This window comes from Oryctolagus cuniculus, chromosome 20 (assembly GCF_964237555.1).
Source record: "Oryctolagus cuniculus chromosome 20, mOryCun1.1, whole genome shotgun sequence".
In the NCBI taxonomy this organism is placed as follows: Eukaryota; Metazoa; Chordata; class Mammalia; order Lagomorpha; family Leporidae; genus Oryctolagus; species Oryctolagus cuniculus.
In genome coordinates, this window is record NC_091451.1 from 33,607,672 (window position 1) to 33,668,619 (window position 60,948).

Here is a 60,948-nt window from a genome sequence, read left to right on the forward strand (position 1 = left end):
AAACTTAATCACCAGTTGGCTGAGCAACAGCAACAGACAGAAGTGGAGGTAGTGGTTTTATATGTTGGGCTATTATTCCCAATTCTTCACTCCCAACTATTGACAATTGTACATTAATGTCACGTGACTTTTATAGTACCTCCACGTAATATAAGAACTATAAAGAGGGCTGAGTATACTTCTCTGCCTCTTTGATGTTGAACTTTGCTATATGACTTGCTTCATCCAGTGGACTATTAGCAGATGTGATACAAGCAGAGGTTTCAAATGGCCTTGCATTGTTCGGCTTGATCTCCTGTGATCTACCGTTAGGAGAGCATGTACCAAGAATCCACATGAGTCAACTTGAGCTCAAATGGAGTACACCTTGGCCCCGTCATATTCATCTCTAGATCAGCTAATTGTCACTTGGCATTAGCTGAGATGTATGCTACTCAACAAAAACTGATGAATACTAGGTTCTCGTAAATGTAGGGGGGACAGAGCTATGGGCAGGCTGGGTGGTTTCATAAGCACATGGCAATCACACTATTGTCTTGCAAAAGGATTAGCAGCAACCTTCCTGGTGCTTCATCTCTCTGTTTTCAGCAGGTTCATTCATGTAAGAATCCTGCACTTCACCCCAAAATTCCACAGCCAGAGGGATCTACTGATGTCAGCCAGAAGATATGTTGGGATCATGTTTCTCTTTTCCTTAAATGTCCAAACTGTTGATTCCAAGTGTTGTACAGTGCCGAGATCCTACCCCTCTCTTGTGGCCCCAATATGTCAAGTAATGTATTTGTGTAAATGCCTGTAATGCCACCCTTCTCCCCTAGGGCTTCTCTTCATAATCAGACTGGCTGGCCCTTTGACCATTCAATGTTTCATTCTCTCCACATCATGGATCTATCTGGCTACATATGCTCTATATTTCACTATTCTATTTCAGATATGATTTCACAAACTTCAATAAGACACCAGAAATCCTCTAACAGATGCTTGAAATGATGTCCAGAGGTGGACATGCCACATGCTTCCTCTGAAACACCTGTTAAAGGAATTGAGAATATGCATAAATCATCAGCCCCTCCATTTTCCTACTGAATGCAAAATACATACAGCAGAAGAAATGACTCTAATGGTTTCAGAAAGAGCCCAGGCTAATGTGCTGCCTGCTAAAAGATACTATGCACAAAATACTGTGCTTAAATGAGGAAGCATATAAAGAATAAGAACAAATTTCCTGCCCTCAAAGAGTTCATGGATTACAAAAACAAAATGTTTTGAAGTAAATGCTACTGCTAAGAACAAGAATAACTGACAATGAAAACTAGGCCATGAAGTGCCTAAGCATTTAACAAAGAGTATGTCCTGGATTCCTTGCACCTGTGCCCATATTACATTCAGAACTGAGGCTTGCCAAGAACTCACCTAAGGCCAAAAAGGCTCATAAAGGGTTAATGTAGGACTAATCCTGGATTCCTGACTCTGACCTTGAATAATATGGGATTAGCCACTATCTTTAGTTATTCTCCAGAGTCATAACACGATAAAACTTAGTCTCAATGAAGGTAATTACCAGTGAAATAATACCAATGGCAGAAAGTGGCTCTCTGGGGAATGACAGAATCAAATCACAAAGAAGATGAACAATGAACAGACTATTAAAGAAAGCATTAGATTTTACAAATTTAAGTAAAAGGTATTTGTTCTAAAGCAATAGCATTTGCAAAATCATAGATGTGTGTTAAGAACACAGACCATTCTAGGAAGCTAAAGAGAAAAGTACAAAGCAGGTGGTAACACAGAGAGGAACAACACGGAAAAAGGAGAAAGAGGTACATCAGTACCTGACTAAAAAAGACCCTGAAGCCATCTTGCAAATTAAGTAAGTTCTTAGTGCCCTTATAGGAATCATTTTTTTTTCTTTTATGTTGTCCCCTGGTCTATCCTAGTTTGCATTTTTTGAAAATGAATCTCATTTCGTTGTTTATTACCCATATATTGAAACTGTCTATATCTCTTGGAATAAATTCTATCCATCATTCTTATTGGATTTATTCCAGCACCACCCCAGTTTGTATAATTTGCAAATTTCATTAACATTCTCTTTACTTTCTCTTCAAACCCATTAATAATATTGTTGCATATGATCAGGCTTAACACCAATCTCTTTGGCACCCTTACTAATCAACTACCCCTTGCTGAATGTCACACTATTCATCACCATGCCTTGTTTACAGACCCCCTGAAAATTATCAATCCCTATGACAGTGTTCATATCCAAGCCAGTGTCAATTAATTTTATAAGTAAAATTTTGTGACGTGGTATCAAATGCATTACTAAAATCAAGATGTATTGCAGTGACTTTGTTCCCCTCCACTGTGAATTTTAAACAGCTTTCAGATCCGTCCTGGATGATTTATTTGTGGCAACACCAAGCTGCTTATTCACTCGTGATTCCATTACTTCTTAGATGTTCTGGGCTATTTTTCTCCATACACTTAAACTTCCTAGAGGTAATCTCAGGGATCATTCCTCTTTTGAAAAGATAGGTGAACACATTTGTTACTAGCCTTAACTTCTGTGATCTCTGCAAATATATCAAGTCATTTAAAAAGCAATTCCTTTTTTTTTTTCCTCATCTGGCAGCTTTTATAAAGGAGCTAGGTTCCTCTACAAGCTTTCAACTAGCAGCCCAGTAAGCTTCTATTAGATGTCACCTACTGGTGCAATGAGCACGTGTTGCTGTTTATGGACAAAACATCATGGTTTGGGGGGCTTTTTCCATCTGCACCTCTGTCCTGGAATTTTCTCATTCATTTAGCCCTGGCTGCAGAGAATCTACACCATGAAATATCCCAGGTCAGTATAGCTCACTGCCAGATTCTATACCCTTAAGGGACATAATGGATTCAAAAGTAAATGATCAAGGCCATAAATCTACTGCTTGAAAGTTATATTGTATCTAAAAGTTGTATTATGTTTTGTTGCACTTATTTTTCATTTATCCCCAATAATGACACCCCAACACTGCTGTCATTAACAAGGGTATTTGACAGATAAGATCTAAGTATAAACAGCAACATTTTCTGCCCAAATGTCCCTTTTGTCTCAAAATAAGAATAATGAAAAAAATGAAAGTGGAAAAGGCTTATGAAAGAAGAGGGAGAGGCCAGGACCGCGGCTCACTAGGCTAATCCTCCGCCTGCGGTGCTGGCACCCCGGGTTCTAGCCCCGGTTGGGGCAACGGGTACCGGGTGCTAGTCCTAGTTGCTCCTCTTCCAGTCCAGCTCTCTGCTGTGGCCCCAGAGGGCAGCGGAGGATGGCCCAAGTGCTTGGGTCCCTGCACCTGCATGGGAGACCAGGAGGAAGCACCCGGCTCCTGGCTTTGGATTGGCGCAGCACCAGCTGTAGCGGCCATTAGGGGAGTGAATCAACGGAATTTCTCTCTGTCTCTCTCTCTCTCACTGTCTATAACTCTGTCTAACTGCCTGTCCAAAAAAAAAAAAAAAAAAAGGAGAGAAAGGAGGGGCCATTGACTGGACACTCCTGTGAAAAGCAGCAGTTTACCATGAATGACAACAAAATACTGGGCTTTGTTCTTTGTTAGCATTTCAATAATCCCAAACAAACCTTCTTAAACTATCCAGATTACTTCTCTCAGGTACTTTTAAAAGCATTTTGCTGATGACTTATCCTGGTATACACACCTGGTGGGTTCAGGGTGCCACACACATTTGGTAACAGCTACCCTAAGTGCTTTCCTGAATAAAGTTTATATATTAGTCAGGGCTCCTCAGAGAGAGAAAAGAAATACATTTTTTTCAAAAGTTCATGGAAAGTGGAATTGAAAGGTATTTATTTTGTACCAATTTTTTGGAGATCTATGCACAGTTTTTCAATAATATGCTTTTCCATGAATTTCCATGCATGGATTTCATAGATATTTTTATACCCAAATACAATTACCGTTTATTGAGCAATTTTTTTTTTTTTTTTTTTTTGACAGGCAGAGTTAGACAGTGAGAGAAACAGACAGAAAGAAAGGTCTTCCTTCCGTTGGTTCGCCCCCCAATGGCCACTACAGCCAGCACTGCGCCGATCCGAAGCCAGGAGCCAAGTGCTTCCTCCTGGTCTCCCATGCGGGTGCAGGGCCCAAGGACCTGGGCCATCCTCCACTGTACTCCCAGGCCACAGCAGAGAGCTGGACTGGAAGAGGAGCAACGGAGACAGAATCCGGCGCCCAGACCAGGACTAGAACCCGGTGTGCCGGTGCCACAGGCAGAGGATTAGCCTAGTGAGCCAGTGTCGACCACAATTACCTTTTAATTCCCAATTTTCATGAACTTTTTGAAGATTCTTTGTGTCAGGAGAGGGGATTTATTATGCAAAACTGGCTCATAGAATTATAGAATCTGAAAAGTCTGACAATTTGTAACCTGGAGGTCTAGAAGAGCCAATTATGTAGTTCCAGATTGAGTCCGAAGGCCTGAGAATGAGGGGAACTGGGAGTGTAAAAACTAGTTCAGCGGCTGGAGGAGACCCAATGTTGCAGCCCAGCCAGGCAGACAGGATGAGGACAAAACTTGTGTTTTGTTCTATCCAGGACCCCATAGATCAGATGATGACCACCCACATCAGAGAAGGGCATCTACATTACTGAGATCACCAATTCAAATGCTAATCTCATCCTGAATTCCCCCTAACAGGCACATTCAGAAATAATAGTTAATCTTCACAACCCATCAAGTTGACACATAAAACTAACCATCACACTGGCTTTCCTCTAATACAGGAGTTTGGGCTGCAGGGCTTCATTCATCTACGGGAGACTCTGAGATAAATCAAAGTTGTTCTTTTAAAAATTACATATTCCTGTTTAGCAGTATATGCATGTGTATCCTCTGTTTCTGGCTACCCATGATACACTGCAATTATGTTAAGAGTGGCTGAACTTCTGCCAGGGCAGATCCACACAAAGTCTCAACAGAGCATCCCTCATTCTGACACCTAAGGTGCAAGGCTTTCACTTGAAATCAAATCTTCCAGCCCAGCTCTTGCCAGGCCACAAGTCTCCAGTCTCAATGTGGTTGTCCCATGGTGACACTCTCTGGGACCCTCCCACCCACATTGCACCCCACACATTAACTGCCTTAAAGTTAAACCCCATCATAAGATTAAAGCACTCCACCCTCCCATTCCTCCATTCATTTATTTATCAGCTCTAAACCAAACATCTTTATCCAAAAGTCACTGAACTAGATATTTTGATGCCGCCAAGGTGAAGAGGGTTTGGTGTCTACCATCCATGGAATAACAGAGAGAGTGGAAACATGCATAAAACAATATACATATTAAAACACACATACACACACACACACACACACACACAGAACGTCCAGTGTGGCATGAGTATTGCAGACAAGAGATCATGGAAATTCAGAAGATTAATCTTGGCTGGGGAAATCCAGAAAGTCTCCAGGACAGAGGCAGAATTTAAAGTAATAATCAGCAAGTTATGACGAGGAGAAAGGCTTTGCCGACAGAGGTATATTGGTCTACGTTAACTCTGGATCCCCACGGAGAGCAGTAAGGAGGATCCCACGGCTTGAACCTGAATGAGTGTTAAGTGAGTGACATTACAGCGAAACAAGTTAGGCCAGGCTGAGATGTGAGTCTAATTCAACAGACCTAAATGCCTTCAAGGAGGTGTAATTTAATCACACACCCTCTGTCTTTACAATTAACCTGTTGAACAATGTTTCCAAAGCCTGTGTAAAACTAGGCTCTTTATGCCCTCTAGAAATTCACTCATGAATGTGTAATTTTATGGTATCGTACTGTGCGAGAAATGCCACAGGGAGTATACAGGACCACAAAGACAGGACCTATAAATTCTGCCTTCAAACTTATTCAGCACTGACCACTGAGAGCTAAATCAGCACACATAAATTTAAGCCAGTTGAACCCATATCTCTTATTGACATTCTCTTTTCCCGTGCCTTCTGGCAGAACACTCTCCTCTGTGTCTCCTCTGGTGTCCTTAAAAACTCATCTCTTCTTACTAAATTCTTGTCCTTCTGCCCACCTGAACACTTTAGTTTACTCTAGAACCCAACTGTTGTGCCTTCTCTTTTTATGCGCCATGGCCCCTTTGAAGAAGTGCTTCTATTTCCATGTCTCTAACCACCACTTATGTGGCAACAGTTACTATCCAGCTGCAACCATCCCTCTGAACCGTGACCAGCATTTCCCAGTGCTCCCTGACTACATTCTCCGTAAACATTTTCAAAGCAGTATGTTCAAAGTGAAGGTCGTTTGCTCCCCTTTCCAAAATCTACCTCTGGCAAACCTGTTCTCTGAATGATTTTCTTTCTTAATTAACTGTATCACTACACACTGGAGTTCTCACCAGTAAAATGAGAAAACTTCTGAATTCTGCTTCTCCTTTAACCCCAAATGCTACTGAAGATACTTTCCAAGCATCTTAGAATTCATACTCTCTCTACATCCCAGGGCAAGTGTGTTGACTTCTGTTTCCTGAGTTATTCCAACAGCTCTACAGCTGGTCAACTTGTCTACGGATTACTTTCCTTTCATGGCAACACTTGATGAAACTAGATTCCAAGATTCTTTTAATCAGTTTTAAGGAGACAATAAAACATAACTGTCCACCAGCACCAAGGCTCAATAGGCTAATCCTCCGCCTGCGGCGCTGGCACACCGGGTTCTAGTCCCGGTCGGGGCGCTGGATTCTGTCCCGGTTGCCCCTCTTCCAGGCCAGCTCTCTGCTGTGGCCCGGGGAAGGCAGTGGAGGATGGCCCAAGTGCTTGGGCCCTGCACCTGCATGGGAGACCAGGAGAAGCACCTGGCTCCTGGCTTCGTTCGGATCAGCGTGATGCACCAGCCGCGGCAGCCACTGGAGGGTGAACCAACGGCAAAAGGAAGACCTTTCTCTCTGTCTCTCTCTCTCACTGTCCACTCTGCCTGTCAAAAAATAAAAATAAAAAGATTTTTAAAAAAACATAACTGTCATTAATCAAAAATAGAATGCATAAATAAATCAGACATGGTCCCTACCTTTAAGCATCTTTGTTCTGTAGTCTAGTGTGAATCAAACTACAAACAAGGAAGTCACTGGGATACATTATGACAAGGAGTATGAAAAAAACATACATAGGTTCTGAAACATCTAGGATAGGCCTCAGATTCAAACTAGAGTCATGGGAAGATTTCCAGAACAAAAAATGGCAGGCAATTCACACTAAAAAGAATGTGTATGCACCAGCTAGGCAAGGAAGATATTAAAACGCCATTCCAGACAGTAGTCATATAGACAAGTCCAGTGGTGTGACAATGAAATAATGTCCTACAACTTTGACATGGAACAAGAAACAAAGACTGGAACTACAGAGGAGACACAGGCCAAGTGGGCAAGTGTCTTGTTTAGTAAGCAAAGTTTTGCCTCCTTGTCACCACCACACTAGCTCTGAATCAGGAGAAAATGTCTTTTATGTTAAATCATACCAACCAGCTTACAATGTAATAAATGTGAGATACAAATTCACTTTAAGTACCTGGTTCAGGTACTTAACATCAAAACTGGTCATGGAACAGTGAAAAGTTTTAGGTTTCCCAGAAAAAAACACAAACTTGTTTTGGAGATTTTTACACATCCCCAAATACCTAAGACTCCTACAGAGAAATAAACCCCCACCGAAGGTAAGCTCACAATCAAAAGTTTAAAAATCACAAGAAGACATATGTCATCCCAATTAAAACTACTGGTTGCAGTAAATAGAACTGGCATTCCAAGAACTTCAATACCTAAATTTGGTAGGCTTAAAATCAATAATATGCAGGGCCTTCACTTGTGGTGTAGCGGGTAAAGCAGCCGCCTGCAGTGCCAGCACCCCATATGGGTGCCAGTTTGAGACCCGGCTACTCCACTTCTGATCCAGCTCTCTGCTATGGCCTGGGAAAGCAGTAGAAGATGGCCCAAGTCCTTGGGTCCCTGCACACACACGGGAAGCCCCAGAGGCAGCTCCTGGCCCTTGACTTCGGATCGGCGCAGCTCCAGCCATTGTGTCCAACTGGGGAGTGAACCAGCAGATGGAAGACATCTCTCTCTGCCTCTCCTTCTTTTTCTGTGTAACTCTGACTTCAAATAAATAAATAAATCTTTTAAAGAAATCAATAAGATGCAAAAAAGGACAAATAAAGACACAAAGAATAGGACGCTAAATTGTTTAATTAATTAATTTGAAAGGCAGAGTGAGAGAGAGATGAGGGAGAGACAGAGGGAAATACTTTCATCTGCTGGTTCACTTCCCAAATGGCTGCAATAGCCAAGAACTCCTTCAGGTCTACCCCGTGGCTAACAGGGACGCAAGTACTTAGGCCATCTGCCGCTGCCTTCCCAGGTGCACTGGCAGGAAGTGGAGTCAGAAGCTACTGGCCGAGAAGGGAAGCAGCCAGGACTGGAACCAGGCACTCCTATATGGGATCCCCATGAGCCAAGTGGAGGTTTAAACCCCAGAGCCACAATTGCCCCTTGATTTTTTTAAAACAGATTTTCAATAGACCTCAGTAAGCCGGCACAAGTGAAAAACGCCAGCATTGACTAGAAGACGCGACAAAAGACAAAAATTAAGAGACAGAAGGCATTGCTATGGACACCATCCTAACCAGGCATATAAAGAGATGGACAACACGAACAAGAGGTTCAAATATGCAGTGAACTAAATGAAACCACCTAATGTACGTCTAATAATATTTACAGAAGAAAACAGTGAAAGATAACATTCAGTACCCCGGGACTGAAGACAAATGCATCAGACTGAAACATCAAGGTGAGTTGTAGCCCTGATCAACACAAATCCTTGGAGGAAACCATTACACTCACGCATACGACCATCTAACTTTAAAAGGGAATCCATCTAGGCGAGTCCACAAAGCAGGACCCGGACACGGCGCCCACCCACAGTGCCTCGCGCGCAGCTCCCTGCGGCCCCCGCGCCATCGGCGACAGCGAGCGCCCTGGCCCGCCTGAGCTCCGCCATCATGCCGCGCTCCTTTCTCGTCAGGAGGCCTCCGGGCTGCCGCCCAAAGCCCGACTACAGCCAGCTGCCAGACTCTCATTCTGCAGCGGTCGCCTCCCTGGGGCCCTGCGACCCGGCCCACCTGCGGGCGGCCTTGCCAGCCCCCGCGCTCCTCAACCCCTCGGCCTCCCTGCCCACACTCATCTGGGACTCCCTCATGGCCTCCCAGGCCACGCTGCTGGGCCCTGCCTCCCCTCAGCCCCCGGAGCGCCCCGCGGCTGGGCTGACCACCCTGTCGGAGGAGCGCAGCCTGCCGTCACGGGCTCCTTCCTCTTCCCCCTCCACCGCAGCCTCTCTGGAAACTGAGGCCTGTGCCGCCACCCCGGCCTCGGGCCTTCTGCCCGTGCAGCCAGGCCGGCAGTGGGCGGCCAAGGACCCCCAGCCCCGCAAGGCCTTGGGCTGCAAGGACTACAACAGGGAGTACGGCAGCCTGGGCGCCCTCCAGGGGCACTCCCGGAGCCACGCCCTGCCGACCGTCTGTGGCACCTGTGGCAAGGCCTTCTCCAGGCCCTGGCTGCTGCAGGGCCACGTCCGCACGCACACCGGCGAGAAGCCCTTCTCCTGCTCGCACTGCAGCCGCGCCTTCGCCGACCGCTCCAATCTGCGGGCGCACCTGCAGACCCACCTGGCCGTCAAGAAGTACCCATGCGAGAGGTGCTCCCGCACTTTCTCCCGCATGTCCCTGCTCCACAAACACCAGCACTCGTCCAGTTGTTCCGGGGACGGACGCTGACCCTGAAGTCCCTCCCAACTCCGGAAGGAAGGACCCCCGCATTCTCCCTACTGCCACGGACTCGCGCTCCCCCCACAGACCCACTTCCTGCTGCCGCAGCCCCACAGGACTTCCACAAAGACCATTTTCTGGCCCTCGCTTCGTGGACGCTGGAAGAGGCCTTCCCGTGGCCATTTCTGTGACTGGCTGATGAGAGCAGCGTGCAATGGAGACGCCTTCCGGCCACCGCTGCTCTAGAGCACTTCTGACTTGGTCTTTGTGGGGTTGTATGTCCCGAGCTGCTTGGATAGGGGCGCTTTGAGCTGCAGGACAAAAGCTGACAGATTGGGAAACCCCTTCCGCTGAGGGGATGCCACTCTGCTAACCCCATTCCACCTGCCCAAGATACCCTCAGACCACCCTCCTCAGAGGTAGGACTGACTGCAGTAATCTGCCCCCATCCTCATCCACAGAGCCCAAGGACATAACTGCCCCAAGATGCCCCTGGGCCTGCGCAGCTGTTTCAGCTGCTTGTTTGTCATGGCAGCACCTGTTTCGTGGGCAATTTAACAGTGTCTCAAAAAGGACCGTGAATAATGGCCCTCACTTCTCCCTGGGCAAGTGGGGCACTTTGGCCTGACTCATGTGTCTGCCTGAACTATTTTAGGGGCCTGACAGGTGGGCCTGGATGGAAAATGTTTACATTTCTATGGGTACACTGGTATTTAATTACAAGTAATATTTGCACTAAGGAAATATTTTGTATAGTTACACATACAGTTTATTGATATGTCATAAATCAGTTAAGAGGTCTCAACAAATTCCATACAAACCAAGTTTTTGGTATATTCTTTGACAATAATATTTTAAAATAAATTACAGAGAGATAGTAAATCAACTTGAGCTTTCTACCAAAAGGTTTGGGGGACAAGGGACATTGGAGGTTTGAAGTGAGAAAATAATATGGCCATGTTATATGTGTTATACAGCTCAGTCTAGAAGTAACATGGAGGATCATCCTGAGCAAGAAATCTGACTAGAATTAGAAAGGAATCTAGATGAGAGTAATTAATTAGGGCCAAGATAAGCGCAGGAGGAATGGAGAGAGAGGGATTTTGAGAAGCATTAAAGATCTAGAAATTGATGGTTTACTGATTAGATATGGATGAATTAGTGGCAGGGATCTAAAATTCAGAGTTCTGATTTGGGTGAATGAATGTGGCAGTATTTCATGGAGGTAGCAACCAGAGGAACCAGTGACAATGACAGCCTCACCTGAGCTCAGGATTCTCATATAGCATAGAAGTGGTAGCTAAAGCTACTGGAACAAATGAAGTCAACAAAGAAAGCATACAGAGTGAGAGAGACAAGGACCCTAGGAGCACTCTGAGAAACACCAACATGTAAGATGTCATCACCCTTGAAAAAGATTAAGTAGGAATAGCCACATATTGATCAGTCAGACCAAAGTTTCTTAAAAGGAAGAACAAGTGTAAGAAAGAAGGCAGAGGCAAATACAACCTATTCTCAAAATAAATCAGACAAACCAAGGAGAAAAGCTATCCACTGGATTTTCAGTTGTGTGGCTGAACTTGGGAGGAAGAGTTTCAGCAAAATGTCAGGGATGGACATGGGGACAGTGTGGATGAAGAGTGAGTGTGAGGTGATTAATGTAAATGGCAATTGAGGCTATTCTTTCATGAGAATTGGCTGAGCAGTGAAGTAGAGAAAAAACTTGGTGGTAGCCTGAGGGTTACCTGGCTCCAAAGAACACCAAGGTTTTCACATAGGTGGAACTGAATATAATTATCAGGAGTGAGGGAGGAAGGATCATTTCACTGAGATTTATATACTAGTAGAGTTTTATCTCTGCAGATAAATTAGTGTCTTTTAAGATAATAGAAAACATTTCATTCTGAAATGAAACCTCTGAACAAGAGGTTTTTAATAGTTAACTGAATGAAACTAATATACGTATAATGTCAGTTATAGAAGGAGAAAATGAAGACAAGAGAAAGGCAACAGTGAATTTTGTAAGTGTATTGTGGAAAAAAACATGCTTTAAAAGACATGTAAGAGTCATTTCATTCCAATGTAGTCAAGTATTTTCCATGTGTGTGGCTGAAAGCACCTTCTAACATTTGTTGTGTCCTTCACTGTGGCTCCACCAAAGCCTCCTTAAAGCATTTATGAATTGGGCTGCAGAGTTCAAGCCAGGTAAAGGATAGCATCACTCCTCTGACTCTCAAAACTCCCATGGAGAAATAATTTCTCAACATATTAACAAAATAATTTATTGACAGCCCACCTAATGTAGAGGCAACTGAGTTTTAGAGAAATAACACAAAATGTCCTGATCAACACTCTCAGATACAGAATTTCTCTCTATGTAAATGTATGGACCTCCCTCATTTACCTAAGTCCTTTCCATCAAATATTAAATAAATTCAGTAAACAATCACTAGTTAAGGGTCAGGGAATAGTTTTTGTTCCATTCTGTTTGTCTTTGCTTATTTGTTTGTTATAAGGAGAGTAGCAGAACAAAGAATTCATTACATTCAATAGTGACTGACTAATATTTATTCATGAATATAATAGGAGTTTGAGATAGATTTTTTTAATAGAAGAGGTAGAAAAATATAGTATTAACAATGCCATTTAGGGTCTTGATTTATTTCACTGATTTGGGTTTTTTTGCACTTTGCTGGAGAAAAAAAATTATAAATAGTTGAAAGCATTTATCACCTGAGATACACCATTTGGAAAAGAAAAGAGAACATATTTTTAAGCCATAAATTTCCACCATGTTCACCCCTCGCATAAATAAGCATCCCTAGACTTTGCAAGAAATATTAAAGTTCATTTAAATTGCAAATCTGACCTTATTAAAATGGCTTTCTCAAAGAGTCATAAACAAATAGAGTACACTGGTAATACTGCCACACAACAGAACACATTCTCAACCAGTTCAGTAATTAAAGTGGAAAGATAGAATTTTCACAGTTCTGAATGACAGAGATGGACGGAGAAAACATGTTATGACAATAATTTTAGGTGGGGAGAGTGCATCCATCTGGAGGCTCCCCTCAATAAATGTCTCAGCACAATTACTCTTTGAAAGTCAATGTAAGTTCTTATGAACAGCTTGGAAACATTATTATATTGCTGCTAATTCGATGTATTTGACTACTTTCCTAAAGCTACCACATTCCCTCTTAATGTTGGAAGCATAACCATTAAGATTTACTATGTTTGGGGTAAGAATAAAAATGAAACAATTAAGAATGAGCTTATATCTGCAAATGGTTAGAAAGAGCTAATAAATTTCAGGATTAAAAGCCAAACAGAGAGGATGGGCTGTTTACCGAGTTTATGGAAAATCCATATTTGAAGGTAGATTGTCACCAAACAAATAGCTCCCTTTTACTTAGAAAAATAATCCAAAGTGCAGTAGGCCATGTAAATTAGGTGGAATTGAGATGGAACTTGACTTGTTTCTCACTGATTTAAGCAACTGGATTTATGGCTAAGTAAGTGCTACCATGAGATCCAAGGCAGAATGGTAAGTTTTAAAACGCAACAAAGTGAAGGTGCAGGTTGGACCAGAAGCATTTAAAGTTCTCCATTGACTTAAAATGAAATCATCACCAAATACAAACTGCTTTAAACTTTCATTATTTTATATTTAGGTGTGAATTTTGGTTTATTTATTAATTCCTTCAACAAATGTTTATAAAACACTTCTCCATTCTAGATTAGAGGTAGGCACTATGGATATAATACAAACAGAATATGTACGATCCATGCCTTCACAAAGTTGAGTAATAATTTATTATATACTGGTTTTCAGAAGACAAGCTGTTTCACCTAATTTCAGAAATATTTCTAGCAAAAATTTTCTAAATAATTTCTATGATTAACTAAAGTTGTTTCCTTTTGTTATGCCTTTAAGAAGTGATGAGAGAGTACGTCACAGGCATTTTAATTGCTTTATATTCTCTGAAATGTTATTGATTCCAAGTCCCTTTCCCAGGGAGTAGTCCGTCCCTCAGACAAGCTGCCATCCAACCCAAAGACATACATCTCTTGGATTTGCCCACCAGCTCTTAGTAAATAGACCTGTCCCCTGATGCTTGCCATTCACCAACTTCCTGCATCATCTGAGAAGAAAGTGCTAGTATATGAGCCTGGAATTACAGTATCAAATTCAAATTTTACAGCATATATGTCCCTTAACTTCTCTGAGCTTCATTTTCCTTATCTGATGTGAATGGATAACTCCTACCTCAGGTGGATTTTTTTAATGATTACTTTTAAAATTTTATTTGAAAGGGCAAAAAGAAACAGAAATGCCCAAAACAGCTAGGGCAGGCTCATGCCAAAACTGGAACCTGGGAACTGAATTCTGGTCTTCAGTGTGGATGGCTGGGACCCCACTATTGATCCATCACTACTGTATCCAAGGTGAACATTAGCAGGAAGCTGAATCCTAAGCAGATCCAGGTCTCAAACCCAGGTTGGTACTACAATATGGGATGAGGGTATCCATCTTACACTGCTTGGCCAAATACCCACTCTCTGCAGTAGTTTTCAGGAGACTAAATGAGATAATACAGGAGAAAGCTTGCATAAACTCCAGTCTGTAGACATTGTTACTACATGTACCACTTAAAACAGTTAGTTACCATGACTACTATTACCACCTCTAAAAACCAAAAGTATTACAATAGTGGCCATATTGAACTTCGAAAAAGCAATCAAAATGAACCTAGGAAAACTTAACATGAGTTCATTTGCATGAGCAGCCAAATACCTTGAGAGTCAATACAACTGGATACAGTGCAGGTTAACTTGGAATTCCTGGGAGATCTGCAGTCTGATGTACCCCATCAGATCAGGAGGACAGGGTTCTTTGCAGACCATGCAATTGGACGTGCTTATCTTCTGAAAGTAGCCCCAGGTTAGACCAAGGTGACCACTAGGTCACCCTGCAGAACAAATAACCATGTGTGCCTGTCTGACATAGACACATCTAAAGATAAATCAACTCTGAAAATCCACAGGATTTTCCCAATATCTTCCTCCCTTCTTATGGAGTTGAGATTTCATTGTTTCATTTCACTCAGTTTGATAATCAAACATTAATTGCATACCTTCCTGAACCATGATAGAGCATTAAAATTCTATTATATGTGCCACAGGAACCCATTGGAAAGTTAATGTGTAGGCACATGTACCCAGCACAGTATGCACTCAATTATTCTTAGTTCCCATATAATTAAAGATTTGAATACAACAAGGCTACTAAAACAGAAATAGAAACTAGAAAAAGAAGCAAATCACCAGGCAAATAGAGTTACTGAACTTAAGCATTTCATTTTGTTCTATATATAAGCAATTCAGACCAAGGAATGTGTTTTAGTTCTTGTCATTTTTTTTCTCCCTGTAACACCAGGAAAGAAAGAAAGTTTCACATGACTAATGACTAAAATGCCCCCAGATTCCTCATTCAGAAAGGACCATTTTCTATGTTTGAAATGTAATGAGAAAAATATCCATCAATGCTAAGCGCCTGAGTGTAGCTGTTCCCAACTAATATATCACAAACCTTGGTCAATCAGTTGATCCCAAAGTCTGACCTGGGAGATTGCAACTCTCTTTCCTTTTCCTACTCAATCCTCCCCTTACTGCACAGTCCTAAAACCCTTTGGTAATTTCCACCATGGAGAAGGAAATGGGTATGAGTTTTGCCATTATACCTATATTTAGATCTGTATCTATAGATCTCTATCTACATGCAGAGCTATATCTATGTACATATGTATGACTCATGGTGTTATTAGTACACCAAGGTACTGTCAAATTAAAGCCACCATCCTGGTTTAGCAATGACTTATCATCACCTACTACTTTATCCTTCCAATCCAGTAATGTCAAGACTCAAAAAAACTGAAGATAATTCACTCTTAGAGAAGACTGAGGAATCTATTTGAATATATTTCCAAGTGATCTAGGGATTAGCATTTACAGTTAAGGCAAACTACCTCTTATTTGGATTGTCACAAAACTGTGGGAAGAATAATCTAAATTGGGAGAGAAAGGGATTTGGGAAGAAGTCAGTTCCTCCTCAGGCATCAGTGACCCTGATAAACAGCCTGTTGTATCCATTCAATGTATGCGTATCCTTCTTCCTACTAATTCCAGCTCAGGAAATAAAATCAAGGGACTGGAACTGAGCAAAAACAAGAGGCAAACTTGATTTAAGCTTCGATTTTCCATGTAACACAGCTTGAAAGTAGCAAGCAATATGACTCCTTGAGGGGATAATAAAGAATGTGATGCACTTTTCTGAAGGCATAGAAAAAGGCTCCCCCATTACAGCACATGGCTCTATTTTCTAGAAATCGTGAAGAAAACACCCTTCCCATTCATGCCATTTTTCTGCAACTTATGCAACTTCCTAGAAATGCCTATTAAGGAATACCTTCAGGATGAGGCTGTGATCTGGTCTGAGTGTGAGTTGGGTGTGCATTGTCAGATGCCAGGCAAGGGTGAATTTACAAAACATGAAATACTCTTCTCTCTAAGGAAGTTAAATCGAGTTGGAGCTGCATCTGTACACATAAGTTCAGAGACCAAAAGAGATGCTGCCAAATCCAACACAGGCGCATCATACAAGGACTATATATCATAAACATAAGGTGGTCAGAAAAAAAGAAAGGCAACAGGAAAGACATCACGGGCCAAGCCAGTTCCGAGCAGTCTCAGAAGAACAGATGGTGTTCTGCTGGTAGTACTCCTGGCACTCTTTGGGGCTTCCAAACCTGGCATTCTAGAGTTGGGTGACACAGAGCTAGGTTCAGACTTCCAGATCCTATTGTCTTTCCCAGAGCCTTTTCAGATCTGTCTCTGTCCCCACAAAATTTCTACCTACACAAAAATCCTCAGCATGAGTGGAGAATGTATACAACGATTAAAAGAATATCTGGGGCAGTGAAGAGGGAGGGTAATAATTTGAAAGGATGTTTTTAAGACCTCCAAAATATCTTTTTGACTCAAAAATTCCACTTGGAAAAATTAATGTTGGGGAAAAATAAGGCTGTGCATAAAGATTTAGCACTCTATTCGTATATCTATATATAGATATATTATTATAATTGATAGATACATAGTTTATATAATGTATTTGTGTGTATGTGTATGTATACATATATAAAAGTTTTATATATTTATAAAAGTTTTATATATATTTATATACATAAAAGTTTGAAGCAACCTAAAAAACCAAGAATGAGAATCAGGTGAAGAAAGTTATACTACCTTGACATAGTTGAGGTACTATTTAGCTATTAAAACTGATACAAAGATGGGCATCTGACACAGTGGTTTCGTCACTGCATGGGATTCCTGCCTCCCCTTTCAGAGGACCTGGTTCAAATCCCACTTACTCTGCTTCCAATGCAATCTTCACTAATATGCACTTAGGGAGGCAGCAGATGATGCCTCAAGAACATGTACCTGGGTCCCTGCCACTTACATAGGAGACATGGATTGAGTTTCTAGGCCCCTGGCTTCAGCCTGGCCCAACTATATCTGTTTTGGGCATTTAGGCATTTGGGGAGTGAATCAGTTGATGAAAAATTCTCTCTCTCTCTCTCTCTCTCTTTCTCAAATAAGTAAACTTCTAAAATGAAACATAAATGTCCATTGGCATGAAAAGATACTCATAGTATATTAGTCATGCTACAAAATATTATGTTTAATATTCTAATTTTGAAATAAAAAAGTGTAAAAATGCAAACAAGCACACCACACTATTTTGTGTCCTTGTGTGTGTATTTGTAATTACAGGTATGATAAAACAACAAAGTTGTTATCTCTGGATGATGGGACTGAGGTGTATTTTATTGTATTTACAATTTTATGCATTTTATAGTTTTCTATGATTCAGGTATTTTATTAGATACTTTAAAAACTGTTTTTAAAAAATAAAACTAATAGACAAAACAAACCTAAGAGCCACATAGTGTTGGGACCACGCTATGGCTGGTGGGACTACGGGTTGATGTATGACTATAATTCAACCCCAGGCAAAAGTCAGCAGTGAAAAAGAAAGCATTCTGATTATCAGTAAGTCAGCTTGATCATTTTATCCATAGCACACCAGAAATGGCCTGGGAAAGAAAGGTCATGCCGCCTGAGCTCAGCAGACTCAGTTGTCTTCAAGTCATTGCACATGAATCAGATAAAGATGAGAATGGGGTAGATACGCAGCAGAGCCAGCCATGCATGAAGGCAGCAAAGGAAGGCTTGTGTTTGTCTGACTTTAAGAAAGCTCGAATTGTATGACTTACTCTCTATGGGAACAAACAGGGCCTGGCAATTCACAGAGGATAATGACAAAGCCCTCTGAAACCCAGTCAGAGCCTTCTCAGGAGATGCAGCACTGTTACTACACAACTTAATAACAGCCTTTAAGTGATGACAGAAAGCACATTGAAACCACATTATCCACTGAATAGGGAAAAATAAATAAAGCAGACTTTATTAACTGGTAGAGAGAATGATTACAGGGTAAATAAAATCAACTCAGGGAAATGGAGATGAGGGTGTATTAAGGAAGAAAGAAAGATATTACAGCCCAAGAGGAACTACAGAATGAGGTGAAGAAAGGGCAGCAAGCTGACAATGAAGTAGAGAGGATACACTGGCTCTAAACACACTGTGAAAACTCATTCATGGTTTTCTTAATACAGTGGCAGGAAAGAAGAGAAATAAAATGGAATGCAGTTCTGCATACATGCTTGGGAAATGCAGAAATTAGAGTCCTGGCATCGTCCAGGGGCAGTACAGGAAGGGATTGGGTATCTGAATGAGAAAGAATCTATAAGAGATTTTGAAAAGGGCACAACTTAGACTTCTCCAGGAAACTAAATGGCACTGCTCACTACAGCACTGGGAATGTAACCCACAACCTGTTGGAAAAATAAGCCCCATAGGGCCCAACTACCTACCAGAGCCTTGTGAGAGCTGGTGGTTTACTTTCTTCTTTTTTTAATGCATCTGCTTCTTTACTATGTCTCTGCTGTTCTGGAAGAGATTCTCTGGAGAGAAGCCACGTCTCTAAGAGTCACCTAACGGACACTGGTTCTACCACACCAAGAGCTCATTATTGCCTTGAGCATATGGGTGTGTAAACCCCTACTCCACAAAGCACAAACCAAACATGTTTTCTAAGCCTTAGTTGTTGAAGATAATAATATCCATGTCCCAGCTGCATTCCCTGCAACATTTATCTCTTTTGTGTGAGTGACTCCTTGCTTTCTGTACTTTGGCCAGTGTATAACTTATGAATAATTCTCCGATCCCCTCCACAAGTAGACTTTTGCAACTATGTGACTTTGTGGATGAAACTCTGTTTGCATGACCTGCCTTCACCTCAGTAACTCAAACACTAACCCAGTATCATTTCCTCTCCAGACACTTAAGTGCCTGCCCCTCCCTTCCCTGCATGGGTTTCCTCAGTGGCCTGTTGTAACTGCTACCCTTATAGCACTGAGAGCTCCCTGAAGACATGAATCAAACCTTTTCTTCACATCTGTCCACATGCTGAGAGCTAACACTAAGATGGCTTTCAGTAAATGCTTGCTAACATGAATGAGCATCCAAAATTCTTTTCCTCAGAGCCATCCCTCTCCTTCCTATTGTTCATGTTTTGGGAGGAAGATAAGAGTCAGAGAGAATGGCTGGGATTCACAATTGCCTCAGTGACCTCCTACCCTACCTGGTTGCTGGATACTTTACATCTTGACCTCCTTATTACCTATTCATTGGTTCAGTTTATACTAAGTACTTATCCTGGGCTAGGCCTGTCCTTGGCACAGTTGGTCCTTCCCCAATTACCATGGAAGTTCAGACACTTAACTTCACTTAGTTCTGACCATCACTGTCTTCATGATTCTATGAGTAATCCTGACATGGCAGGTGAGAAGCAGGTAAGCAAAGAGAAGCTGAGAGACTGTCAGCACCCGAGCCACAGGCACCCTAAACTCTACCCACTTCTGTGCAGATCCAAAATGGCTATAGGCTCAGCACACCTATTCTTCATCATGCACCTAGGCCTCACTTCCCATAATGCATGAGACATCATAGATGAAACATGTGTGTGTTCCATATGGAGACTCCATGACCACCATGACACATTTTGAGAATCCCAATAAAGGGACACAGAACCAAGCAGTACTCACATCCCATCCAAACTCCACCCTATTTGTATATTCAGCTAGGACCTGACCAGAACACCACCCAGTCCTATAAAAGAATGAGCCCAACCTTGGTGGGGGCAACAGTTCCTCCTGCCTCATGAGGAGACGTTATCCATACTCACAGATGAGGCTGTACTACCATTTTCAATAAATCCTGATTTCCTGTGCACCTTTATGCCTCTTCTTTAATTCTTTCATTCATAGAGATAAGAACTCAGAACTGGCCCAGGTTGGGGCTGAGTTGCCCACAACAATCCCAGCTGCATGTTTTCTCCCTCCTCTAGGTTTCTAGTCAGAACGTTAACATCTGTGTCCCAATAAAGTGTCCCTGTCAATGAATTTTTGTCCATACAATCTTGTATCTTATCTCATTTAATCAAAAACACTCAAAACCCAATCCCTTAAATGTTCTTCTGGTTCTTGCCAGTATATTCTAGTTAATTCTTGTTGGTATATAATCTCTTTTTCTCTCCCTAACTAGACCCAACACGTCCACAGCCAGATTATGCCCTACCAAAATATGTGGGGCAAGTTTTGGAAAGGAGAGAGTGACTGCCTTGTAGAAGAAGGACTTCCACTGTGTCATCCAGCACAGAGAAGACCATTTTGCAAACTCTCAGGACTTAGGGAGGTCTGCAGAGTCAGCATCCACAATAGCATCAAGACGTCCTCGTCCTACATCTCAGAATCCCAGGTTTTCCCATTAAGGATCAGGATCTTAGCATGGAAGTCCTACCTTGGCTGAGTATTAAAACATCTCTAGAGTGCTGCAGGTCTATTAGACCTTCAGTCTGATACTCATGCCTCCCACGCAGGAGATAAAGGATTATTTGTAAGTTATCAAGAAGGCAATCTGGAGCTCAACTTAATTATTTTTATTATTATTAAGTTTGTTTAGCCTTTCAAAGCAAGTTTCAACTGACTGGTGTATTTATGCATCCTGTCTCTGTACTGGGAATTTTGTTCTTTTTTTTTTTTTATTTTTTTATTTTTTGACAGGCAGAGTGGACAGTGAGAGAGAGACAGAGAGAAAGGTCTTCCTTTGCCGTTGGTTCACCCTCCAATGGCCGCCGCGGCCGGCGCGCTGCGGCCGGCGCACCGCGCTGATCCGATGGCAGGAGCCAGGAGCCAGGTGCTTTTCCTGGTCTCCCATGGGGTGCAGGGCCCAAGCACCTGGGCCATCCTCCACTGCACTCCCTGGCCACAGCAGAGAGCTGGCCTGGAAGAGGGGCAACCGGGACAGAATCCGGCGCCCCGACCGGGACTAGAACCTGGTGTGCCGGCGCCGCTAGGCGGAGGATTAGCCTAGTGAGCCGCGGCGCCGGCCGGAATTTTGTTCTTTAATTGCAAGAGGATTTGTACTTTTTTTTACATTCTTTTTTTTTATTTCTTTTTTTTTTTTTATTTTTTGACAGGCAGAGTTAGAGAGAAACAGAGAGAAAGGCCTTCCTTTTTTCTGTTGGTTCATCCCCCCAAATGGCTGCTACGGCTGGTGCTCTGCGCCGATCCAAAGCCAGGAGCCAGGTGCTTCCTCCTGGTCTCCCATGCGGGTGCAGGGCCCAAGCACTTGGGCCATCCTCCACTGCCTTCCCGGGCCACAGCAGAGAGCTGGACTGGAAGAGAAGCAACCGGGACAGAATCCAGCACCCTGACCTGGACTAGAACCTGGGTTGCCGGCGCCGCAGGTGGAGGATTAGCCAAGTGAACCGCGGCACTGGCGATTTGTACTTTTTTTTAAAAGATTTGTTTTATTTATTTGAAAGAGAGAGGTAGAGACAGAGAGAGAGGTCTTCCATCCACTGGTTCACTCTCCAGATGGCCACAACGGCCAGAGCTGCGCCAATCCGAAGCCAGGAGCCAGGAGCATTTTCTGGGTCTCCCACATGGGTGCAGGAGCCCAAGGATTTGGGCCATCTTCTGCTGCTATCTCAGGCCATAACAGAGAGCTGGATCGGAAGAGGAGCATCCGGGACTAGAACCGACACCCATATGGGATGCCAGTGCTTCAGGCCAGGGAGTTAACCCGCTGCGCCACAGCACCAGCCCCCTCAACTTAATCTTTAACTACTTATTAAGGTCTTTCAAATTGTCCTCTCTCTTCAGGGCATCAATACAACCTAGAAGCTAACACCTCTGTCTTAGCAAGCATTATTCCCATTATATCTTTCCAATACCTGAACCATCATATGTGCAACCAGGTGGTCTTCCCAAATTACTTTAATGAAATATTTGGCAATTTCACCACCAATCTGAACCAGTGATTATCCATTCCCCAAAACCCACTCACAACAGCATCCTGTTTGCCTGCCAGGCAGTACAAGAGACAGTGACAGAAGCCCATCTTACTGTCTATTGCCTTGGACCACTCCAGCAACAAATTAGGTCAGTTCAGATTTTCTCACAGGAAGATACCAAGATGGGATGAGATATGCAAGAGACTTACTGAGGGAAAATACCTTTGAGGAAAAAGGGGAGGAAACAATAGAAGGTGAAGCAAGCCATCCAACTGCAGGTCTGGTCTTGGCCCTGTGAAAAAGACAGGAGAAAACAGGGGGGCCGGGGGAAAGGTTGAGAAGGAAGCCCCAGATCAAAGTGTGGTTCTCAAAAGCTTCAACCAGGCCAACAGGGAGTCTCAAGTCAAAGTAGCTCATTGTTAGTCAATGGCTGAAGTCAGTCACTGGCAGGAGCAGTCTATGAAAAGTGAGTCTCGGTGTGAAGGTGGTGGTAGATTCAGAGTTAAGGTCATGTGTTGACTGCTTTCTCTGCATCAGGGACTCCACACCATATATGCCCATGATCACCACACCTATCTGTGGCAGAGATACAAAAGAACAACAACAACAACAAAAAGTTGCAGAATCTAGCACAAAACAGGGGGCCACCAAAACTGAAAACAGGCAAAGAAGATACTGGTTAGAGTTAGAGAAACTTAAAACAAATTTCTTCCTATCACAAGGATGGAGTGTAAGGGTAACCTGTGAATATGATCATTTATCAATCCTGTGACTGTGTTACATTATACGGCCAAAGGTATTTTTGCAGATACAATAAAGGTTAACAATCAGTTGACTTTGGATTAATCAAAAGGGAAATTAACTAGAAGACAGAATTTTGAATGTTTTCACCATAAAGAAATGTTAAGTGTTTGAGGAAATGTATTTACCCTAATTGGACATTACCTAATATATACATGAATCAAGACATTCACATGGTACCCCATAAATCTGTCCTATATTTGTGTCTGTTTAAAAAAGGCTTTTTTTAATAATTGGAAAAAAATTAAAGAGAGAGAATCTGGGTGGGTCGAATTAAATAAAATCTATTCTAAACTAATCTAATCTAACCTGGGTGAGCTATAGACTTTTCTCTGCTTGGTAGTGAAGGAAAGAATAACTCAAGATATGAAGGAGATTCATCCAGAGTGATTCTGCTGCCAGCCATGAGGATGTGAGCAAGCCTTTGAAAGGCCTATGGCAAAGCACTGCCAGTAACCCTAGTAGCTGGGAGTGCCTCCAGCTGCCAGCCAGAGGTTGCATTCCTTGATCCTATCACAGTCCTTCAGAAAGCCTGGGGGGAAATGGAATTATAAAATGGGACTATTTTGGTGCAATAAAAGGGTTGAATTGCATCATATTTTTTGCATAGTGCACATTTTGAAGGCCCCTCTTAAATTGTAAAGAACTGAATTTTATCAACCACCTGGATGAGCTTGGATTCTTCCCAAAGCCTTGTAGGAGACTGCAACTGAGCCACACTGAACTGCTGCTCTAAGACTCTGATAATAAATGATATTGTTTTAATCCACTCTGTTGTGTTAACTTGTTACAAACAATAGAAAACAAATAAACCCGTTCTGCTCCTCCCTAAAATGTACGAATTAGGTAAGATGGATGGATAGAAAGACAGATAGATAGACTGACAGGTAGAGATGGATGATAGTTGGACAGATGGATGATAGATAGATCATACTTGTCACAATGCTCTCAAAAGTTTATGTTCTCAAACACATTGCTTGAGCTCTCCTAGAACCCAGATTCTTTATGTTCAGAAAGTGAGGACTGGGGTCAGTACTGTGGCACAGCGGGTGATTCTGTGATGTCAGAATCACATACTGAAGTGTTGGTTGGAGCTTCCTGCTAATGTGGCTGGGAAACCGTGGATGATTGCCCAAGTACTTGGGCCTCTGGCATCCATGTGGGAGACAGCTGGAGTTCCCAGACCCTACCTTCAGCCTGGCCTAGACCTGGCTGTTCTAGCCATTTGGGAAGTGAACAAGTGGATGGAAGCACACTCTCTCTCTCTCTCTCTCTCTCTCTCTGTCACTCTGACTCTCAAATAAATATTTTTTAAAAGTAAGGATGAACAAAGGCACAAATGAGTTCATCTTGATAACTAGCATTTGCATTCATTTCTAATTCTAAGATCACTAAGACTACCATGATAACGACATCCCATTTTATTTATCATTTATTAATTCTCCCTTATCAGCATATATGCATGATAATTTTAATAATAGAAAATAACAAGTTTTTAATGTTTATTTATTTTCCTCTACTTTTCAGAGCAACAGAGAGACCTTCCATCCACTAGTTCACTCCCCAAATAGCTACAACATCCAGGACTGGGCCAAGTTGAAACCAGGAACCCAGAACTCCATTTGGGTCTCCCACATGGGTAGCAAAGTCATCATCTTCTGCCTCTCAGGATGCATTAAGAGGAAGTGGATCAGAAGCAGATTCAAAGTGACACTCTGATGTGGAATGCCGGCATCCCAGGCAGTAGCTTAACTCACTGCTCTGCAATGCCCACCCTAACTTTCCTTAAGTTTTTGTCTTTGTATCAAGCACATGTATCATGGCTCAAAAAATGTTACAGGAAAAGGGCAGCAAAGAAATTATTGTTACCTTGGTTCTTTGACTCACATGGAAGAAGAATTACCAAGCAGACAGCAAAGAGATTTGAAAGTTTTTATTAGAATCAAAGACCTCCAGCCAGAGCAGCATGCCAAGAGAGGAAAACCCCACACATGTATCATTTCATGTAATGCTCAACCAAATCCTATAAAATATAGAGACCATTCATTCTAATATTTTTTATTTATTTATTTATTTGAGAGGTAGAGTTACAGACAGTGAGAGGGAGAGACACAGAGAAAGGTCTTCCCTCCGCTGGCTCACTCCCCACATGGCCACAAGGGCCAGAGCTGCGCCAATGCAAAGCCAGGAGTCAGGTACTTCCTCCTGATCTCCCATGTGGGTACAGGAGACCAAGGACTTCGGCCATCTTCCACTGCTTTCCCAGGCCACAGCAGAGAGCTGTATTGGAAGAGGAGCAGCCGGGAATAGAATCAGCGTCCATATGGGATGCTGGCACTGCAGGTGGAGGATTAACCTACTGCGCCATGGTGCTGGCCCCTCATTCTCATATCTTATTTGTTCAAAAATTCTTATTGAGCAGATACTGTATGTTGAACACTGTTCTAGGGCCTTTGACATAATGGTAAGGAAAGTTCTAAAAAACCTTGCTATTTTCATAAAACTTAGGCTAGTGGGAAAACTACACAATAAATCCGTAAACAAGTAAATGAATAAGACAGTTCCAGATTTAATCAGTGCTATGAGCGAATCTGGTATTTAACATAATGTTTGAAAATCCCACATCCTATATAAGAATGCCTGGGTTCCATTCTCAGCTATGGCTCCTTACTCCAGCTTCCTGCCGGTACAGATCCCAGAAGGCAGCTGTGATAGTTTCAGTTATTAGGTTCCTGCTTCCCACTTGGGAGATCTGAATTGAGTTCCCCAGTTTTGGCCCCAACCCAGCCCCTGTCATTTCAGTCACTTTCATAGTAAGTCAGCAGATGGATACACTATCTGTGCTTGTCTCTATCTCTATCTCTATCTCTATCTCTATCTCTATCTCTATCTCTATCTCTCTATCTCTATCTCTATCCCTATCCCTATCCCTAACCCTATCCCTATCCCTATCCCTATCCCTATCCCTATCCCTATCCCTATCCCTATCTCTATCCCTATCCCTAACCCTATCCCTATCCCTATCCTTATCCCTATCCCTATCTCTATCTCTATTTCTCTCAAATAAATGAAAATTTTAAAATTCTATGAGAGAAATAAAGCAAGGCAATGGGATAGTGAGTTAGCTACCTAACTCCCCTACAGGATGACCCTGAAGGTTGAAACCTGAAGAATGAAATCGATCTTATTGCCCAAAGTTCTGAGGAAAGAGCAATCCAAGTGGAAGCTAAAAGCAGGAAGAAAGCTTGACACATTCACAAATGTAAAGACCAAGACAGAAACAGGCTCAGAGGAGCTAAGTGGCCAAGGTCACCCAGCCAGTAGCTTGTAGAACCGGATATGAACGAAGGTCAACTTCTGAGTGTTGGATATTATCCATGGTGTTCACAAACAGGGTTTGGAAACTGTGGATCATGGACCAAGTATTACTTGAAAAGTTATGACTGTTACATAAGATGTGTGCAAAATTAGTGGTAAGTCCAAGCATCTAGCCTAGAATCCAGGCCATTCCAAAGGCCTAATACATGGTATTTGTCTGTGAAAGAAACAAAATCAACACACACACACCCTCCACCACTAGCTATTGCAATTTCACAAGCTTGTCATGCTAAACAACAAAATGCCACCTGCTGCAGTTTCATAAACCCCAGGGAGAGGGAAAGAGTCAAAAGCTGTTTGCTTGATAAATTACTCTGGGTGTTTCTTTCAAAAGCTGTTTTCCAGTGACATAATCATATATAAGAACAGAGTCGGATTCTCGGGCTACCATTCTCAGATACAATGACTTATTTCCCAGAGAAAATTGAAGGAGAATGTGTGCCATCCTTTTCTGCAATTCCTCATGGAAAACATACATTCTATTCTCCTTTCCATTGTTGTTGAGGTTTCTTATTTTTTATTATTTTTAACAAAAACGACGTTGAACACAATGATCAAAAAAGTTGTAGGTCACATACTTCAGTCTTCAAGTAGTGGGACTGAAAGGACAAGCACAGTCACAAAAAGATTTCCAAAAAGCTCCCACCCTCTCTGTGCTTGTCAAAACCTCTACAACAAATTTCTTTAAAATCTTTTCCTTCTCCCATCTATTTCCTTCTTTAATAGCAGCTTCTCCCACAGCTACTCAGGTGAAACAAGAGAACAGCTGATTTGTACTTGTTTTAAAAGCCACAGGAGATCCTGAAAGATTGTGGCTTATCTTCCCATTTACTCTCTGGGCGCCTTTGGGAAAGCAATATATCTTCCCCGTGCCTCACCCTTCCTCATCTACAAAATGCGGATAACAGTGCTTTATTCCACAGAGCTTTTATAATGAATAGATGTATTCTTGAAACATGGACCAAAAGCACTTAATCCATGACATTTGCTAACTAAGGGTTTATGATTGTCATTACAGGTTACATTGATGAGATTCAAGGTGAATCTCAAGTTCTCTAATAATTCCTGTCATCAACTGAGAGCTCACAATATGCTAAGCACCACTGTGCTTTTCCATATTTTTATGCTATACTTGCAACAGTCCTATGAGATTGATAACTCCTACTTCACAAATAAGGAAATCTGCCCACGGTTACTCCATGGGTGAATGACAGAGCTGACATTTGGACCAGGTTGTCTGGCTCCAGAACTGGAACACTTCCCCATTGGCATGGACTGCTTACCCCTGAAATACCTTGATGGGATTCTGGGAGGCAGTAATGGTAGCTCAAGGAATTGGGTCCCTCTCATACAGTTTGACTCAGATGAAGTTCCTGGTTTCTGGCTTCAACTAGACCAAGCCCAGGACACCACAGGCAACTGGAAGTGAACCAGTAGATGTCAAATCTCTCTTTCTATGTCTCTCTGCCTCTCTCTCTCTCAAAAAAAAATGAAATATTGTGACAGTTTTACAGTCCAGAGACACTCATACAGATGCTAACAGTAATAATAGATTTTAAAATTTTACTGTTGTTTTCTCTGATTTCCAGAAAAGGTAGCTCTTATACTTTGTCAATTTAGCCTAACTTCTGTATGTTTTCAGGAAATACTCATTTTAATATAAGGAAGAAAAAGATTAATGCAAATTATTTTATGTATTACAATGCAATGTTGTTATGGAAAAACAAACTTCATGAAAAGGTGCAGAATGAAAGACCAAAAGAAAATATGTGAAGGGGTGGGCCTTGTGGCATAACATGTTGAGACACTGATCAGGAAATCCACATCCCATGTCAGAGTGCCTGCTTCAAGTTCTGGCTACTCATCACTTTCCAATCCAGATTCCTGCTAATGCGTCAGGGAAAGCATCAGATGATGGCCCAAGTAACTGGGCCCCTGCCACACATGTGGGAGACCTGGTGGAGTTCCTGGCTCCTAACTTCAGCCTGATCCAGGCTTCATTGTTGCAGGTAATTGAGGGAGTAAATCATTAGATGGTAGACTCTCTCTCTCTCGTCTTTCAAGTAAGTAAATTTTTCAAAATTTCAAAATGTTAATCATCTTTTCAAAGCAATTCCCACCCTACTTTCCAAATTGTCTATAATTTCCAAATTTTCTATATTTTCCTATACATCATCTTTTGAAGAAAAAGATATTACTTCATATGCAATGAATATTATACATTTTATCATCTTTTGCTCAGAAACCAGCACTTTCCACATATTCTGAAATATACAATTGAGGCCAATTGTGCTTGTTTAAATACTTCAAAGTTCTCTTAAATATAAAAAGTTAAGCTTTCTTCTATTTAAATTCAAAAGCTGATTCTCTTCCACTTTTCACATGTGCTAATCTAAGCCTGACATTTAGAAACTGCCTAAAACCTTTTCTGTGAATGGAATCCTGCCAAAAAAATAAAATTTTATTTTGTTCCTGGTTTTATGCCATTGGACTACTTTGCCCTCTCTTATCCAGGTGTTCTACAATATTTTTGCATACATTTACTGGCCATTATCATTGTGCTAAATACTGTACCATACAAACATCAAACTGAAAACAGAGACAAACTAAACCAAAGGCCATTCTGTATCATACTTAAAAAGCTGGCCACCTCACTGCATTTAGAAAGCTTTTAACAACCACACTTTAAAATGTGGCATAGTACTAGATACATTCTCAAACAGTTAATATTCTGAGAGTCCTGTTGTATTCATCAGTGTTCTCCAGAGAAATCAAACCAAGATGACTTTATGGAGAGAGAGGTAGAGGGAGTGAGAGAACAATTGTGCAGGTACAGGTCCAAAATCTGCAGGGTATGCCAGCAGGCTGGAGACCCGCAGAAGAGTTGCAGCTTGAGCCCAAAGGCCCTCTGTTGGCAGAATTCCTTCTTACTCAAGGGAGGTCAGTCTTTTTCTATCAAGACCTCCAACTGATTGGATGAGGCCCATCCACATTATGGAGAATAAGCTGCATTAGTTAAAGTCCACCCATTTAAATGTTAATCTCATCCAAGAAACACCTTCATAGACATATCTAGAATAAGGTTGGACCAAATATCTAGGCACGATGGCCCAGCCAAGTTGGACATACAAAATTAATCATCATGCCTGTGATGCCAGCCAAAGCTAAGAAATGAGCCTCAAAGCATCTCCACCTGCCCTTACTGAACTCTTATAGAATTGCCATTTATTAATATTTTCAAAACTCCTGTGTCATCTGTTTTTACTTCTAAGAATAAGATTCCTGAATGTAAAATTTAAACATGAAAAGAAAGCTGTCAACACTAAAATACAGAAGAATCTCATTAATCACCTGGAGTCTGCCTAAGATCTATCACAGGAAAAAAAATGCCTGAATTATTGGATAGTCAAAGATATACACATTTATAAAGGACAATAACACACATTTTAGCCAAAACGGGATCACCGTAAGAAAGTGAGGTTCCTTCTAGATCTGCTTTAATAATCAGAATGAAGTGATCAATAAACAGTACATCGATTACTGATATGGAAATAAATGCTGAATGTACTTTCAACTAATATGTTCTCTGGGGAAGTCAAACATGTCTCATGCAGTCTCATTTTCATTATTAATGAACGTAATTTTTCAAGCTTATGTCTGATTGGAGTAGATTCTACATTAATGAGGTCCAAATTGTTAAGGTTTTTCTAAATAGGCGGAAAGCCAGGTTGTTCAACAGTTTCACCTAGTGTTTGGAATTCTTTGTTTTTTAAGACGCAGTATTTTCATTGGTGTGATCCCAGCAAAGAGGCTAGAAAATGTCCCTTGTCTTCCACAGTGAGCGATGCCCCTTTTAGTGTGGTCAATAGAAGCTGTGAAGGGAGGGATATTTCAGAAGGACATACAAGCAAATGCCTAGAACAGGACCTGAAAAATACCTGCTGGAATGGAGTCTTAGGAAACCAAACTGGGAAACAATTTGTGGGTTGGGTCGATTCAAGTGCAAAACTGTTTCCTGATAGGCTTGAAAGAGACAGGACACATTAAGGGAGGTTTATCAAATGGGGAGTGAGGAGTTATTCCAACAATAAAACAAGATCAATGGAATCTCTTGGCCGTGAAATTTTCTCTCTAAAATTTCAAAGTTCTTCCACAAACACTACTCTGTTCCTATGCAAGTTTGAGGTCCCCCCTTTAGCATTACAAGAGAAACAGTTATTGAGAAATTCTTTGAAGTCTTTTAATACATTTTATATACAGGACATTTCCAGTCTCAGTTTCATATACCACTATGCTCAATGCTTTTCCTTTAACACTAACCATTTCCAATCAAGACTATATTTACAACTTTTAAATAAATAACACATTATCAATATAAGTAGCCACATTCCTCTCCATTTCAGCTTATACCATTCTTCATCCTTTTAGCCTTAAACCACCGAGAAATGGGGAAAATTCCATAAGCCTCACAGGTCTAACAAGATAATGTGAACCCAAGGTGCTGCACAAAGAGTCTCTCATGGAGTAGCACTCTATACAGTGAAGTAACTTTAGAAAAGTAAAAAATGTTGGCTATAGAATTCAGGTAATTTGAGAGTCTGCTCTCTGTAGCATGATATCAAAAAGAAAATAACTTATTTTCTATAATGCAGCTTTTTTATAAGAATTTTGACACATTCACCTTCAGTTTTAATAAAAAGAGGAAAGACAGATATTCAAACTCACTGCCTATGAATTCAGCTCAGCTTTGTTCAGTCCCTGAAGGACAGGACCAGTTGACCCAGAAAGGATGGAACTCCTCAGGGGTCTTCCTACACAAGGAGCAAAGAGAAAGTAGCACGCACCTTCCTAGGCAGGGCCACATGGTCTTGGGAAGCTCCTGCTGACACGCAGCGCTACCCAGTTTCCTTCTGGGGACACCAACCTCCCTGCCTTCCTTGGCTCCACAGGAGCTGGTTCAAAAGTCCAGGGATCTCAGTTCTATGTGACATTAAAAGATCTCCACCAAGAGGACTAGGAACATCAAAGGCCATCCAAACTTGGACCTCTGCTGATTGTTGGGACACATCTGCCCACCAACTTTTGACATTAGAGAAAAAAGAATCATCTAGCAAATGAAATCCTCAAGAAGGAAACAACTTGAACACTTTTAAGTGCTGGGCGGTTGATTGTGTAGAGGTGAATGCTATAATTCATTTGATGTATTTATGGTACCTACTCTGTATGATGCCTTCAAAGAAAGCAATGACCAAATGCCACAAGACTTCCTCAGAAATGCACAGTGGACCCAACCAATTCATAAATAATTTGACATTTCTTTGACATTTATTGGCTTCCCAGAGGCTTATGGTATATGAAAGACAGGCTACTTGAATTTTAAGCAGTATCCTACTGATATAGTTTGGGTTATTGTTAAAAAAGTTTTATCTACACACTATCCCCCCAACACAAATAAAACAGAAATGGGTATTGAGGAGTGACACCCATGAATTTCAGCAGGTGTTTAAGGACTGATGGTGACAGAAGTCATTTCTTCTCTGCAAGCTGGAGAAGCGGTGCTGGAGAAGCAGTGCCCGACAAGGCAATTGCCCCTCCGTGAGTCTGACTTTCCATCTTTAAGGAGGCACTCACTGCTCTGGAGGTGTAATGGTGTCTAGTTTGTTTGGGGTGAACTTAACAAACTGCATTGGCCAGTACATAAAGGCTCGCCTTTGATATAGGTGAGGACAGTGCTTTTGATGACTCACATTGCTGCAGGGCACAGAGTCACGTAAAGTTTTTCCATTGGAACCACCTGCACCAATAGTTCACATAAACTCCTGAAAGAGAAGCATCAGGCTGAGGCATAGAAATGCTTCCCTTTGACATCTTGCACCAATATACTGCGACCGATCAAGGAAGCCATTTCTCATCTTCAAATGGTTGAGCTTTCTACTGCAGCTCCTAAAAAATTCTATTTGTAATTGTAACCAGATTGTCTCCCCCCAAACACACCATAGAATCTGGTAATAAAGGTAATGTTCTTCTATAAAACAACGGTTTCATAAAATGATCAGAGCCTGGCCCAGCGTCCTAAACACTTACCTACCCCTTAAAGTGCTGAATTAAATTAAAGTGCCATAGGGACGTAACTGATGTAATGTTTCAAAATCGTAAATGCAGGAGGAGGGATTTTAAAGCTGGATAATGGAGAGAATGGAATAATGCAATAAAACCTGGCTCAAACGCTGAATCTGTGATACATGATTTATTGTTTTAATATAATGCTGTAAAGGCCATTCTTGAATATACAGCAGTATTTTATTTATCTAATAGTCATGATCCTAACAACGGTGTTTAACAACAGCTTTAGACTGAAGGTGGTGGCATGCACAAATGAATCTGGCTTCAGGATATTCCCTGAAAAGGAGAAGGGGGCAGAAGTGGGGAGAGTTTGAGAGGCGGTGTTTCAGTGGCACCTGGGAGTCCCACTGAAAAGAGTATTCCGCCTCTTCAGCATGGCTCTACAGCTGCCAAGCTCAGCAACTTGGATACAGACAAGGGCCCTGATGAATAATCACAGCCCACAGGACTGGTCTGAGCCAAGAGCTCTGTGTCCTCTCTGGGGTTAGCAGGGTGCAATGCACACCAGCAGTCAAGAGGGCACAAGAAGGGAGGGAGAGAGCAGTGCCTATGTGGTCCCCATTTCTCAGAAGGACCAGCCCTATCTCGAATGCCCCAGAGATAACACCATAAGCCATGAGGTCAAAGTTCTGCTTCATTCTGGGGATCTTTTCAAGTTGTCCTATAATTGACAGATGGGGAACTGGGTATGGTCCATTGGCTAATATCCTTATATCTTAATAAATACATAAATAGATAGATAGATAGATAGAGCCCAGCATCTGTGATTGTTTCCACCAGTTCACAGTCATATTGTCCAATCATGAAATCCTTCATTACTTACCAAGAAGCATGGCACAGTGGCTAACAAAAGCTCTGGTTTCTAACACTGCTCCACTTCCTGCTTTCTGTGAGTACTTGCTGATTAGTTTGAAAATCTTCAAGCCTTGCCTTAGTTTCTTAATCCTTACGACTAGGTTCAGAATGTTCCCCAACTTACGGAGAGTTAAGTAAATACTACATACTAATGGAACCAGCAGTACTGGGACAAAACTAGTTCAGGGTTGAAATCGAAACTCAACACTTCCCTTTAAAATTCATTCAGTGGGGAAGTTTCCTCCTTTGTACTTAGGTGGAAGTCCGTCTGAAGCATGGCCCACAATATATGGTATGTAGATAATAAATCTCAATTCACCAACTGGGAGTTCCAGTTCCAGCCTATAATCACTTTCGACATGACTTCAAATCTTCTTCCCTCTCAAGCCAAGATCCATTCCACTGAAAGCTCAACTCTTCTAGATGGTGCTCTCGGGCACAGTCCCTTTAAAATAGCCCCTGACACAACATTCTGGCCATGGTTTTCACCTCTGGCCCAAATCCAAGTACCTCTGACCTGCTTTCCTACTTATCATGTCTCCCTTTTGCTAAAATTCTCCATTGGTTTCCCATTTCCCTTAGAGCAAAAAACCCCCTCCCTATCACTCACACTCCAATCCCTGTCCATTTTCTACCCTGTCTTCATTTCCTACCACTCACCTCTTCCTGCATTTCCCCTAGTGACACTGGGCTTTTTATGTTACTGTTTATGTTACTGTTTTTCCAAAATCTCAAGTCCTGTGGTCTTTGTTCTGTTCCTACTGTCTCAATGATCTGAATGGTCTCTGCTGTCACTCAGACCCCACCCAGAAAGGCCCAACCTGACCACTCAATTGGAATAGATTTCTCTGCCCCACTTCAATCCCAGACATGAAAGAACCCATTCTTATGAAATATTTCCATCATCACATTCGCCACAATCTGAAACCATTTTCTTAATTTTTTGTTTGCTAACATTGTGGGTTGAATGTTAACATCTCCCTCAAAACTCATATGTTAGGGGCTGGAGCTGTGGCGCAGCAGGTTAAAGCCCCAGCCTGCAGCGCCAGCATACCACGTGGGTGCCAGTTTGGGTCCCAGCTGCTCCTTTTCTGATCCAGTTCTCTGCTATGGCCTGGGAAAGTATGGAGGATGGCCCAAGTCCTTGGGCCCCTCAACCCACTGTGGGAGACCTGGAAGAAGCTCCTGGCTCCTGGCTCCTGGCTCCTGGCTTCAGATCGGCTCAGCTCTGGCCATTGTGATCATTTGGGGAGTGAACCAACAGAATGTGACCTCTCTCTGGTTGGAACTCTTTCAAATAAATAATTCTTAAAAAAAAAACTCATATGTTAAAACCCTAATCTCCACTATGATGATATTTTAGAGAAGTAGTCTTCAGGAGGTAATTAGCTTCAGATGAGCTCCTGAGAAGCATTCATGATGAGATTATTGTCCTTATAAGAGGAAGAGGGACCAGAGCACTCTCTCACTCTCTTGCTGTCTCACTCTTTCTCTCTCATCACCTGCCAGGAGAAGACACAGGAAGAAAGTAGCTATCAAAAGCCAAGAAGAGAGTCCTCACCAGAAACCAAATGGGCTGGTGCCTTGATGTTGAACTTTGCATGCTTTAGACCTATGATAAATGAATGCTTGTAGCTGGAGCCATGCAGTCTTTGGTATCTTGTGATAGTAGCATGAGCTGAATAAGACAGCTCATTGCCTTTTTTCCTCCTTAAAACAAAAAGTTACTCCTCTATAATCTCATCTAAAGAAAAAAATCTTCCTCTTCTCAATAAGTAATGACCCCTCAAGCCTGTTAGACAAGAGGATAATGGTCTTATACATTTTAATCCAATTAACACACCAACCCTATAAGGTAGTTAACATTATTATGCCCATTTTATTCTAAGGAAACTAAGGCACAGAAAAGGTTAAGTAAACCACACCAAGGTTACACAGCTAAGAAGTTGTTAAATTGTGGCATCAAAATTTGAATACACACCATCTGAACCTGAAACCCTCTGTGAGCAGAGCAGAGGTTCTGCCAACAGAGAAACCACTGTCTTTAATGACCCAGGTATGATCATGTCTTACCTTCCACCCTCTTTCTCACTTTATAAATTCACAACACATCCAGATTTAAGACTGAATTTTTGCACAAATGCACAGAGAAGTCATAAATCTATAAATTTAAGACCATACATCTTTACCATTCAAATTTGCTTTAGCTTAATCATCATTTTATGATGTTTATCTGAAGTCTGTCAACATCTGCTTGGCACTGGCTTATGTGCTAGACTACAAAATCTGCTAGTTTCTAACGTAGAGAATCACCCACACACATGATACTCACTCACGGGATGTGACTTCTATACCAAGTCAAAAAGAACACCTCTTGTTTCCTCTGTGTTATCTATCCATCCTTTCTTACATTTTTCTGAAAGAAAGAGGGAAAGAGGAGGCAGCACTGCAGGAGGTAGGCACCAAAATATTTATTTCTAGACTCAATAACACTAATAATGAATGTGTAGTAAGGACTTCTTTCAGAGATACAGTATAGAGTAGTGGTTAAAAATGTGGGCTCTGCTAATTATCTTGATGCTATAATTATACACTGCATAATATATTAAATTATCATAGCATATACCATAAATATGTACACATATTATGTCTCAATTAAAAATTTTTTAAAATATGGGCTCTGGAACCTGATGTACTTTGAACACCTACTTGATACCTTGAACATGTTACTTATCCTCTCGGTGCCCCAGTTTCCTCATCTGCAAAACAGGGCTACATTTATGATAGAATATTTTAATATTAACTGGATTAACACATAGTGCTTAGAACAGTGCTGGCATAAAGTGCTATATAAGCATGATGAGCCTGTCAGTTTGGAGTGCAAAATAGGAGATTGTCAGAAGAGTGGGGGATCTCCAAAGACTGAGAGAAGGGCTCAACTTACCTATGGTCTAGTACAGACTGAATGAAATGTAGCACCCCGAAAATGCATGCATAGGTAAAAAATTTCCATAGTTGAGATGAAACATTACATTGCTATACAAAAAGAGAAATACTTCTATCTGGAGATGGTACAATGTTCCCATTGTTTCCCTTCTAAAATCATAGGTTCTAAATTCCTACAAGACCCTCCTAAATAAGCTCCCAGCCACAGGAGACGTCCTCTCCTATGCCTGACACAAGATTAACCCCCAACTTTTGCTTGAACAATTCGAATGAAAGGGAAGTCTCTGACCTGTAGTGGGCTGAGTGATGACCCCTCCAAGAAGTACACATCACATTACCCAGCACCTACAAATGCTACCTCATATGTAAAAGGGACTTTGAAGACTGGATTATTAAATTAAGGATTTTGAGAAGGGAGATTATCTAGGTGATACCTAAATGTCATCACACGTGTCCTCCTTACATAGAGATGGAGGGAGCTTTAACAATAGAAACAAGAGATGCGATGAAAAAGAGAAGATGGGAGGATGGGAGGAAGGGGTCACAATCCAAGAAATATGGGCTCCAGAGACAGCAAAGGTAAAGAAATTGTTTCTCTCCTCAGGTCTCCAGAAGGAAACAGCCCTGCCAACATCTTTAATTCAGCCCAGTGAGCTCAACTTTTGACTTCTGTTCTCCAGAACTTAGAATAAATCTGCTTAAAGCAACAAGTTTTGGGTCACGTATTACAGTAGTAGCAGTAGGAAACGAATACAGAGCAAAACACAGTTGTGGTTACTACTGACAAGTGGTTCTCCAACTTTGCTCCTAAGAAACGCTTATGCCAGATGTACAATAGCTAGAGTGAACAATAAATTTATTTTAAAATAGGGGAGGCATTTTGTCTGTCAGCTAGGATACCAGTAGGGACACCCAATCACATATTGGACCACCTATATTTTAGAGTCCTGGCACCACTCTCAATTCCAGCTTCCTGTTCATGTGTACCCTGGAAGGCAACAGGTAATGACTTAAGCAATCGTATCCTGCCGTCTACATGAGAAACTTGGATTGAGTTCCCAGCTCCTGGCTTCAGCCTGGACATGTCCCAGTCTCAGCCAAAATATGCATTTTGTGGGGGGAGGTGAACCAGCAGATGGAAGATATCTCCTCTCCCTCTCTCTCTCTCATAAATAAAAGATAAAATAATTTAAAAAAAAACGGGATAGCTATCAGTTTTTGAAAACATATTACCATTAAACTTTTCCATGTATGATTTCATTAAATTTAATTCTCACAATTCTTCTTGTACAGATGAGCAAACAGGTCTTAAAAGGTTAAGTAAATTGTCCAAAGTCATAATGCTAATTAAGTAGCCAAACAAGGATTCAAACTTCACTTGAATCCAAAAATAATCACATCACAGTTAACATATGAAAATGTATCAAATTTCAGTTTTCTCCCAGTGGTTTTCTTAGATCTTGGGGGTCTATTTTCATTTTTCCACCAGTATGTGCTAGCAGAGAATTACATAAATGAACTAAATAAAACTGATATAAACATCAAAACTCAGAATCATCAATGCTAACATCAAATCACATCTTTAAAAACTCTAGGCATTTGGGCTTCTAATTGCAAGGTCATGTTGTTCTACAGAAGGTACATACCATATGGTTATATTCAATATTTCTATGCATAATAACATGTGTTTTTTTGCTTTTTTAAAGATTTTATTTTATTCATTTGAAAGTCAGAGTCACACAGAAGAGAAGAGAGGCAGAAAGAGAGAGGTCTTCCATCCACTGGTTCACTCTCCAGATGGCCGCAACAGCTGGAGCTGCATGCATCTAAAGCCAGGAAGCCAGCAGCCAGGAGCTTCTTCCAGGTCTCCCACGTGGGTCGGGGCCCAAGGACTTGGGCCATCTTCCACTGCTTTCCCAGGCCATAGCAGAGAGCTAGATCAGAAGTGGAGCAGCTAGGATCCGAACCAGCACTCATATGGGATGCTGGTACTACAGGCAGTGGCTTTACCCACTATACCACAGCACTGGCCACATAGTAATGTTGAAAAATTTAAATGTACGGTGTCCTTTGAGATTTCCATTTGTATGTGTCTGATCAAGTATCAGGCCATTGATAAGCAATCACAATACCAGAATTCATGACATACTATAGGGCAGCTATAATCAAAAGAGTGTGTTACTGGCACAAAAATATACATGTGGATCAATGGAACAGATTAGAAACTCCAGAAATTAATCCATACATCTACAACCAACTAATTTTTGACAAATGAGCTAAAAATACTCCTTGGAGAAAGGACAGTCTCTTCAACAAATGGTGTTGGGAAAATTGCATCTTCGCAAGCGGAAGTACAAAACAAGACCTCTACCATACACCCTATGCAAAAATCAACTTAGAGCAGATCAAGGATCTAAACCTAAGACATGAAACCATCAAATTACTAAAGGAAAATAGGGAAAATGATGCAAGACATTGTCATAGACAAAGACATCTTAGATAAGACCCCAAAAGCACAGTCAATAAAAGCAAAAATAGACAAATGGCATTACATCAAACTAAAAGGCTTCAACATAGCAAGGGAAACACTCAACAAAATAAATAAATAACTGACAGAATAGGATAAAATATTTGCAAACTACATATCTGAAAAAGGATTAATATCCAAAATATATAAGGAGATTTAGAAACTCAACAACAACAAACCAAACAATGCAGTTAAGAAATAGACAAAGGAGATGAATAGGCATTTCTTCAAATGGCCAACAGACACATGAAATCAGGATCACTACCTATTAGAAAAATGCAAATAAAAACCACAATGAGTTTTCACCTCACCCCAGTTAGAATGGCTCTCATACACAAATCAACAAACAATAAATGCTGGCAAGGATGTCGGGGGAAAGGTATCCTAATACACTGTTGGCGGGAGTATAAACCAGTAGAACCATTATGGAAGACAGTATGTAGATTTCTGAATATAGATCTACCATTTGACCCAGCCATCCTATTCTTTGGAAATTTACCCGAAGAAAATGAAATCATCATATGAGTTATCTGTACCTTAATGTTTATAGCAGCTCAATTCACAACAACTAAGATATGGAATCAATCCAGATGTCCATCAACTGATGATTGGATAAAGAATGAAATCCTGTCTTTTACAATAAAATGGATGCAACTGGAGACCACTATGTTTAGTGAAATAAGCCAGACCCAAAAGACAAATATCATATATTTTATTTGATTTTTGGTAGCTAAAATAAAAAGTGCAAAATAAATGTAATATAGGGGCCAGTGCTGAGCTGTAACGGTTAAGTTTCGGCCTGCATCACTGGTATCCCATATGGATACCAGTTCAAGTCCCAGCTACTCCACTTCTCATCCAGCTCCCTACTAGTGCACCTGGGAAATCAGCAAAAGACAGCCCAAGTGCTTGGGCCCTTGTATCATGAGGGAGACCCGGATGATGCTCCTGGCTCCTAGCTTTGGCTTGGCCCACCCCTGGCTGTTGTGGCCTTTGTGCAGTGAACCAATGGATGGAAGACACCTCTCTCTCTCTCTCTCTCTCTCTCTGTCTCTCCCCAACTCCCTCTCTGTAACTCAGCCCTTCAAACAGATATATCATTTTAAAAAATATAATGTATATGATGAAATTGCCATCTTAAGACTTGATTATTGGATTTATTGGATTATTTATTATTGGATTATTTGTCTATACTTCTATGGAACAGTGATCTTTCTACCTTCTACCTGTTGAATTCTTTATTTAATGGAAGGTTAACCCTGCGACTATAAAGTATTGAAAGTATGCTATCACAAAAATTAAAATGAAGAAAGGAAAGGGAAGAGAAGAGAAGGGGAAGGAAGGGAAGGCAAGGGAAGGGAGGAAGGGAGGAACGGGAGTGGGAAGTATCACTATGTACTTAAAATTTTATGAAATCTGTTCTCTTTATATAAATTTGAAAAAAAAAGATATATTGAAAAGGGAAAATAAAAGCATTTAATTCTTAAAACTCCCCTATCAGGTTGGTGGTTTTTATTTTTGCACTTTCCAAATAGCAATATTAAGGCTTAGAGAGTTTAAATAATTTGCCTAAGGCAGCAGAGCTAGGGTTGGAACTAGTGATAATATGATTCTGAAACCTAGAATCTTATCTACATCCCATTCAGAGGTGAGAATGCCACCAAGCAGAGCACTAATCCTCCCCTCCTCCAAAAAAAAAAAAGTCCTCCAAAAAAGCATTCTGCCCCATGCGCAATTCCTTAGGACTTTAGGACTCACTTTTGAGGTAACAACTACTTTTCAGAGCTATGTGGATAACAATGCAGAGGCAAAGCAGGACCATTTAGTGAGGTATTTGTTTGTTTTGTCTTGTTTTGTTTATGTGGTGGCCTTCAAAGAACACAGTAACTTCTAGGTATGAGTCATCCTAGGCTAAAATGTTGTCCATTTTACTGAGTCCATGTGTGTTTGTGTGTGAACTCAACCCCATACCTTGGATCTGTCCTCTGGGTTCAAAGAGAACAGATTTACTCCTCGTCCTTCTGACAGGCCTTTCAGGCCTCCCTAAGTTTTGGTTTGTTTCTGAGCTAAGTGCATTCCCTTTCTTCAATAGCCCTTGATGTAACAGCTTTCAGTTTTAGGATTTGCCAAAATCAGAAATGACTCCCTAGCTGGAGTCACTGGCTGAAGTCTGGTTTTAGCTTTGTCATCTCAGCAAGATGGAAGCCTCCAGACGTGAAAAGAGAGAGAGAGACTAGTTAAAAACTTTATTTTTGTCTCTATTTTCCTTTAGTTAGGATCAAGGCTGTGAGATGTAATATTTAGCTTTACTTGGCTGTTTCCAGCCCATGCCCAAAGGAGTGACTACTTGAATGAAGGGCACCCAGGACCCCTGAAGCTAGCACTGCTCGTTAACATTGAGGGGATGGCACAGAGCAGTGGCCCACACCTCACAGCCATCTTCGTGGACACGACCAGCAAGCACATTGAATGTGTGTGAACGAGTCCTCTTTATTTCCTCCATGCGGACATAAATGTGCATTCCTCACCTAAGGCATTAAGAGGCAGGCATTCACTATCTCCACAGAAGCAAGCAAGCAAAATTTCTGGGCAAGGAGCTTCTTAGCATAGGAATGTTGTGATTATTCCACGGGAGAGGGCCTACAGAGCTCATCACAACAGCCCTGGACATACAGACAAGAGCCATACTCTGTGAAGCTCATCTACTCTGTGAAAAAAGAAAGATGATTCATTTCAGGTGAGCCTCAGTACAGTTTTCAAGTGTGCAACTCCTTGCTCTGCACATTTTAAATAACCTCCCACTATCTTCTATTGTCCCAGTGTCAATGATTGGCTTGCTGCACATCAGGTGAGCAGACTCCAATTTAGGAGGTTCTATAACACCTCCAAGGGTTATTCTGAGAAATACGGAGGTAGCCAATAGGACACAGAGTGTAACTTGTGGAGATAACCAAGGGGCAGCTGCAGGTCTACTTCCCATGGGCACTTTCAATTTATTCAACAGAAGTATCATTTTCTTGCCACTGGCTCAGATTTGGGGAAAGTTTCATAAGTCTTTGACACTTTCAAGGAACCAAAGAAGTCTTGGTCCAGCAAATTCTACCTCCTGTCCAATGGGACAGGCAAAACCAACTGTTTCTTCTTTCTCGCTCACAGCCTCTCTATGTTCACACACTATTTGCCTGCCTGGGAGAAGGGCATATCTGACTTCTGTTTCTCCACCTTACTCATTCATCCTTCCTCCTAAACTTGTTCATCATGGTTTCTGAACCTTCTGGATCAGAACATGAAGAGAGATGAAAAGAGGACTCATCTTGAGATGATCCAGGCAGCCTCTGGTTGTCTCCTTGTGCTCTTCCCAGAGTCCCTACGACTTGCTCCATCACTGCAGGTTTCCTTCCTGTAGTTCTGTGAACTTGGGCAAAGGCATCTCACCCTGCTGGCACTTACGGATCTTCTTCAGCCTCTGGAAATCCATAGCCCACCCTCTCCCCTTTGTCAGTCCCTCACCTTCTAGTGGCCATCTTGCTCAGGACCTGTGACAGCCTAGGCCTAACTGGCTCATTCTGGAGCATGGCCCCAAGATATCTGCTCCACAGGCCCAGTTTGCTGTTTGTTTGTTTTTTCCCAGAGAAATACTCAAAGTGTAACCATCCCCAGAACAACAGCAGTTTATCCTTCAATCCATTCTCTGAGCAACTAGCTCTTCAGTCTCCCACATTCTGGGGTTCTGGAAATGAGTCATGCATCGGTCTTTCAGTTTCTGCCAAGATACCAGAGTCACATGTTGCAGTCTTGGGGAGACTCCTTCCAATCCCTCTCTCTGAACCCCAAGTGAAGCTCCCCACCCTTCTGCCTCTAGGAGAGACTCACCCACACTAGCAACACCCTCCACCAGGCTGCTTTTCACCTCCTCTCCCTTTGTTCCTCATTCCAATCCTATTAGACACTGTAGGTGAACAGTGAGGGGTGGGTCATCCCCCGAGTAGTTTGCTCATCTCTTTCTGCAAGTCTTGCTTGGGGAGTTACACCTCACTTTGGCCTGCAGCCTCTATCAATGTGAGCACGCAGCTGAATTAGGCCTAGACAACCTTTATTTTAACATATCTTTAAATAATAATAGCAACGGTAACAAGAGTCAAAATGTATTGGTTACAGAGTTGTATCTGTCTCTGAACTGAGAGCTTTGCGGGTACTGGCTTATTATATAACCCTAACAGGGTGATATGATTTGTCATTTGACATGAGGGAACAGTCTTAGGAAGGGTCTGTGACTTGGTTCAAGTTGAAGTTCACACAGCACAATGAAAGGATTAGAAAGCACATCAGTCTCATTCCAAGGCCGGTGTCAGAACATCCACATACTAGAATGCTTGTGTAATCATCAAATCAGTCATTTATTTGATAGTCTATGAGAAAAGCTTTTGTAAAACTATAAAGTATTCTTCAATTATTTATATTGTTATTGTAGTTATAAAAAGATAATAATTTTTACTATTCCATTCTATTGGTACAGCTTTAGGCTGCTTACATAAGACACATTAAATACTCTAAAAAGATTTAAATTGAGAATAGGGATTGCAAGGTGATAGAGTAAGTGTTACAGTGGTCATTAAAATGTCTTAAACATTAAGGTGCCTAAAAATGGAATATTTAACTGTATTAAGATTGCCAAATTAAATTGGCTGTTTTCCCAAGAATGATCTCTAGTAAGTGCCACTTGATTGAAGAGCAATCCAAAAGGGCTGTTCTATGAGCAATGAAAATGTTGTTCAAGCTGCCTCCTAGTCCACTAACCCCTCATTAGGTGCATGTACTTCTACTGATTGCTCAGACAACAGAATATCTATATTTTTCTTTGGATTCAAACATGCAGCAGAAATATTAGCACAATATCCCCACCACTTAAAAGAATTTAAAAAGAAAGTTTTCTATTAGAACATGATAAGATGAAATTGGTGATAATATTAATTTCTAATACATGAGCTGTTTGCCCTGAGCTGAGTGTTCCACAAAAATGACATGTTTGAACCTTCTTAACAACACCATGGAATAAAACCGCGGAGGTTCCCAATTTATAGAGAGGACTTAGGGCAGCCACTGTGGGCAGCAAAATAATTCTCCCCAAAGATGTCCAGACCCTAATCCTAGAACCTGTTTATATTCTACTTACTGTGGCAAAAGACTTCACAGATATGATTAAGCTTAGGACCTTGACACGGGGAAATAACACTGCTTATTTTATCAGGTGGGTCCAGTGTAATCACAAGGGATCCTGAAAAGATGGAAGAGGAGGGAGAAGGTCAAACTCAGAGAAATATTTGAAAACTTTATATTACTGGCTCTGAAGATGTAAGCAGTGGCTGTGAGCTAAGGAACACAGGTAACCTCTAGAAGTAGAAGGGTAGGGAACTTGGAACCAGCAGCCCTCCACATAGGAACTATCTCTACGTGATTTTAGTCTCCATAGGACCTATTTCAGGTTTCTGATGTCTACAACAATAAGATAATATGTGTTGCAGAAGTAAATCCACAACCCAATACCATCAAATAATTAGAGAACATTGGGGAAACTCTGCAAGGCATAGGCAAAGAGCTCTTGGAAAAGATGCCAGAAGCACAATCAAAGCCAAAATTAGGCCGGCGCCGCGGCTCACTAGGCTAATCCTCCACCTTGCTTGCATCGCCGGCACACCAGGTTCTAGTCCCGGTCGGAGCGCCAGATTCTGTGCCGGTTGCCCTCTTCCAGGCCAGCTCTCTGCTGTGGCCAGGGAGTGCAGTGGAGGATGGCCCAAGTCCTTGGGCCCTGCACCCCATGGGAGACTAGGATAAGTACCTGGCTCCTGCCATCGGATCAGCGTGGTGCACTGGCCGCAGCGCGCTGGCCGCGGCAGCCATTGGAGAGTGAACCAATGGAAAAGGAAGACCTTTCTCTCTGTCTCTCTCTCTCACTGTCCACTCTGCCTGTCAAAAAAAAAAAAAAAAAAAAAAAAAAAAGAAGCCAAAATTGACAAATGGGATTGCATCAAATTTAGAAGCTTCTGCACTACAAAAGAAACACTCAGTAAAGAGTTAAACAACAGAATGGGAGAAATTATTTGCAGACTATGCAACAAATAAAGGATTAATAATCAGAATATATAAAGTGCTCAAGAAACTCAACAACAAAACAACCCAGTTAAGAAATGGGCAAAGGAATTAACCAGCTATTTTTCAAAGAGGAAATTCAAATGGCCAATAGACACATGAAAAAATGCTCAGGATCACTAGCCATCAGGGAAACGCAAATCAAAAGCACAATGAGGTTTCACCCCACCCCCATTAGAATGGCTTTCATACAGAAATCAATAAACAAATGCTGACAAGGATGCAGGGAAAAGTGTATCCTAATCCACTGTTTTTGGGAATGTAAACTGGTACAGCTACTGTGGAAGAGGGTATGGAGATACCTCAGAAATCTGAATGTAGACCTACCATATGACCCAACCATCCCAGTCCTGGGAATTTACCAAAGGGAAATGAAATCGGCATATGAAAAGAATTATCCATACCCTCACGTTTATAGCAGCTCAATTCACAATAGCTAAGATATGGAATCAACCAAAATGTCTGTCAGCTGAAGACTGGATGAAGAAATTATGGGATATGTACACTATGGAATACACAAACAGTGGTTAAAAAAAAAAAAAAAAGATGAAATTCTGTCATTTGCAACAAAATGGATGCAACTGGAAAACATTATACTTAGTGAAACATGCCTGTCCCAAGAAGACAAATATCATATGTTCTAGCTGACTTATGGTAACTAATAGAGCACCTAAAAGGTAATCTATAGAAGTGAAATTGACACTTTGAGATGTGATAACTGAAAAGCCCTTGTCTTGACTATTGAGGAACAGTTTTTCCCCCATATTATTTGTTGAACTCTTTACTTAATATAGAATTAATCTTATATATATAAAGTAAATTAAAAATAGAATTTAGTAAAAAACAAGAATGCAATAGTAGAGGGAGAAGGAAGAAGGGTGGGAGTACGGGTGGGAGGACGGGTACGGTGGGAAGAATCACTACGTTCCTAAAGTTGTATTTATGTATACATTAAATAAAAGGTTTCTGGGGGGAAAAAAGATGTGTGTGTGTGTGTGTAAATCATGAAATATGTCTAACTACTTACAGCTGCAATAAGAAACTGGTCTAGGGGCTGGCGTTGTGGTGTACTAGGTTAAGCCACCACCTGCAGTGCCGGCATCCCATATGGGCACAGGTTTGAGCCCTGGCTGCTCCACTTCCAATCCAGCTCTCTCTATGGCCTGGGAAAGCAGTAGAAGATGGCCCAAGTCCTTGGGCCCTTGCACCTGCATGGGAGACCCAGAAGAACTTCCTGGCTCCTGGCTTCAGATCAGCACAGCTCCAGCTGTTGTTGCCATTTGGGTTGTGAAGTGGAGGATGAAAGGCCTCTCTCTCTCTCCCTCTGCCTCTATGCAACTCTATCTTTCAAATACATAAATAAATAAATATTTTTTAAAAAGGAAAGAAACTGTCCAGACATTTGGGCATTAGTAAATGGTGGAGGTTGGATGTGAACTTTGGAGTGCATGATTCCAAATTTCATCCCTCATGTATCTATTGTTATGCATCAAATTTTGTTCCCCCCTCTCCGCTCACCCCCACCACCAAATGTTGAAGACCTAACACCCAATATCTGTAAATGTGATCATATTTGGAAATGCAGGCTTTGCAGATGATCTAGTTAAGATGAGGTTGTTTAGGGATGGGCCTTGATCTAGTATATGCTGTTCTTACAAAAGGGAGAAATTCAAACACAGACATGCACAAAGGAAAGGCAAAGTGAAGAGACAAAGAGAGCAAATGGCCAAGAGGACACAAGCAGAAAATCAAATGAAGGAATGCCTGCAGCAAACAGAAGTTAGGGGAGAGGTCTAGAACAGATCCTCCACCTCCGAGGGAGCACAGTCCCACCAGCACCTTGATCTCAAGCCATCAGCCTCCAAAATGAAAACACTAAAATTCAGTTGTTCCAAGATGTGATGTTTTCATACAGAAGCCGTATACACCCACTCAGCAAAGCGGCTTCTTGGCACACGAGTCTACAGTGTTGAGTAGACACTGCACACATCCACATATTCAGGAGATGTCTTGGTTCCTTCGTGCATCTATAATAAAATACCTGAGCCTATAATAAAATACCTGGTAATTTATGAGTAATAGAAATTCCTTTCTCACAGGTCCGAAGGCTGGAAAGTCCAAGATCAAGATACTGCAGGTTCAATGTCTGTTGAGAGCCTGGTTTCTGCTGCCTTTGTATGTGTGTGTGTGTGTGTGTGTGTGTGATGCAGCTTTCCGGATCTAGAACCTGGCCCTGTGGGTCTAGACTTCTCCAGCTCCATGAGCCTGGGATCTAGAACCAGCTTTCCAGAGCAGTCAACACTGAAGACATCGCCATTCTAGAATTTTTTTTAAAGATTTATTTATTTATGTCTTTAAGTAAGTTTTTTTTTTTTTTAATTTGACAGGTAGAGTTATAGACAGTGAGAAAGAGAGACAGAGAGAAAGGTCTTCCTTACATTGGCTCACTCCCCAAATGGCCCCCATGGCCAGCACTGCACCGATCCAAAGTCAGGGCCAGGAGCTTCCTCCAGGTCTCGCACGTGGGTGCAGGGGCCCAAGGACTTGGACAATCTTCTACTGCTTTCCCAGGCCACGGCAGAGAGCCGGTTCAGAAGAGGAGCAGCTGGGACTTGAACCAGTGCCCATATGGGATGCCGGCACTTCAGGCCAGGGCATTAACCCACTGCACCCTAGCGCTGGCCCCTGGTCTCTGCTTCTAAGATGGTGCCATTGGCCATTATGTCCTCCCACACAGACTGGAAGGAAGAGCAAAAAGGGCCCAAGCTGGTTCCCTCCGGCCCTTTTATAAGGTACCAGTTCACTCAAGAGTGCAGAGCTCTCATGGCTTAACCACTTCCCCACAAGGCACTAACTCTTAGATCACTACAGTGAGCAGGAAGTTTCAACATGAGTTTTGCAGGGAATGTTGTATTTTTTGACCACAGCAGGGGCCCATTAGTATCAGTCAGAAACAACATCACTTTATGTTTGTCGTTGAGCTCTTATTTTATAGAACTCCTTTCAAAAATATTAATTGATCTGTTCTGTACCACAGTCATGTGGGCTAGCCAAGCATTCTCTCTCTAGGATAGTTTTACAAGAGTACTGCATATGGGGAGATTTCACACCCCAGCAGACTGTCTGCATCTAAGTGCTGCCTTGTCTGTGGCTCAGGAAAGTTACTGATCTTCAACGTGCATTGACTTCTTCATCTGTACAATGGGAACAATAATAATAGTACCTACCACATAAGAATCCTGAAACGGTTAAACTAGACAACATCTGAATTTCTTAGAGTACCCTATTATAAAGCCCTGGAAAGGGGCCAGTGCTGTGGCATAGTAGGTTAAGCCTCTGCCTGTGGCACCAGAATCCCATATGGGTGCCGGTTCAAGTCCCGGCTGCTCGACTTCCAATCAATTTCCCTGCTGATAGGCTGGACAAGCAGTGGAAAATGGCTCAAGTACTTGGGCTCCTGCACCAATGTGGAGACCCTGAAGAAGTTCCTGGCTCCTACCCTTGGATTGACCCAACTCTGGCTGTTGTGGCCATTTAGGAAGTAAAACAGTGGATGGAAGACCTTTCTCTCTGTCTTTACCTCTCTCTGTCTATAACTCTAACTCTCAAATAAATAAATAAATTTTTTAAAAAGGGTGAAAACAACTCTGAAAAACCCCATTTTACAGCCAGAAAAACTGAAGCTCAGAGAAGCTAAGCGATTAACCCAAGGACACATAGCTCTGAAACAAAACCAGAATCAAGATCCAAGATTTTTAAACCCTGGGGCAGCATTATTATCCTGTCTCTCTATTACTTTTCACTTTCATAATTCGTTAGTATCCTAAGTTTTAAATCATTCTGAACTTTTTTTTTGTCTTTTAAGCAATTATAAATTTAACCCCTCTCCCCATGACCACCCCAGTCATTCAATAAAGATTACAGTTTCTATAAACCACAATCTTCTTGTCCAAATTCTTTTATGAGAACCTTTATTCCAAGAAGTAACTCATTTTATTGCCCAACAGCAAAGCAGTTCTGTCAAGATAATGCCTTAGCTGAATAAAGCGCCGGGGACATAAAAAGGTGGAAGACACAACAGCCGTCACTACCAGCCACTAAACCGCTGACTCCCCCAAACCTGCATGTATTGATCCCAGATCATCTATGCTTAGCAAGGGAGACCATCATAAATTCATGAATTCTTAGAGATTTGTAAATAAGCTCAGCACCCTGTAAATGGCAAAGTTGCCGTGGGACCTTATTTCCACCCTGGAACACTTTTGCATGTGCTTAGAAAGTTGCTCTTAAAATTAAGGCTTGCAGAATGAAAAACCCATCAGGATTTAATGGCCATATTTTAGCATCTTACTGCTTAAAGGAACTTGGCTTTTTCAGCGTTTTTGCAAGTTTTGATTTTTTTTAACTGCCACAAACCATCCATCAAAGTTAAACTATTGATAGGGAAAAGGAAAGAAGAGCCATGAATGAGAAGAGCTGCTGAATATTAAAACAGACCATCTCCCAGTCCAATAAAATACAATTAACTAAATTTCATCAAAGCTTCTATAAAAAATACACAAAGAATCAATATTAGGCATAAAACCCAAAAGTGGGTTGTTATCTCTAAACCAGAAAAACATTTCATTAAGCTGAAGGATTTTATACTCCCATTGGGAAAATTGCTTTTTCCTCACACTCCTCTTTGCTCGCTACAGAAACTCAATTGAAAAGTCAATCATCGAAATCACTTAGCAAATGTCACAAGGTGCTGCTGCTTTCTAAATATATTTGTTTCCCAATGGAAAACTCAGGCCCTAGAAATCACCACCTTTCCTCTGTGTTGACTAACACTGCTCCGTTGTTCTGCTGTTTTTATTCGCCTATGCTTTTCTTCTGTTGGTCAGTTTTTGTTGTTGTTGGAAAAAGCAAGCCCATTTTATAAGGGTGCAGGCAAAAACTTTTCCCTTTAACATGTGTGTACCTAGTGAGTGCACCCTTTGCCCAGGTTATAAATGAGCATCACACTCATCGTACTCATTGCGACAAGGAAAGCCTCTTCAGGCTAGCAGCATGAGGTACAGTCTTTTCACATTTCATGCTTGGAAATGCCTGTTGCCTGACTGACACTCTGCCCAGTAACAATGCCAGTTTGGTTTATGATCCTGTGAACCCCAGGTCAACAAGGCACTAACCTTCTTCCACAGCTCCCTAAAATACAGTTGCACAGATAAACACATATGCACAAAGACCCCAGGAGCAGAATTTGAAGATCAGACACAATACTGCCAAAACAGAAGCTTAAGGAATTTTCTGAAGACCTGAAGTCATGAATTATTGAACTGGAAAAGCAGGAGATAAGACTATGTTCTCTGGGTACCAATGACCTAACTTCAAGTAAAGAGTAGCCATAGTAAAATAGCAATTTATTGGATACCTCCAATGTGCACTTGATATATGTTTTATTTTTCTACTTCTGAATTCCCTTTTGACTGGCTAGCTATGTGAGCTGGGTCAGACAGCCTCCTTATTCAAGTTTAGGATTGTGAAATTCACATACGGTCTATTTCAACATGCTTTACAAACCATCAAGTGCCTTAAAAAGGGAAGAATTATTTTATCAAACCTAGCACAGGGACCTGTGCTACTAGTTGACCATTCTATATGTGTATTCATTTACTTAACTAACCAGACTCACCATCTGCATATTTCTAATTTAGTTTGTCTTGGTCACATGGATGTGTACTAAAGGTGACAGATGGTGACAATAGCAGACAGCTGTAGTGGGACCCAGGCCCCCCACAATCACATCTAACATCAGACTTCTAATAATCCTTAAACTTGGAAAACCATTGCTGGTCCTTTGGGGACCAAACCTTTTGAGCTTTTCCTCATCACCCAGATAACTTCTGAAATAATGTACCCTATTTAACAGAACAAGTATCTTCTTCTTAAAAGGATTTATAAGAAAAGAAATTATGTTGTGCTAAAGTGTGCACTTCATACACAAGTCATGGTGTATTCCAATACAGCAGAGCCTCCATGAACCTCTTGCCAACAACTCACCCAGAATCTGGCACTCAGAAAAAAATGTAATTACCGAACATATTGCATCCGTGAAATAGCAAACGTGGAGTTGCAGTTAATATTAAATTGTAGTAGAAAAAGAAATTGCTTACATTCTACAACTCAGTGAAAATTATGAAAGAACAGTAATTAGTAGGATCATAGCTTTATGACTAATGCCTTAGGTTAGAGTCATTCAAAAAACATTGCCTGCCCTTTGAAGAACGTAGTTTTAGCCAGGCAAAGCTGAGACTGGCCAAGCAAAGGTGGCAGTAGCCAACAAAGAACTTTCAGCCATAACATTAAAGCTGCTTCAATCACATGTGATTTAAGTAATGAAGGTAAGACTACATTAAGAATGTCGGTATGACGCTTTATACATCAGTAGTAAGAACTTTGGATTAATTTTAGATAAACAAACAGACACACACAGATATATATGCTTCACAATCTGGAGTAGTTTAATGCTGCGCTCATATCTATAAAACCTTTTGCGTTTCAACATCTGTGAAGCATAATAAACACCCAATTCTGTTCCTGGGAACTCAGAGATCCTTTTGCCATGGTCATGCTGCCATCCAGTGGGCATTCCTTGGAACTAAGGTTCTTCTGTCCTCAGGAAATTGTCAAGAACGATTCAAAGTCCTAAAGTGCAAGTCAGACGTCTATTTTCCTTTAGGAGACTAATTTCTGGAATACCCCTATGGATTTTTCTGAGCTTGGATCACAGTATTTGTCACACTAGGCCTCTTTCTTAGTAGAAAGATGTTTTCAAATGTTTCAGTGACACTCGGTGTGCTGGAATGGAATCTCTGTTTTTCTTGTCTTTGTCGAAAAATGAGAAGATACTCACAAGAGAAACATGTGCCCCTGGAAAGAAGTATCATCAGACTAGCCAGAGCCCGCTCCTTTTGTTTAGCTCCAAGTTGCATCTTTGAGAACCAGACCTCAAACAGGAGTTAACAGATCACTTTCTTTTTATTTTGTTCTTTTCATTCTTGTCCTGAGACAAACACTGCTGTGTGATAAACATGCTACCGTTTGGAATGGGACATTTTACTTTAGGCCCTTCACATGCATCAGTGCGGTGTCAAGGTTGCCCCATGTAGGATAAAGGAAAGTGAAGGAGAAAGACAACACTGTGGCTCCTTATTGAGGACCCAAATTAGTCATTTCTTATCTCTGAATTCCATTTCTACCCCTGCTAAAGGAGGAGTGGTGTTAGATGATATCCGAAGTGAACAAGGCAAGTACTGTACCAGAACTAGACACAATGAAAGACAATTATAAGATTTCTCCTCCATTATATCAGGCCCTCACTGCTCTCTGGAAAGACCTGGAGAGGATGGTGGCTCTGTTCACTCAGCGGGGACTTGGCACCTGAGATTCATAATCATCTCTGAGTCCTCCACTCATTATAGGACAGGGATCTGAACTTGGGTGCACAGTGATATCACCTGGAGTGCTTTAAAAACAGCAAAACCTGGATTCTACTCAGATTTAACTGGTATGGAGAGCCACTGGGACTTCGCGTTAGTCTTAAAGCTCTCCAAGTGGGTGCACTTTGCCGTAAGGCTTGAGGACCACTGCTCCAGAGAAAACAAAACACAGAGCCCTCGGATAATGAAATGAATCTTTCCAGGAGGGGCAGGAGAGCAAGGCACCTGTACTCAGCCACCTCATTCCTCACCATCCCTCAGCTTGAGAACTATGACCCACTTCTGGCTTCCTGCGGGCACTTCTGCTCCCACTGGTAAATTCCAAATGCTGTTACTTGGTTCTCTAAGGTACACGCACGCACTGCAATAACTCATTCTTTGCCGAAGGAGGAAAAATAAAAGCAAAAGGAAATATTAAATTCCCCTTGCTAAAGGCTTTTTTTTAGTACCATAGATGTTTAAAGGGAAGGGGGAATTTAGAGATCATCTATTCCAAGTCCCTTATTTGACAGAAAAAGATGTAAACCAGGAAAGATCAATAGCTGGATATGGGTTTTTACATGCTCTGCATCAGCAGTGCTCCTGGCTACTACTTCCAGATAATGTCCCAACAATAACTCTTCACTGCAAACTTACAAGGTAGGCACTTTACAAGTCTGTTGAGACTTCATGATTAAGCCAACATGAATGACACTGGACCTGAACTTGAACTAGGCCATCAATTTCCTCTATACCATACAATGTCTTGCTCCCACAGGTCATGTATGACCAGGTGAAACAGGAGGAATCAGGCCTCCTCAAATTCGGACTCAGCTACCCTCCACTGCCCATTAGGTCAGCCAGGACTATTTTTTTATGAAGAATTTCATCTGCTAGCTTGCGTTAGAAACCTACTTTAGGAGCCGGTGTGGTGGCATAGTAGGTTAAGCTTCCGCCTGCGGTGCCGGCATCCCATATGAGTGAAGGTTTGAGTCCCAGCTGCTCCACGAATGATCCAGCTCCCTGTTGATGGCCTGAGAAAGCAGCGGAAGATAGCCTAAGGGCTTGGGCCCCCCCACCCACATGGGAAATGCAGAAGCTCCTGGCTCCTGGCTTCAGGTCAGTCCAGATCCAGCCGTCGCAGCCATTTGAGGCGTGAACCAGTGGATGGAAGATCTCTCTCTGTCTCTCCTGTTAGCTCTGCCTCTCAAATAAATAAATGGAAGAAAAAAATCTACTTTTAAACCCTTTGACTTTATTCTTCTATGGCACCTTTTCTTCCCAAACCAAAATCGAATTATATAAACTGACCACAGGGCAGAAGTTGGAAAACGGGTAATGTGGGGAATTCTAGAAGGTATAGTTTTCCTCTAGTGGCTTCACATGAACAAATGCCTTTGTATATGTATTGGATATGTTCATTGAAGAAAATGGATAAGCTTTTATAAGTATAAAGATTATAAGCCATCCATGCATTGTCATTCTTATTTTAATGCATTTACTTCCAGTTGTTTTATAAACTTTTATTTTATTTTCTTTGTAAAACTAGAAACACAATGTAAATACTATTTTATAATTCCCTTTTAAAAACTTAATATTATATCATGAGCATTTTATTTTACTGTTAAATATGCTTTACAATTATAATTTTTTTTTGACAGGCAGAGTGGACAGTGAGAGAGAGAGAGACAGAGAGAAAGGTCTTCCTTTTTGCCGTTGGTTCACCCTTCAATGGCCGCTGCAGCTGGTGCACTGTGCCCGGCGCACCACGCTGCTCCGAAGCCAGGAGCCAGGTGCCTCTCCTGGTCTCCCATGTGGGTGCAGGGCCCAAGCACTTGGGCCATCCTCCACTGTACTCCCAGGCCACAGCAGAGAGCTGGACTGGAAGAGGGGCAACCGGGACAGAATCTGGCGCCCCGACTGGGACTAGAACCCTGGGTGCCGGCGCCGCAGGTGGAGGATTAGCCTAGTGAGCCATGGCGCTGGCACAATTATAATTTTAAAAAACACTTTTTAAAGCCTTCAAATCCATTATATGAGTTTGTGTAATTTCTTTAAGCATTCTATTATCATTAGATATTTAAGTAATTTCCACTATTTTAGTATTATAAACAGCCCTGTAATAGACATCCTCATACAAACATATTTTTATCTTTTTATATTTGTAAAATATATAAACACTTATTTTTATAAATACATAAAGCATTATGCGTTTATATATAATAAACACTTCCTTATACATGTATTTGCTACTGTGATAAATCAAATTATGCTTTTTAAATTTTATTTTATTTGAGAAGCAGAGAGAGAAAATCCTCCCACTTGCTGGTTCACCCCCAAAAGCCTAGGAGCCAAGAAACAAATCTAGGTCTCTCACATCCTGGCAAGGACCCAACCACCTGAGCCATTACCTGCTGCCTCCCAGGGTACACATCAGCAGGGACCTGGAATCTGAAGTGGAGCTGGGACTCAAACCCAGGCACTCCAATATGGGATGAGTACATACCCAGCAGTGATGCCCCCTTTTATTCTTTTAATTAACTATACATTTCCATAATACTGCATGTTAATAAGAACAATGCAAGTCCTGAGTAATCCTCACCAAACATCTTAGCTTGAAAGTAGCAGCAAAGATGGTTTCTCTTATCACAAACTGCTAAAAGTCCATTCCTATGGAATCTTCCAGGCTTTTCAGAGGTCCTAAAAGTTAGAAATATTCTATGTTTATACCCAGGGCTGCTATGTTCTTACAGGTATCTCACCCAAGGGAAACACTCCTGGGAATATACTCAGAGTTGTTGAGGCATGGGCATCCACTTTATCTCTACTTCTCTGGGGAAAGTATCCCAATTTGCTCAGCAGAACTGGCCATTTTCTGGTCCAAGCCGATGACACGACTGTCAGAGGCATGTAGCAGAGTGTTCTGTAGGGTTCCACAGCTCTCAACTCTGGTAGTCCCAAAAAGGTTCCAGCTGTTGACACAGGCTGCTTCTTCCACCTGTCTATGCCTCCATTTCTCCATCTGTTCAGATGGAATATTACTTTCTAGGGTTAGTAGTACTTTCTAAGATTGAATGTTCTCAGTTATAAAATAGCAGAAGTATGAGCTGCATCCATAAGAGTATACACTGCAATAGTGATGATGTTGGCTCCCTCCAAAGGGTACTTGTGGTGCTATAAGATTAACACCCTTTGGCAAAGGCACTTAAGACGTGAGGAAACACTGTGTTCATGTTTTGCTATCTGGACATTTGTAATCTTGCATGAAAATATCATTCATATTATATAACTGGTGTCCAAGCAGTTCCACATAAAGCAGCTTGCTTTTATTGAGTTATACTTTTAATGTCCTGAATGAAAATTCTATTTAAAGAGTCCAACATCCCAAGCCATTGCTGAAAATCACACCCTCATCTCTAACAATTTCGTCTGCTAAAATTAGATTCAAGTGTCCTTAATAAGGGAGGAGATGGAAAGTTATCATGAAATGGCAACTCGACAGGACCATAAAGGCAAAGGAATGATCTGGATTATTTGCTTTGTTGAGAGTGGAAGGCAATTACGGTCAGACTGTGAATCTATTAGCCTCAGACCTTTATATTTTACCAAGAGATAATGGAACCTTCAGAACCTGTCTTGGGCATCACCATGACTCTTACAATCCAGATAAGATTGTCTGTAACTCCCATTTCATTTTAGCCAGCCACGAGACTTTGTGTATTAGTGTCTTTTGACTGCCTCTGACTTAGAACCCTATTTCTGCTTAATTCACTGTCTCTGGATCATCTCTTCATCAGATACCTGTTCTGCACTGCCATGGCCTTCCAAGAAGAAATTCATTCCTTGCCTACACAAGCCATTCATTTTCTTAAAGATTCATTTTTTTTGTTTGAAAGGTAGAGTGACAGGAAGAGGGAGCAACAGAAAGAGAGGAGAGAGAGAGAATTTGTCTGATGGCTCAATCTCCAAATGCCCACAATAGTTAGAGTTAGGCCAGGCTAAAACCTGTAGCCAGGAGCTCCACCTGGATCTCTCACATTGGTAGCAGGGAACCAAGAACTTGGATCTTCATCCACTGCTTCACAGGTGCAATAGCAGGAAACTTGATTGGAAGTAGAGTAGCTGGGACTTGAACTGGCACTTCGATATGAGGTGATGCAGATGACCTAGGTTAACCCACTGTGCCATGATGCCTGCCCCTACACAAACTATTCTTTCATTCTATTTCTCTTACTTTTTCTGTGCATATGTGTGTCTCTCATTTACATATATACACATATGCACATTCACATGTTAACCACACACATGCTTACATCCACACACTCCATGCACACAGAGACACACACGCATGCACACACACACACACACACATGACTTTCAGAGGAAATGCACAATACAGCAGATTTCAAAAAATTGGGAAAGACAGGAGAGTTACTTGTGCATCACTTGAACATAGCCCTTTCAGATTGAGCCTTTATCATCTCTACACACAACATTGCTAGGACTTCCTAATCACATCAGGGGCTTGTCACCAGCTTCTCACCACCATTCTATCTTTTCTCCCTGTCCACAAGCCTCAATATCTTACACACAGAAATTCTTAAATCCCTTTGGTTGTCTTCACTGCTTCAAACCCTCAATCCTTCCCAGTCCATCCCCAAATGACTTGTCAAGATACTTTCCTCAAATAGCTCCTCTCAAAGGGATAATTCTGGTAGCAGATGTTAAAATAATACATTCTTCTCCCACCTGCATATCTTTTTCTCCCCTACCTACTTTTTTCATGACTACATAATTGGTAGCCAGGTTTATAAAGAAACACTGTATTCTGATGGGGTGAGAATTTAGCCAAGTGGTTAAAATCCTAGTTAGGACACCTGCATCCCACATCAAAGTACCTGGGTTTAATGCTCAGCTGCAGCTCCTGAATCCAACTTTCTCCTAATGCACACCCTGGGAGGCAGTTATGACGACTCAAGTGATTGAATCCCCGCCACCCATATGAGAGACTTGAATTGAGTTCCTGGCTGTAGCTTGTCTGTCCCAATCCAGGCCATTGTGGGCATTTGGAAAGTGAACCAGTGGATGCAACTGTGCTTTCTCTCACTCTCTCACCCTCTCTCTCTCTATCTCTCTCTCTCTATCTCTCTATCTATCTATCTAATTCTCTTCCTCTCAAATACATAAAAATGAAGAGGAAGAGAAAGAGAAAGAAATGCCATCTTATGGATTGGATAAATCCCAGGAACACAAAGACTATTTTAAGACTATTCCATCTTTACGAGAATTCCACTAATATAAAGGACCTGGCTGGCCAGAGCTATGTAAAACACAAGGACTACTCATATATTCCTTGGCTTGGAACCCAAACCATCATTAAGAGACTCCATCAATTCTGTGACTCTCAGCTCTATTCAAGGACAGCTGGTTATCCACCAACCACAAGATTTAAGCCTTGAAGACAGATGTTCAATAATCCAAGAAGACCATTGGCAGGAGGTGCCAAGTGCACAATTCTGTGTCAAAACAGAGGACTGCTGAAGACTCTGCTTAGCAGGAACTAAAGAAAGTCTTGCCAAGCAGGAGGGATTTCAAGATAATTCAGTAGGAGTGGGCATGGAGGGGACAGCTGGAGCCTTGCTTTCAAACCTCAGCCTGTCCTGCCAAACACCCAAATTGAACAGAGTTGGGGAAAAAAAAAATAGAACAAAGGCATCAGCAGATGCACGCTGAGGGCACCATGTGTTATCTTTGCTGGAGCAAGAAGAGGAGTGAGGAAGGAGGGGACTGATTTCCTGGATACCTGACCTTAACCACGGAGCCAATTTTGAATCAAACACACTCAGAATGCTGTATGAAAATGCTCATACCCCCATTACTTCGGTTTCTGCATCAGACGTACTGTCTTGCCTCTGCCTTGTCTTGCTCACCTCATTTTCCCGTAAACATACATACCTGCTCAGGAAAGATCAGTCCTTTGTTTTTGTCTCCATGTGAAAGCCAGAATGCTTCCTACACTTCTTGGGGTAGCTGCAGTTTTTACTCCATGAGAAACCTGCCATCCAGGGTGGCAGATTTCAAGATTTTATCCACCTTGCCCTAGAGAACAGGGAAGGTGGGGAGGTAGGCTGACATCCAAGCATGTGAAATGTCTGTATTTTTGTCATAAAAATTTCCCATTCATTCCAGAAATCACTCCCTGACTCTTCTGGCTTCCTTCAGTACAAAGAGAGCAGCTTAGCCAAGGATTATGAGCAACTAGGGAGGTACAATTTCACTGCCAAGTTGCCAAGTCATGAAGGAAATGCAACTTGTCTAGTGACAGAGGGATCTGGAAAGAGTAATGGCCTGGGAACTCTCCGAAGGCAGCAGGAGGGACCAGCAGCAGGAAATGAAATGCAGGATCCCATCCCTGCAGAGTGCTAGCATCTCATCACAGAGTATGATGAGCAGGATCTGTGAGCTTACAGTCGCAGCCTCATCCTGGTCACCAGCTGCAGCACTGGACACCCCAATCTTTCCAATCTTTGCCTGACTCCATTCTCCCTTGACTCTCTCCTACCTATGAGCCACTTCTTCTTTGTCTCCTCAGCTGGTTACCTCCATCTCCCTGACCTCCAAACACAGAACATTCCAGAGCTCAATCCTGGGAGCTCTCTTCAATATCAAGTCTCACTCCCTGGCTAAACTCATCTATACTTCAAGAACCGGACATATGCTGATGACTCAAATCTGTAACACTAGACCTCTCATTTAACCTCAGGTCAGTGTATTCAGGTGCCTACTCCACATCTTTACCTGGCTATCTGACTCAAACTTAACACGTCCACAATATAACTCTAGGTCCTCCTTGCTCTTATTTGTCTCACTAGATGGAAACTCCATTCTTCCAACTGCTCAAGCTGAAATATGAAAGGCAACCTTGAACTTTGCTCTCCCACTTACATCTTGTATCTTATACCTTTCTCATACACCTTACATCAGCCAGGCCCATTTGTTCTACCTTCAAAATTTATCTAGAATCCAACCACTTTTCACTACCTCAACCATCACTACCAACCTGGTGCCAGCTACCACTCCTTGGTGTCTGGACAATATCTCCAAGTTTGTCCACTTTCTGCAGTGTGATCCATGCAGCAGCCACATCTTTTGAGATTCAGATCAAAACAATTCCCTAGTCAAATCTTCCATGGATCTCCTGCTATTCTATATAAATCCCTTCATGATCTGTCCCTTATTAGTCATCATGGTTTATTATTCTTAGCATTTTTGTAGTCTAGAATAGGAGTCACCACTCTGAAGTCCTTGGGACTGCTTCCTGTTTTATAAATGAAGTTCTATTGGAAGACAGCCATGTTCACTGACAAGGACTTTCTCCTTAACCAAATTTAAGTCAGTCTCCTTGGACTCTCTTCTTGACTGGGCCTAGAACTTGGTCTGCCTCTCTGACCTCAGCCTGCTGAGCCTAGTGTTAAGAAGAATCCTGCAAAAGTAGCTTATCAAGAATCCTCCCATCCTTGGTATCTGCTCAAATTCCTTATCTCTCATCCTTGACATCTAAGTTCTTCGCAATAATTTCGTCTCTTGAGCTAATCAAGTCAAGCTCCACATTGGAGCTCAGATCTATACTGAAGTCCCTCTCCCCTAATATATATCACCATTTTTAATAAGTGTTGAGTACAAAATTTATTCTCCTACGTTATCCATTTACACACAGTCTATGGCTACTCAAGTGCTATAATAGCAGAATTGAGTACTTGCAATAGAAATTGTATGATCTGCAAAGACTAAATTTACTATCTGGTCATTTACAGAGAAAGGTTGCCAACTGTTACTCTAAAATGTAAGTTCCATGAAAATGGAGACTTTGAAAATGTTCAATAAGTAGTTGTTAAATTAACAGCAGATAAATATATAAGATGAAAGTATAAAGTAGTGACTAGATTTCTAACAAGAGTATCAGAATGTGACATGCAAATGAGTGCTGTCCTGTAAAAGACAATGGTTGTGATAAGTTAGCAGGGTGGCTCTCACTGAAAATGGATTAGAAACTTTTGATAATGCAATGGTTTCTGCCTCCTAGGGAATGGTGTTTAATTTATTTTCAGAGACAACCATATTAGCATTTAGGACAATGACCGTACTCATATAAGCACATCCCACCTGTTGTCCCAGGGGACGAACTGTGTTCAGTGGAGTAACCTGAATGCTGATGTTAGTTTGTTTCACTTAATAGTGTAAATTGTGAATGTCTTTCAGCAAAGCTGTGGGCTTTAGATTAATTGGAGGTATAAAAGATGCACACATATACAACTCTTCCTCTCTTTTCTTTGCGTACTAAGAAGAAGGCCTGGGCCTTCTCGTGTTGGAATGAGAGCTTCCCTTGCTCTTAGTGTCTGGCTAGGAAGTA

At 41.7% G+C, this 60,948-nt stretch overlaps 1 protein-coding gene and 1 long non-coding RNA gene across 2 annotated transcripts; one reads left to right on the forward strand and one right to left on the reverse strand.

The window, feature by feature from the left end:
* The first annotated feature begins 8,998 nt into the window (after positions 1–8,998).
* Positions 8,999–17,571, forward strand: LOC100352102 (zinc finger protein SNAI1). Its single transcript, XM_008271951.4, has one exon. The coding sequence runs from the start codon at positions 9,050–9,052 to the stop codon at positions 9,818–9,820; it is 771 nt and encodes a 256-aa protein (XP_008270173.1). The 5' UTR covers positions 8,999–9,049; the 3' UTR covers positions 9,821–17,571.
* An 8,559-nt stretch (positions 17,572–26,130) lies between these two features.
* LOC138847272 (uncharacterized) lies at positions 26,131–44,892 on the reverse strand. Its single transcript, XR_011385000.1, has 3 exons — positions 44,765–44,892; positions 44,102–44,203; positions 26,131–35,871 (listed from the first exon to the last, which is right to left on the reverse strand). It is a non-coding gene; the product is annotated as an uncharacterized lncRNA (long non-coding RNA).
* Between the last annotated feature and the right edge of the window lie 16,056 nt (positions 44,893–60,948).

What these genes read in the sequence shown, in the direction of transcription:
- LOC100352102 (XM_008271951.4), top strand. Translation starts at nt 9,050, where the DNA reads ATGCCGCGCTCCTTTCTCGTCAGGAGGCCTCCGGGCTGCCGCCCAAAG.